Source organism: Cyprinus carpio, chromosome A15, assembly GCF_018340385.1.
Source record: "Cyprinus carpio isolate SPL01 chromosome A15, ASM1834038v1, whole genome shotgun sequence".
Classification (NCBI taxonomy): Eukaryota; Metazoa; Chordata; class Actinopteri; order Cypriniformes; family Cyprinidae; genus Cyprinus; species Cyprinus carpio.
In genome coordinates, this window is record NC_056586.1 from 7142016 (window position 1) to 7214104 (window position 72089).

Consider the following 72089-nt stretch of genomic DNA (forward strand, 5'->3'; position numbering starts at 1 on the left):
ATGTGGGTGTTTTTTAATTGCGTATCTTTATGGTTGCCAGATTTTGACACAAAACCAACTAATCTCATAGGTTATAGGCAACAATTTTGTGGGTGGGAGGTAGTTGTAGATATGTAGATGTCAATAATATAGGCTAGGTAAATAGATAAAATCAATTCCCATGATATTTTTTTATTATTATTATTTTGCTTTCTATTAAACACACTAATTACATAAAGAGCGGAATCGCACGGGATATACCTGGCAACCAATCATCTAAACCGTCAGCCCGCACTCATTTTCCAGTTCATTTTAAGAGCCTTTGAGGATGAGCAAGACCAACAAGAACCAGTCAGGTGAGATATACAATTTTATTCAATATCTTAAAGATGGTGTATTTCTAAAAGTTTCACCCCAAATGGGAAGATATTCGTTTTAACGTTACCACTAACGTTAACGTTAAATAATCGGTGGTGAGTTTGATAGTAGTTTGTAACACAAACATTCTAACGTTAACGTTAGACAGTTAACGTTAGCCAAATACTAATTATCACAAGGTTTGCTGTTAATGTTAGTTAATAATTTCAAGTTTAGAACAAAGTAATCGAAATGTTCTTGTTTCTGAACATTTGTGTGTAACTTACACCGTGTGCGTGTGTCCTGTCGCGATCGAGGCCTTACGCGCCTAAGCCTAAAGCTATGTTCGAAATCTACCTATTACACTAATGTTATGCACGACTTGAAGGGACAACCACAGTGTTTTCAGTCATATTATACATTTATTACATGAGTACAACCGATGTAAGTTACACTTAAAGTGAATACACAGGCAGTGAAAGTTGCGCCGAATTAATTCCCGTTTGATATTTAGTCCTTCTTCAGACCAGACGTTCACAGGATTTTGCTCACTCGTTTTAATTAACTTCTTCAAGTGCACTAGTTTATTAATATCTGGATACAGCCACTGCCAACGGACTGCGGATAATTTAGTTGTATATTTGATATTGTTTGATATTCACGATAATGGCTATTATAATCCCCGTTTTTTTTGTCACTTTGGGTGCTTCTCATTTCTTATTTGTGACAAATCAGGTTCTCCCTCGAAATCGGGTCGCTGTTAGGACCCCAAGAGATCTCAAATTAATTGTAATAGGTAAATAAATAAATAATAATAATTGAATAGATTAGCCATCTTTTTTACAAGTAATAAATTAAATGCACAGATTGAATAATTAATACTAGCATTCAATTATTTAATTTACTAAAATTATGTTAACTTTTTTTTTTTTTTTTTGCTATTTTTAAGATGCATTTAAGTTGTTAGCTTGTCATTTCTGGTCTTTGAAATTTGTTTTCTTTTCGAATTATTTATTTTGATTTTATATATTGGAATTATTTTGTAACCTTTTTATGTTTTAACTGATCCATGTTTCTCTTTGTCTTACAGGTAAAAATCCTTGGTGAAGTCACCAGATATGGATGGGTAAGTACTGCATCTAAAGTTAAAATTGCTTGGAAATAAGATTAGAAATGCCTTTCTCTTGCAAAGTGTGTCAGTACTCTGTAGAGTCTATTTCAGAAAGAGGTAAGTCATTTTCAGCTATTGAAGAACGCAGTAAAATACATAAAATGAGAGCGGTTTTAGCTTTGTAACGGATCGAGGAGATCAGGATCATTCAGAAAGGGGATGCATTGTGAAACGAATATTTCTGTGTAGGTCTATGCAGTGTTGAATATGTTTTTCATTTCTTTCAGCGTGTATGTTGTTCGACATTGCAGCGTGCTGATGAGTTAATAAAGAGGTAAGTCATTTTCAGCTATTGAAGAAGGCAGTAAAATTCATAAAATGAGAGCGGTTTTAGCTTTGTAACGGATCGAGGCGATCAGGATGTCTATGCAGTGTTGAATTTGTTTTTCATTTCTTTCAGCGTGTATGTTGTTCGACATTGCAGCGTGCTGATGAGTATCGCTCTTCGGTTAATAAAGAGGTAAGTCATTTTCAAGTCTGTTTATCACATTGATGTCTGTCAAGCTGTAGTGCAACTCAATTTTTGTGTTTTGTTCTCTATAGGCAGCAAAAACCTGGGATCTGCATTGGCCCTGTCAAGTCTGGAGAGTGTTTTTACCGTTTAATGAATTAAATTGCAATAAAAGTTTTTAAATGGACTTCTGAGTGTTGTCATAATTTACGTGACATCTAATAATCAGTAATATAACTGTGTGAAAATTGCATACAAGCCTTTATATTTCATTATTTTTTAAGCATGTAACAGATTGTAGTTAGTTATATGTTGTGTATATATGCGTATATGTGAATATAAAAACTACCATAATCAATTATACTGCATAGTAACTTTACAGTATTTTAAAATACAGTGCAAAAACATGAACTGTAAATTCATTTTACAGTATAAATATAGTGTAAGTTATTATACAGTATGTTGTGAACTACTGTAGTCAGATATACAGTAATTTTACCGTGGAATAAAATACTGAAGCTTGCTGGCTATTTGTTGCCAGTAAGTTACTGTTGATTTTACGTTAAATTTTTTACAGTGTACCCCCTGTAAATGGTAAGAAAATCACTTACGTCCCCCTGAGAAACTACTACAGTCCGAATAGGGCTATAGCTGAGAGGATACTGTCTTTTAGTATTTTTGATAGGAAAGAGAGATTTGAGATTATGTTTTCCTCTTTATGATGTGCCAAATTTTTTCTGTGGGTGAAAGATCTGGACTGCAGGCTGGCCATTTCGGATCCTTCTTTTACGCAGCCATGATGTTGTAATTGATGCAGTATGTGGTCTGGCATTGTCATGTTGGAAAATGCAAGGCCTTCCTTTATACCCAATCATGTTGCCAATTGACCTAATAAGTTGCAAATTGGTCCTCCAGCTGTTCCTTATATGTACATTTAACTTTTCCAGCCTCTTATTGCTACCTGTCCCAACTTTTTTGGAATGTGTAGCTCTCATGAAATCCAAAATGAGCCAATGTTTGGCATGACATTTCAAAATGTCTCACTTTCAACATTTGATGTTATCTATATTCTACTGTGAATAAAATATAAATTTATGAGATTTGTAAATTATTCCATTCCTTGTACAGTGTCCCAACTTTTTTTGGAATCGGGTTTGTATAACAAGTATTTGAATTACTATAATATTGCAGTTTTTATATAATGTTTGTTCATTTATAGATGTCCAAATAGAAGGTGCTGCAGGTCAAATATCACTCAAAATGAATAGGACCAAATGTTGATTTTTTTTTTTTTTTTTTACATAGCACCAAATAATGCAACAAAGACAAACATGTTATTAACAAGTCATTATTAACAAGTTTTCACTTCTAATATGGTCCCCTGACCATCTCAGAAAAAAAGATACTGTTACCACGTCTCCTAGTGCTCCAAGGTAAATAGACCTTCAGGTTAATTAGACCAAAAAAAAAACACCTTTAATTAAGTCCCTTGGTCAAACGGCCAAGACCAGTCCCAATGACGCTGATTACTGTGGTGTTAGATAAAGAATATTGCATCACCAGATAGAGCAGGTTAAGCAGGTGACACTGAGACAGCAATGGTGGTGGAAAATGTGAAGATGAAAAATTACGAACAGTGTTTTATTCTTATTTTACTTCAAATAACAAAAGTGTCTGAAGAAGTCAGACCCCAAATTAAAATTCTAAATGCACTGCTATGGACCAGAATCACTGAAGGGAAGAGGCGAAAAACAGGAGTTATGTAACACAGAGAAGCAACCTATGAAAACTTCAAATATGACAACAACCTTCCAAATTGTACCGACAGATCTATGGTGTTGTCTGAAAGACAGACTGGGCTATGCTTCCCTAAAACATCGTTAGCAAATTACATATGATTGCAAGTTCCATTGTAACCAGCAAAAAGATTCTCAGGCCTGATAGCAATAGGTTTTTCTTACTTTGTTATTTGTTTTGATGGATCCATGCATAAAGGTGTATTATTCATGCAGGGCTATATAAAGAACATCTGTTAAGATGTTCATAATAATAATAATAATAATAATAATAAATATTTTTTTCTCATAACAGAACTCATAACTGAAATGATACAAAAGATCCTGCTCACAATTTAGATCCCTTTGATTCTTATTGGTGTTGCTTCAATAGTATGATCAGTTACTTGCTTGTTTGTGATAGTTGTGCTTATTAAGAAAAATCACTGAAGTCCTGCACATTCTTTGGTTTTCCATCATCTTCTGTACACTGGCTATATGATGCTGAGATCCAGGTTTTCACACTTAGGACAACTGAGGGACTCGTACACAACTGTTATAAAAGCTGGTATTTCTATCTCTTCACTTAAAAAGTGCATCCTATTATGGGAAATGCAGTTGTACACAATGAACTCACATTTTAACAAATGTAGGTTGCCCAGGTAAGCACAATGTGCATACTGCCCAAATTATATATAATATATAATTATATATAATATATATAATTATATATAATGTATAATACATTGTATATATAAATGGTATAGCTAGTGGCTTGAAAATAAATTAATACATAAATGCATAGTTATTAGCAACCTGTAAATAAACATTACCATTCAAAGTTATTATTGACATCTAAGATGCTGTAAAGGCCTGGCCCCATGGCCAATCTATAAAACAAAGACAGAGAATACAATACAATATTTGGCCCCATGGCCCAGCTATGAGGTTTAGACAGTTTGCGAGAATGTTTAGTATCCATTTTATGAAAATGATTGCTCAAGACGCTAGTGGAGAGAACAAGGCTTGAGAGAGTTTTGATTGAAGGCATGGATGCAGCCACTGCCATGTTGTCAGATCAAGTTATTGTGCCTTTGGACTTGTCTTTCCACTTAATTTGACACTTTAAAAGGTTAATAACATGGAAAATTGCAGTTTAGGGTTAGCAATTTGAACTAATTTTGATTTATTTTATAGTTTCTTATTTGTTTTCATGGCAATATCTAGCAACACTGCATCGCTGGCACTTAAACTGACAGTAATCAAAAAAGCCCACGGACAGGTTATTGCTGACAGGCAGTGGCACAAAATTTGGGTTTGCAATATATGCAGATCACAGGGGTCCCGAACAGATGGGGGTTGCCATTTTACCAAATTCATTTTGTGAAAATATTTCATAAAATGTTATAAATATTCAAAAGCTTAGTTGTTAAAATGTATGTAATAAAAATGTTTTTATTTAAAGGTTATTTAGCATTTTAATGAATTAAAAATGAATAAAAAATATATTTATTAAAAACTGAGTACATATCAACCGCTCGCCCTTAAAGACATTACTGTCACATGACAAAAAAAAATGAATAGAGGAGAGAAATGCTCTGGGGCACAGAACAGAAAAGACGAAGAAGAAAAGAAAAACAATGCATTGAAATAAGGACAACAATGTCCAAGTAAACTAACAGGGATTGGTAAGCTTATCCTATTATATATATTTTTTCATTGTAAGTCATTAAGTCATTCAACTTTTTGTTGCCTAAGAGGGTAAATAAGTGACTAACGTTAATATCAGTTAATCTAGTATCTCTATTGCTCAAAAAAAAAAAAAAAAAAATCACAATATGTTTGTGATTGGCATTTGATTTACATTTGAGAAGAACTGAGAAGAACAAAAATGCAAACTAGTCAGCCTTCGACAGAAATCATCATTTCGAATTAAAAATAGGCCATTTGTGTGATTAATGTAGATCCAATGAGTTTTTTTTTTTATTATTTTTTTTAACTCTCGCTATTTCATTCTTCGGTACCAAACAATACTGACCTTTGACAAAAAAAGTGATTTTTAAAAATTACAGTAGTGATTTAATAATGTCTATATATAAATTCAAAAGCAAAACATGTGAAAAGAACTGTATTACGGAGCGGAAATGAGTCATTTACCGGTTACAGTGGGAATATCATGACATTTTCGTGTTAATAGTGTTTATTTTCCACCAGGTGGCAGAAATCCACCAACTAATCACAATCAATCCATCAATGAATCACCTCAATTAAAAATGAAAAAAAAAAAAAAAAAAAAAATGCAGATGTTCTTTAAAGTGAATTTTACATATAGTGTTCTCATTTTATATAAAAATATGAATATCTTTAAGGAAATAAATGATAATAAATTACCGTAAATCCCTCTAAAACTGACTAACTAAAAAGTAAGCAATATTACATGTGCTTGAAAATAAATAAATAAATAAATAAATAAATAAATGTGTTCTGTCTGAGGTGGGTTGGTGTTAGTCTTGCATACCCCTTAGCAAATGTGTGGTTGTTTCCCTACTGACAGGATTTCACATAAGGCAAACACATAAAACATCATGATATTATCTGTCAAAAACGTTATAATCACTATCAAAAACAGTAGCATTTAACACTAGTACACAGATCTGTAGAACAAGAATGAACACTAGCCATGAAGACGTCTATGTTATTTCATTCAGTATTTACATTTTCACAAGTCATGCTAAAACATTCATTAGAAGCACTAGACAAAGATATCATCTGATGAAATGATGAATCGAACCCCAGTCTTCCTCCGCGCGGTGGCCGGGAATTGGCTAGTTGCATATCTCCGCCATCTTGGATTTCAGGTCTAGCGAGTGTGTGCATAGATATTTACGGTTGTGCTAAACACTAGTGAAGAGAACCGGAGAAATCCAAATATTACCTTCTATATATGTTTACAGGATTTATAATATCACTTCAAATGCAAATAAGATCTACACTGCCATTATTACTATACTATAAATGTTAACTGAGCCAGTGCATTTGAAACTTACGTATGTTGACGGTGAATGAATGAAATACACTAATCCCTACTGTTCACAAAATGTTAAATTGAACTCATGGTGTGTACACACAATGCTACACAATGTCTTTTTCCCTTACCATTTATGTAAATGTGCAAATTGCTTATTTCTTGAAAATGTTTGTTTTACATTGATTATTTTTTTTTTTTAATTAAGTACCTTCTGAGACATGGGCTGCGATTTATCTTCATAAATATCCATTTCTCAATTGTGCACATACATCAGTTTGTTCCATCATCATTTTCACAACATATTTGAATATTTTACAGTTGAAACAGTTTGAATTGCATCAAACATATATAATATATCGATATATATATATATATATAATATATATATATATATATATATAGATATATATATATATATATATATATATATAAGGCTGTAAAAAGATACAACTAATACAACTAGTGCTCCTGTAGCTCAAGTGGTAGAGCATTGCGTTAACAAGGATTCCCCGGGAACACATGATAGGTAAAAATTGATAGCCTGAATGCACTGTAAGTCGCTTTGGATAAAAGCGTCTGCTAAATGCATAAATTTAATTTAAATTTAATTTAATACATGACTACTTTAAAGATTTGTTTATCTAATTATTAATGCAAAAGAAATAGTAAAAATATTGCGCTACTTATAGACAGATATTTATGCAACAGATCTTTCACAAAACAGATAAATATTAATAAAAACACACAGGTAATGCAAACACCAATCTTTCTATTAATGCCAATAACCTACCATAATTTCATTGTTAAATTGTAGTTACAGTTATCAAATAATAAAACATACATGCATAAATCTCTGAGCGTCTCGTTTGACAGTCGCAAACCTTATGATCCTATAAATAGAAGTCAGAACAAAATTAACTCTCCGAAAATGTAGTATAACAGATTTGATTGGTTTGTGTTTGAATGAAGAGATCTTGTGGACTGACTAACCACTGACGCTGAACCGCATAATCAACAGAATAAAGAATGAAGCAATCTCCACGTTTTGGCTTAATTATATGGGGAAGTCGTGGCCTAATGGTTAGAGAGTTTGACTTCTAACCCTAAGGTTGTGGGTTTGAATCTCAGGCTGGCAATACCACTCCTTGAGCAAGGCACCAAACCCCCAACAGCTCCTCGGCCACCGCAGCATAAATGGCTGCCCACTGCTCCGTGCGCACTTCAGATGGATTAAATGCAGAGCACGAATTCTGAGTTATGGGTCAACATATTTGCATATTTCCATATTTGATGTCATGTCAAGTCACTTTTTCAATGAAATTCCACACAGAGGAAATAGGTTTCTCTTGTCTTTGATATACCAACATCCATTTTTTAATCCGAAAAAAACATTAATTATTTATATCTAGCCAAGTTTCATATTAAGTTTCTCCTGACAGTAAATGAGAACGTCGCAAGACCAGAAGTAGCAATGCACACACTCGCGTCGCTGAAGCTCACCGGCGCCATCTTGTGCACCGAGCCCATTCTTTAGCTAAACCGTTTCCCATTCAGTGCTAAACCACTATGGATGCAATATACGTTTGGCCGCTAGCGCTCTCGTGGCACTCTTCTGTGTTTTGGCACCGCGGGGAATTTAAATTCGCTGAAGAAGAAGAAGGAAATACCAAGAACCTGTTTCCTGCATATCAGAGTGGTTTTCGGAAAGGGAGGAATACCATCGATTCAGTTTTATGTTTGGAAAATGAAATCAGGAAGGCTCAAGTTAAGAAGGAAGTAGTAGTAGGTGTGTTTTTCGATATTGAAAAGGAATATGATGTTGTGGAAGGAGGGTTTTTTATTGAAATTGGATAGAATGGGAATTAAAGGTAAAATGTATAACTGGATATTGAACTTTTTGTTTGGAAGAACAATACAAGTGAGAGTGGGTTCTGCATACTCTCGGGTTCTTCCAATAGAGAACGGAACTCCTCAAGGGAGTGTAAGTAGTCCTATTCTTTTTAACTTAATGGTAAATTACATTTTTTCTAATATTGACGTTGGTGTGAGCAGGTCATTGTATGCAGATGATGGAGCGTTATGGTTTAGGGGGCAAAACTTTTTATTTGTGGAAAAGAAAATGCAAAAAGCAGTAAAGGAGGTTGAGGATTGGGCAAGGAAATGGGGTTTCAGATTTTCTGTGGCAAAACCGCAGGTAATATGTTTTTCTAATAAGAAAATTAATCCTTCTCTGAATATAAAAATATATGGGCAACAAGCTAGAACAGGTTAATGTGGTCAGATTTCTAGGAATATGGATGGACTCAAAATTGAACTTCAGAATTCATATACAGAAGCTGATAGAAAAATTTAAGAATGGGATAAACATATTAAGATGCTTAGCTGGAGTTGAATGGGGGGCAAGGCGTCAATCAATGGAAAGAATATATAAAGCAGTGATAAGAGCCAACATTGATTATGGTTGTATGGTATATACTTCTGCAAATAAAACTTGATTAAAAAGATTGAGAAGATCCAAACGCAGGCAATGCGAATTTGTTGTGGAGCATTCGGGTCATCCCCTGTGGTATCATTACAGGTTGAAATGGGAGAAATGCCCCTAGAGTTACGCAGACTTCAGCTGATGATGACATACTGGACCAGCATTAAGGGTCACTCAGAAAGTAACCCAGTCAAGAATATTTTAAGAGAATGTTGGGAGTATGAGTGTAAAGAAGTTTTAAGTTTTGGTTGGATTGTTGTCAAGGAATCACAGAGAATTGGTCTAGATGAAATTGATATTGCACCATCAGTGGCGACTCTGGCGATACCTCCCTGGTTGTTTCCAATGCCATTTGTTGATTTAAACATACATAAAGAGATAAAAAAAGCATCGACATGAACATCCCAATAAATTCAGTTGTGCAACAATATATAAATCAAACATATTTTTCAGTACTGCAGATATACACAGATGGATCTAAAGACCCAGCAACTGGAAGAACAGAAGCTGCAATATATATACCTAAATTCAATATCAAAGTTTCTAGAAGAGTTTCTGATCATGTATCTGTATATACTTCTGAATTATTAGCTATATGTCTTGCACTGCAGCGGGTTGAAGAGGTCCAGTCTAACACAGTTAGCTTTGACAAGTTTACAGAGTGGAAAATCAGATGCACGACAGGACATATTATATGAAATTCTACAGAGTAGATAAGGCAGTCAAGGTTATTTGGTTTATTTTTCTTTGGGTGCCAGCAAAGGCGGACAATCCAGGGGTCAGAAAGTAAAAGTCCTGCCATATGTTTATTCCACCCATGAACTCAGCAGCTGATTTCAGCAGAGGAGGAACCAAGTCATTCCTTTCAAGTCACAAGCAAGACTCAAATTAAATCACAAGTCCTCAAAGAGTTAAAGTTAATGAGATAATAAAGTGATTAATTAAATGATGATTGCACATTAGTGATAAACATCTGCTGTTAACAATCAACATCATTGAAGAAAAGTGAAACACAAGAACTACAACTGACTTCAGCCACAGCCTTAGATGAAATCAACTGATTTTTCTTTTTATAAACACACAAGATGCCACCATAACTGTGGTCAAGGTTTGCTTTAATTAGACTCTTGACCCTTTTAATAATTCAAAGTACTTTGTTTCTTATGGATTGCAATATTGTTTCACACCAAACATTTGTGCATTGCTGAATCAAAAGCTTGAAGTAGCAGAGTAACTTGTGATTTCTGCTAATAGCTCATGATAAGTGAACATCATAAAACGGTCTCTCTTTGGTTTATTAATTGACATTCAGGTACTGTAGAACTACAAAAAAAAAGCGCCTATTAAACAAATCCCCCCCTTAATGTGTCAATATTGAACAAAAATAAATAAGGTTTAAATGAAGGCTTTTAGACATGAACACTTATCATACGATCCTCAACAGTGGTGACAATAATTTTACATACTGCAGTGCATGATGGGAGTTTTTACTATGGTGTTACCCAGCATGCATTGCATCATGAAGCATTTTGTTGATTGTCACCATTGTTGAAATTTGTATACTGGTTCTTGATGTCTGAGTGTGTCTAAATAGCACAGTAGTTATTTTTTCTTTCTTTTTTTCTTTTGTGCATTATATATTTTTTTTTAATTCATTCACTATATCTATTAGAATAACACACTTTGCTGTAGTTTCACAGAGTTCTTAGTGCAAAACCTAAACATATAAATGACAAAAAGTCATTTTGAGCAAACTCATGCCAGCTCATGAGGCTTATTTCAACATATATGAACAGTTAATATCCTCATCATTGTACAACACCACATGCATTTCTACAGAGAGAGATCTAACACAGCAAGTCAAGGGTCAAAAGTCCAACTAAAGCAAACACTGATGCATTTAATGAAATAATGAAAGCTTTTGCAGGCAGATAGTCTTTTACATTTTTTTCCTCTTTTCCTTTAGATTGACTGCTATGCAGTCAGTAGTATGTCAGATGAGCAACTACTGACATACGTCCCCAGATTTGGAGACCGGATAGCAATAAGACAGTACTGCAGAAGAGAAGTAGCTGCATTAGAAGGAAATACCATAGTATGTAAAGCCACAGAAAACCTCATGGCAAAATTGCAAGGAAAGCGTGACAGAAAGAGGAAGCATTGTGATAATCATTCAGAAAAACTCAGTGGAAACACAAATGCCCAAAAAACTGAGCGAAGTTACCAAATGGGACTGTTTGAAGAGGTCCGTGGATCCTTTGTCCAAATCAAAGAGAAACGAGGTGGTGGAACCAGACACTTAAAGGCTTTAAAGAGTGCTACCATGGCAGAACTTTTGGAGTGTAGCAAGGAGCTGTTCTTTCCAAATGGAAAAAATAAATTAGGGGATATAAATGAATCTGAGTTGAAATTAAGAGACTTCACTGAAGAAGTAGATCCACAAACAACATTAAGTGAACAATTTGAAATGAGAAAGGTGAAGATACTGAGACTGTATCTGTCTTGTAAGAAGACTGACACGATTGCAAAAACACTGAAGGTGTACCTGAAGGTCCTTCTACCTCTGCCATGGCATGTGAATGCGATGAAGAACCTGTTGTCTTAACTGAAGACAATGGTTCCATCATTGATTCATCATTTTTGTCAGAAGACGGTGTAGTGATTTTAGAACCAGGTATAATGAATGTAATGCACAGTTCAATTTCAACTGATGAAGAAATTAAGTTGGGATATACTGTTTTGCAAGACAGTACAATACTGGATGACACTCTACCAATGGACCCTGCTGAAATAGTGCAAGATAAGCCACAGGCTACCAAGTTAAGGCTTCGCAGGGGAAACATTTTCCAAGATCTAAATGCAGCTTTCACAGATGGCTTAATATCTGTCAATGACAGGGCTGTAGTACTCGAGACGTTTTTCTATCGTCTCAGACTTGTCTTGGACTTGTTGGACTCGAGACGTTTTTCTATCGTCTCAGACTTGTCTCGGACTCGTTGGTATTTGCACTCGGACTTGGTCATTGGACTCGCTAAATGTTCTCGTCAACCGAGTCCAGTGAAAAAAAAAAAAATCTCCTTCAAAACAAAACCACATTTGCATGTCATGACTGAAAACGTGTGGAAAGCTAGGTGCGCCGCTTTCTCCTTTTTCCAAAGCACTCTGTAGCCTGCACTTTATGCTTGCGCTCCAGTGGCATCTGCCGTTGCTAAGCAACAATGACCTGCTCATATCTTGCTATCATTATATTTCATTAAAATATATCATGTTTTTGATATTAAACTATTTATATATTTATTTATAACAATTTATAAATGAGTAAATAGATTAGTATAAAATGTTTTGAATTTCCTGATTATGTAAGTATTATTATTATATGTATACATTTTAAATTGTTTACTGAATTATTTTTCTTTGTAGGAGCTGATCTACTTGTTGCAAAGTTTATTCATGTCCAATTCATTCAGCCAAATAGTTTCTTCACAAGAACTCCACAGTCACACACCTGTGGATGTGTGTTGGAAGTTCCTAATAATTACACTTCATACCTTGAGCTTGCAGAAGAGTTTGCAAATGCCCTTGATGCAAATATACGGGTGATGGATATTGCATAAAGGTAAGGATACAGAAAATAATATAATATAAATGTCAGTTATATTTGTGAATTATCCTCATCTAATATTATCCTCAATGTTGTGTTTGTCCAAGGTGGTCAGAGAAATGTGCAGTAGCGGCAGCAGCAGCTGCATGTTATTCCATCTCAATTTCATTGTTTATGTATTCCTGTTTCCTGTTGTCAGTGTTTATATGGTACAAAAAATTGTTCTTACAAATTTTACAAAAGCAACAATCTTAGAAGTTTGTTAATTAGGAGGTTTATTAATTAATTATGTTCTACTGAATACAGTGTTTTAAAAAATAAACAAACAGAAAGGATACAAAAGACAATCTGTCATTTTTTAATTAAATATTTATATGTAGAATACAAGACTATACAGCAAAAACATTAAATAGAAAAACAGACAAAAGCCATCACCTGGCTTCGCCTCGACCCTCCACCCCTTCGGCTTTACCAGGCTCCTCCCTTCCTCTGGTTTCCCTGTTGTCCAAGCTGGCTCCATCGTCGCCCTGGTCAGCCGAATCCCCGGCTCCGCCTCAGGCACGCGAGCCAGCCGCTCCACCTTGGGCTTCCAGGCCTGTGATGTCACCCTGGTCCGTCGATCTCTCCGCTCCGCTGGTTCCTCCAGGTACCCTGGTTCCGCCTCTGTGGATCGGCCTCTGGGTGTCGCCCAGTCCTTCAGCCAAAGCTCCTCCCTGGTTCCTCCCACCGTCTGCTCCACCATGTTGTTGGCCTCCTCAAAATTCTCCAGGCTCCAGTCCTTCACCAGCACCACGCCCCTCACCTAAGCCTCCACCCTCTTTTCTCTTTTTGTCATCTACTTCTCTAAGATGTGTCAATGTCACAATTACGTTCAGTTTAGTTAAAGGTCTTGTCTTGTCTGTTATGAGCTCTCATTGGTTTCCATGGTTTCTGTTTAGTTAATCCTTGTCCAGCTGTTCCTTCTTAGTTTTCTCATTTACCATGTGTGTACTTATAGTCCTGTTTCTGTTCTAACGTTTGTTGGTTATTAGCCTATGTTATGAATTGTACCAAGTCTGAAGTCTCAGTAAAGTCTGTTTGGAATATAAATCTTTGTCTGCTGTTCTCTTTCCGTGATGACCTGTGACAATCATTCTAGTATGCTGATTTATTTTCATTGTTGGAAACTGCTTTTTTTTTAAAACTTTGTTGATTTTTTTTTTTTTTTCAGGATTCTTTGATGAATAAAAAGTAATAATAATAAAATAAATAGCAGCATTTACCTAAATCTTTTATTCTGCAAGGATGAGCAAAATTTATAAAAAGTGACAGTAAAGACTTATATTACAAAAGGTTTCTATTTTGAAGAAATGCTGTTCTTTTTATTCATCAAAGAATCCTGAAAAAAAAAATATCACAGCTTCCAAATATAAATCAGCCATGATGAGCAGAAGATATTTCTTATAATATTTATACTTATAATATTTCAATAATAATAATTGTTGTAATTATTATTACTACTATTATTATTATTTTATTATTACTAATGTTATTGTTGCATTTAGGCTACATGCATTTAGAAAAAGAAAAGAGGAACAATTAGTCAAAAGTAAGTCATAATACACAATGCCAGGCAGACAGTAATAAAAGTGCTAAGATTATCTCAAATAAACAAGTTTTAGACGCACATAATTCTTATTAAATCTTTGTATTCCACTACAGATAATTAAGTTAAGATAATATGATGAATAATACACAATAAAACAATAAGATTCTTTAACATGTACCTGGGAGTTTACTGTTCTTCTTCTAAAATGAATCCGTGAGTACAGTTTTTACAAACCCGTGGGAACGGATATTGCGAAAGTGTGCGCACGGATTATGAATTCGTCCCACCCAGCAAAAACTCGTTGAAAAGACGTCGAAAAGACGTCATTGGCAGACGTCTAAACAACGTTAAAATTTAGTTGAAAAGTGAAAGGTGAAAAGACGTCTTTTTCAGGTCGTGGAAAAGACGTCTATAAAAAGACGTCCAAATTACATCTAAATGTGGTTGTAAAGTGAAAGGAGAAAAGACGTCTATAAAAAGACGTCCAAATGACGTCTAAATGTGGTTGTAAAGTTAGGCCTAATTACAACCGTGAATTATTTTTCATATTCATAATTAGTCAAAAAAAGACCATTCACAAGAGTATACTGACACATTTATTGACACATTAAACACATCTCTCATGTGTAAAAAACAAAAAAAAACAAACAAAAAAAAAAAACACTTTCTTGATCACATCTTAAGCCTAATTTGATTAAACAGACCGTAAAAACAGTAATATTGTGAAATATAACTACAGAAATAATTGTTTTCTATGTGGATGCATTGTAAAATGCAATTTATCCATGTAAACTGAATTTTCAGCATCATTACTCCAGTCTTCAGTGTCACATGATCTTCAAAAATCATTCTAATATGATGATTTGCTGCTCAAGAAACATTTCTGATTATTATCAATGTTGAAAACAGTTGTGCTGCTTAATATTTTGTTGAAACCATTAAATTTATCAGTATTTTTTAATAGAGCTTGCAAAAGAGCAGTATTTATTTAAATTTTTTTAAAGAAGTCTTTACTGTAACTTATCCAATGAATCAATCTTTCTGTATAAACATAATTTTTCAAGACAATAAATCTTTAAAATATTGAAAATGGAAATAATGACCAATAATAACCACATTAGAACAACCAAAAATGTAAATTCTGTCATTAATTACTTACCCTCATTTTGCTCCAAACCCATAAGACCCTTTTGTGCAGAACACAAATTAAGGTTTTTTAACAGATGCCTTGTGTACAAAAAAAACAACAAATTACCTTGGCAAAAAAAAAAAAAAAAAAAAAAATTCTTCTGAAATGATGTATCCCCAACAGATTTTCACAAAAGTACCATGAGATTGCCAGCTCTCACGCCAACTCAACACTAATGCATCATGGTGCTCTCGTGAATGTTATTTTATAAATAAAAAAATTAATTTCTCAGATTTCATTAAAAAGTTCTGCATTTATGTTTCAAAGATGAACAAAAGTCTGACTTGGAACAACATGAAGGTGAGTGATGAAAATGTTTGGTTTAACTAACTCATCAGGTAAACTGGTTCCCACAGGGGCACCAGTAGATTTCTGCCTGATCTCTGATCTTCTGGTTCTTCTGCTCCTTCCACCATCCCAATTCTGGATTAATGAGCCACGGGAGATGTTTCCACTTTGAATGCCTTTTCTCCAGCATCTAAAGTGAGAAAGAAAACAATAACTAAAATGTAAATGTGTAAAAAAATAATACAAAAACAATGGTTGTCCAAAATGTACAAATTAAAGTGTACTCATTCTTCAAGAGGGATTATTAACTAATCAGTATGTCAGGGATTGTCAACTCTGGCCCTTAAAATGAGACTTAGGTCTCTGCAGAGCAAAAGTGGGCGTTTATGACTTTGTGGGTGATGGTGTGGTGTATGGTGATTTCAAACTGCTGGGTGTTTCTAAATCATGCAATCAAAATGATCCCCCTTACCTAGCCCCACCCCTAAACCTACCGTCACTATGACGTCAGCCAATCAGGTATCATGGTCTAAAAACACCCTGATCTGGTAACTCCCATTACTTTCCTGCAGAGACCTATACTTGCTTAAGGTCCACTGTCATGCAGAGGTTACGTCTCAATCAGCTTCACAGTTCGCTAAGTTGTGAATTAATATATTTTGTACATGAATTCTGACACTGGTAAACACAGTGGCTCACTATACACTGGTGACTATTTCTGTCCCCATTGTACAACATCACTACTGACATTAATGCACAACAGTAAAGCTGATATCTTTTTTTTAATGCTATTTACAGCACATTATGATAAATACTTTGTTACATGTATGTGCAAGATTTAAGTCAAATAAATTAGAAATGTTTATTAGATTAGACATTACCTGTCTAGTGATATATGTTTATGCTGAAATATAATATTGGTTTGTGTTTTAAAATCTATTACGTGTAACTTTATAGCGAATTATCTCTTTAAAGCCCCTTTCACACTGCGATTCCGGAAAATACACGGGTAATGTGTCCCGGCAATTGTTCCCTGGTCGCTAGATTTTGCACTTTCACACTGCCAGTGATTACCCGGAATATGTGTGTGCTTTCACACACAACCCGTAAAGGTCCCGTGAAGACACGTGATATCAGGGAGTGACATGTAATGTACAAGTCGAAAACGCTAGGCACGTTAAACACAACTCAAGCTCCTGAACTAAACCAGCTTCAGCGCGGAAAGTGAGGAACTAACTGATCTCTGCTTCGTTATAGTTTGCACATATTTGTTTTGGCGTGAACATTGATCTGCCTTCAAAACACGCTAAAAGAGTCACGCGATAACGTGCGTCATCACTACGACACGGCATTAGATCTGGCTTTTGTTCACACAGTGCTCGTTTCGGGACTGAACCTGGCAATGTTACTAGGTCCCCAACCCGGAATCAATCCCGGGATGTTTGCGTTCACAAAGAAGGCGACCCCGCAATGTTCCAGCAATTTTTCCTGGTCCAACGTGCAGTGTGAAAGGGTCTTAAGTTGTGAGCTTCAGAACTTCCTAAAAGGAAACTTATTGAGCATCGATGCTTCCTGGTTTTCACAGCTTTTGTAGGGAGCAAACATTTCAGTGCACTGTAAAAAAAAAAATTGTGATTGAGGCAGGCCTTAACCACTGACTTCTGAGCAAGGGACCTAAGTGATACACACCCAAAGTTTAAATAGGCCAATGCACCAATAAAAACGAGTCTTTCTTAATAAATTAAATTAAGTTAAATTCTAAATTAAGATGGGTATTTGGAAATAACGAAATTACGAAAAAGGCTCCGCAGGATTTGCTTTGTCACTAGCAGCTGAAATTTAATAAAAGAATAATGCCAACATTAGCCTATATACTCTGTCTACATTATGCATTTAAGACTCAATTAATATTTAGTTATAATTTGAAAAACCTTTACTCACCAAGATTAGGCTAGGCCTACATGTTTTTGTGGAGGAAAATGATTGAATCCACTGTAGATGGCTTCAGCGCATTCCTGCGCTCACTGATGGTGAGTCCAGCAATACAACCCACTGGCTCATTATTCTCATTATAAACATGGTCATAACTTTTCCACACCTCAGACTTTGCTTTAGTTGCTGGTGCAACCAAAACTTAATCGCCAGAGGCAATCCTCCGTTTCACCTACTCAGCATACATTTTTGCGTCTTTCTCACACTAATCGAAACCCATCACATGACCGCTCATTTACCTCACAAACCAGAGCGCAAGCCCGAGCCCGGCCCGAGCCCATGTAAAATGATATAAATTAAGACCGAACCCGACCGTTCGGGCAAAGATCTTCAGTCCACACCTGATCACACTCACCTGTTTGTGACTTTATAGTTAGTAAAACTGAAGACCTTGATTAATGTGTTCAGGTGCACTGCACTAGGTGGGTGCAAAACTCTTCATGTAAGAGGACCTTGAGAGACAATGTTGAGATCTCCTGCAATATGTTCTGAACATGACCATTCAAAGAGGCAGGATTACTTCTAGATTGATGACTTACAACACTGGTGTCCAGTCCTGGGCTGGAGGACCAACGTTCTGCAGAGTTTCTGGTGATCTTTGATCAGCTGCTCAGGTCTGCGTAATTGGGGTTGGAGCTAAACTCTGAAAAAAGAGAAGACAACCAATATTATAATGTTAAAAAGTTAAACAACGTTAAAAATTTGATTCATAAATATGCACAACATCTGAAAATGCACAAAGATGAGAAGAAAGCTATGTGTTTAATGAGAACTTTCAACACACTGAAAAATAAGAAGCAATATTAAGTTACAGATGCATTTTCTTTTATTCTTATTATTCTTATGATTCTCCTTGAAATAAGTTACAATTACCTTGTGGTTTATCGATGATTTTCAGTCTCTGAAATAGAAAAGATCTATCAATGATGAACTATTATTTACCCCGTTTGTATCTGTGAGGTGTTCATTACATATTTTCCCTGTGTGTTAAGATCAGTAATTATGACTGTCGAATGTCTGACTTGACTCAATGTATTTTGCCCCCAAGTCATATGTCTAAAAATGATCTTTGACAAGATACACGCTCCAACTCTAGGGTATGGACATCAGCATGGAACAATCTAGGAACATAAGAAAAACCTGTCAATCTGTCAAAGCCAACAATATTTATTATACAATGCCAGATTTATTATAAATAAACTGTAGCAGAGGTGAAATGCAGAAAAGAAAAGTAACTTATAGAATATACAAAAAAAAAAACAAAAAAAAAACAGAAAGAATAATAACAGCAGAATTTAAAGTTTTAGGTTTACTAACTGAATCAAGTAAAAGAGCAATCATATACATGCGCTATTACACGTCTCAGTGAGCTTAACGCAGTACACATAGCGAGGTGGTTTATAGATAATGCTCTTACAGTGTGGACATCAAAATAACTAACAAGCAAACAAACACACACACACACACACACACACACACATATTATGAAAATATTATATAAATACACACGCACATATATAAGAAAAATACAGATTCATGCTGATAGGCGAAATATATTGTGAAAGATGCATATAACTTAGTTACCTCTTGTAGTTAGCATTAAGGTTGAGATGCTAACGGACTTTTTCTGAAGACAATAAGCCATTTCTATAAAGTAAATGTTCAACGGAAGCGTGTCATTTACATGAAAGAAAGTTTCAGGAACACTTTTATGTACTATTTGTCTAATTTAGGGACGAAACTTACCTGAAATGAGTGAAAACAACCATGAGAGACAGCGTTCAGGTGCTTGACAGTTGAGCTGCCGCCCCGTTTCCATGGTGACCTCCTCCGCTCCAGTTCAGCGCGCGCCCATCCAGTGTTTTCAAAATATATTTCAATATATTTTACAGTGCTTCAGATATGATGTCTAATCTATTTCCTTCACTAGATATATTTATGTTAATGGCTGGGGTCCGAAATAAACGTGTTTTTCTGCTAAATTTAGACAAAAGCCCATCTACATCTATTTTTGGGCTAAATTTGGATTTAAAAAAAAAACTGTTAAACGTCGCTTTTTGGGCTTAATTTGGACCAAATCTCTCGGACCAAACAAAGACCATTTTTCAACGTCGTTTTTTGGTCTAAAAGAAAGCCATGACGGGCCGACTTTATTTAGACCAGAAAACAACGTCCAAATGACGTCTGGTGCTGGGTGGGCACGATACAAACCCAAAAACCGAGGGTACGGTTTGCAAAATCTGAGCGCACGGATTGGAAATTCGTGGGTACGGTTTGTTAATCCGGTGGGCACTATTTGTTAAACCGAGGGAACAGTTTAAAAATTTGTGAGTATGGTTTATAAACTGAGAGGACGGATTGCAAAACCGTCGCCACGGATTGATTTTTTTTCCTCTACAGGTGACATGCCGGGCTTCGTACATTCTCAAGCGTCTATCAAAGGTAAGATATTTTATGTGAGATCAGTTTACGTTTTGTTACCGTTAATGTTGAAATCACATTATTAAACTTTGTTCGTTTCCAAACGTTACCTGTTGGGTTTTGTTTACTGTAGTTCAGCGTAGGTTAATTTGTTTGCAGACCAAATTATTAATGAACATAGCTGTAATTTACGTTTCTATGTATTGTTTGTCATCATTAACACACCATCTGTTTATTACAAGCTAAATTATTAATGGGCGTAACTATTATTTTCATTTTTGTAATGAGATTACATGTATTCCCCAGTTCAGAAATGTTTTCTGACCATGGTTTTACTATAGTTACCACAATTTAGCCATGGTATTTTAGTAGAATCACAACAATACATTTACTATTGTTGTTATTGTATTGGGCATTATATTTACAACAGAACTAAAACTAAAATCAAACAACAAAAAAAACAAAGATTACTATATATATACAAATTAGACTATATATATATATGTGTGCATGTAGGCCTATATATGTATGTATGTATGTATATATATATATATATATATATATATATATATATGTGGTTTAACAATAGGAACATCATGGTTGTTTATATATATATATATATGTGTGTGTTTTTTCTTTAATATAATTATCTCTAATAGAATTTCTTTTATAGAGCACTTTTTCTACAATTTTTCTCTTAAATAGAACTATTTCTACACTGAATATTGCTATATTGTTCTTGTAGAGAGAATTGTTTCTTCACTGCTTGTGCACTTGCTATCATCTTTTCTTGGTACCAAAGCAGATTCTCAATCAGATACAGGTAAATATTTGACACAATAACAACACCATACACAAAAGTGTTTCTGCAGGTTTTAAAGTCTTAAAATGTTTAGGATTTCCGGCATGCAGCGGTAGGCTGCGGAAAAAAATAATCATACGTTTAAAAAAATAAATCTTGTTGATCTCACTTTCGAATCCATGAGTTTGCCTACCAATGGTATGAGAGGAGCAGCTTTAACTCTCAACCAAACTAACATTACTAGCCAATCAGAATGTTTTGCTCTTTTAAACAGGAGACGCGCATAATAGTATCCAATTGCAGAGTCGCAGCCCTGATGAATGGAAAAGCGTGACAAAAAGCTGTGATCCATCTAGCACATATTTACGTAGAAAAGTTAATTGTAAAAGCTTTGTAAACATCTCATCTCCATAAGAACGATATGATTGCCAGAACAAATTTACCGGGATTTTTGATAAGATCCTGTTCACACATGATCTCCTAATGGTAAATTACAGTTAATTTACCAGTAAAGACTGTATGTGTGAAAGGGGCTAAACTCTTCCTCTGTATATGCTGTGAATTTTAATTTACATTCATCTGGAAACAGTGTGCATTACTTCTAGGGGTGCACAACAAATATCGGCCAATAGTTAATGAGCATCTCGTCTGTAAAGCTGGTTATCTAATAAGTGGTAAATTCCATCACGTGCGTGATTTCACACAGAGCAGCTGTTACTACACAGAGCCGTTGTTAACTGACAAGCTGCGCAAATCCACGTTCATTATCTTGCTTGTGGACAGCCAAAGATGTTTCCTCTATCCACTTTTTTTTTTTTTTTTTAATCAGCAAGGCCCCATCAGGTATTAGTACTGTTCCACAAAGGTGTTTAATGCTTACAGTGGTGAAGGACTAACAAAACCCCAAAATGCCATTCCAAGACTATATGGAAATGGAGTTCTTTAAGCGTGAACTTGAGGACACAAATAAACCGGTGGAGGAGAGAGGACAGCAAAAATGCAAAAGGCCTGAAGCTGAACATGTTGGTTACTTGTGCAGATTTTGTAAAATAGACCTGAAGCAGGGTCCAAACAGTCCTCACGTACACACAGGCTTTCCTGTGAAATATGTTCATTGCCCTGCTAAAGTATTTTCTATTTACCAACCTCAGGGCATGCAGAAAGAGATGACCTGGAAAGAGTTTAAAGAGTCTGGAAAGACGGAGATGGGTGGCTCCTTGGTAATATTTTACTCATGTATATACTGTGAATTTTTGATGTGTTTATTTTTCAGTGTGAGATTGTAATGTCTATATATTTTCTGAATTCTGTTTTTCTTTCTAGTTTATTATTTTTGATTGATATTTACTTATCTTAAAAAGTGCTTAAAGCATTTTATAAAAATAAAACTGAAAATTACAAATTGCTTCATGAATGCTGTCTTCTACTCCATAGGAGTAATATTTTACAGTTTCTATGGTTTTGGAAACACGCAAAGGCGTAGCCATCTTTTCAGAAGTGACGGGGACAGAAATTATATATATATATAACATTACAATATAACATTTCTGTAATCTATATAGCCTACCAGTCAACAGTTTTTGAACAGTCAGATTTTTTTATGTTTTTAAAGAATTCTCTTCTGCTCTCCAAGCCTGCATTTATTTGACAGCAAAAGCAGCAATATTGTGAAAATATTTTTACTTTTTAAAATAACTGTTTTCTATTTGAATATATTTTAAACTGTAATGTATTCCTGTGATCAAAGGTGAATTTTCAGCATCATTTCTCCAGTCTTCAGTGTCACATCCTTCAGAAATCATTCTAATATGTTGATTTGCTGATTATCAATATTTAAAACAGATGAGTACATTTTTTTTTTCAGTATTCTTCGATGAATAGAAGGATCCAAAGATCAGCATTTATGTGAAATGAAATGCTTTTGCAACATTAGACACTATATCATTCAAAAGCTTAGAGTCAGTATAATTTTTATTTTTCGGAAAATAAATTATAGAAATTAATACTTTTATTTAGCAAGGATGCTTTAAATTGATCAAAAATGATGATAAAGACAATTTCACAAAAGATTTCTATTTCAGATAAATACTGTTTTTCTGAACTTTCTATTCATCAAAGAAACCTGAAAAAATTCTACTCAGCTGTTTTCAAAATCATCATAAGTTTTTTTTTTGAGCAGCAAATCAAATATCAGAATGATTTCTGAAGGATTGTGTGACTGGAGTAATGATGCTAAAAATTCAGCTTTGAAATCTCAATAAATTACATTTTGGAATATATTCAAATAGAAAACAGTTATTTTAAATAGGTTAGTAAAAATATTTAAAAAAAAATGTACTGTTTTGCTGTACTTTGGATCAAATAATTGCAGGCTTGGAGAACAGAAGAGACTTCTTTAAAAAACATTAACAAGTTTACTGTTCAAAAAATTTGACTGATATGTATACTACAGACCAGTTAGGACATAAAGTAGCAGTAATGAATTAAAAGAATAAAATTTGATAAAGTATTTTAGGATATTCGGGGCAAAACAAATTTGATTTATTGTGAAAGGATAATTCTACTCCGCGAGCAGCACGTAACCAATAATTTGTTACGTCTCATTTAGCAGACGCTTTTATCCAAAGCGACAAGTAGGAGAGCAACACACTGAATCCGGCATGATGTGACGAGGTCCATATGGGTTCTGTTGTCTTTTGACGTTACAGTAGGTTAAATCATAACATAAAAACTTTATTGCGTGATTCTTGTCATTGTGACATACTGTAACTTACTTACAGTGTGTGTTTGAAAAAAGGATGTAATCGTCCTTTGCTTTTTTCTGGGGTGCATTTTATCCCAGACGGCCTAATAGCAAAGTGAATGAACGAACGAAAATTCACAACAGCAACAAGAGATTTGAAGTTCATAGCAGACTCGCCCAAGAGATGATTCGCTCTGTGATTGGCTGAATGTTAATTCACTCAAATCTAAGTAACATATCAGAGAACACTGCTGGAAATCTTCACGCTGGATCCAAAAAAATAAATAAATAAATAAATAGCAGGGGTCAGAATCACATCCCCCCCCCCCCCCCCCCCCCCCCCCCCTCCCAACCCCCCCCACGCTACGCCCCCTGGAAACACGTAATAGATCATTTATCTTAATAGTGACAAATTATTCCAAAACTCAATAAATTTTAATTCAGTATTGGAATATTTTGACTTTGAGTTAAATTTAAATGATTCTTCTTTACATTTCAAAAGCCATTTCATAGAAACCATTCATGTTTAATATAACCATTATTATATAATCATTCATGTTTTCATATAACCATTTAATGTACACTACTATTATTTTACTTTATTTTAATACTAATCATTTATTCATAATACTTTGCTTTGTTTTCCAAAAAGGCAAGACAGAAATTACTTACTTTGCAGCTGTAATGCATTGTTTAATTTTAGAATTTTGTTTGATAAAAAGCACAAAGCTGTGTGAAATAATGGTTTAGACCTGTGTGAGTGGCATTTGAACCTCGGTCCAAATAAATGCATGAAAAAAATCTGATTGGCTGTTACATAATTTCCGCTCTTTGGCCAGCTGTTCAAATGCTTCAATTTCATTGGCTGTCAGTGAATTACAACTATCTGCGGCTGGCCAATAGGTGACAGGCGGAGATACTCCCCACTACACTAATAAAGATCTTAATCTTAATAAACACTAATCTTTCTATCTGAATCAATTATTTTGTTCTGTTTTTAAATGTTCTAGTTTAATATAAATGCAAGATTGTAATAGACATCTTCCTCAAGGTCAACAGTTAACATTTACATTAGATTTAAATTTAACAATAGTAATGGATGACTTTGAAATTTGGCATAGGTATTATATCATAGTACTAGTCCAGTGAGACAGGAGCTCATGATTTACTGCTTAAGTGTTCCCATTAGGTGTAACCCTTAGGGTAAACTTAAAAACTTAAATATCAATATATCAATATCAATGCTCTTCTTCGTACATACACGTCTTGTATTTCTGTAATGTATGGCTTTATCTTAAAAAAAAAAATGCTTTGTAAGAATAAAAAGAGAACAATACACAAACAGAAACAGAACTATATTATAACAGCCATTTAAATTATTAGAATATGGAACATTGAAGTTAATTAGTTTAGTTTATTAAATAAAGATGAGAGTATGTAAGGTTAAGGTAAAATAGGAACTAAATGTTTATCTCCAAATGATGTAACTCACCAAGATAAACATGGCATTGCTGTGTTTTTCACTTCTAATATTGTCCCTTGGCCATCATCTTGTCCAACACTTCTCCCACTGGGTCAAGATAAATGGACATTTTATGTTTAATTAGACACCACAACACTTTAATTGAGTCCCTTTGGACATAAGGTCAAAGGGCTAATCCCATTGAGGCTTATTACTGATGTTGTATGTAAAGAATATTACATCATTTTAATTTGGGGTCAAACACATGACACAGAGATGGAACAGTGGTGGAAAATTAACCAAGTTGACATAAAAAACTGTGTGTAAAAATTAAGTTTATTTTGAATAATGTAAATATATATGTAGAGGCTGGTGTGTCCAATCATTTTCACAATCTAACATTTTTGGACATTGTTTCAATTTGAGTCCCATGTTTCATGAGTATTAACTAATACGGGAACAAGAATAACAAATCAGTAAGGAATAGCAAAATTTAGAACTGATATAGCTAATAATTATTGAATGAGATTAGTCTATAGGAGCTATTAAATAACTGACCATTTATAATTACCAATTAATTACAAATCACAACATTTACTTGTCAGAAACAATTGTTTTATTTACTCTAAACATTGTCATAAACTTTATTGTATATGTCAGACATAAAATATATTAAATAATTAAAACCCACACAAAACCCAATTGCTACTCAAGTGTTACCAAATCAATCTTCAAGAACAAAATGAAAAATGTTTTCATGTTTTTGTTTTCAAATGTCTTGCATTACTTTCAGCATAGCTATTAATGATAGCCCATTATACTAAAGTGTTACCATCATAACGTACCGATATAATAAAAAGGCCATTTCTGAAACACCCAGACTATCCTTTCACGGCCAAGGAGGTCATCGCTGAGCTCTTTGCCTGTCCTGTCACAGCTATGGAGGTCATCCCTGAATACTCTCACTGTCATGTAACAACCACTGAGGTCGTCCCTGAACTCTTTGCCTGTAATGTTATGTCCATAGTGGCCATTTTGACCTCTCTGTCCTCTCTGTTGCAGTTCTGGTCTGCTGGGGTGGTCATTTGCTCAACCATGGGGATCTTCGGTCCCATTTACTTTGCTGTGGTGGTTATCTGTTCCGCCATGGTGGTCTTCAGTCTCATCAGCTCCACCCTAGCCATGGTGTTAGACTGTGATTTCAGAGATTAATCAATCAAGCGCTCAAATGAGATTCCTTTATTCCCTACACAGATAACGTTATACCCTAACTCTGTTAACATACATGTGCTGGCCATTGTAGGTCTGCAAAAACACATTTTTTAATTTTTTTTTTTAACCATCCTGCAGACTTCAGATGTAATAAGAACAGCAAGAAGTTTCTCATACAGAAATATGAATAAAATTTGGCTTAGAATAAACAGCCAGCTCCTGTGGATGCAAATATAGTTCTATCATGAGAACTTTTGGAAGATTTTAGCATGGTAATGGATATGACAATGTTTATGTATTTGATCTTGGCGGAATAGATCTGCTACGCTGTTGAATTGCTGCTGCTGTTGGTTATTACTGTATTTGAAGATTTTTGCTGCTGCAAGCAAGTATAGGAACTTGCTACTGCCAATACATAAGCTGATATGGTACTGTGAGTATATAACCCTTTAACACGTACGATCACACCGTTGTGATCACTCTATGCTAGTGCCTAGAGCGTATGAACACTACACTTTGTGTGATTAGAATGTTTGGTGCGCCACGTAATCAACTGCTAAATTGAAATCTGCTTTTGAGCTTTTCCTGGCACTTAACCAGAGAGGGACACACTGAGCGCTTGTCATATTATCACAACTATTCAGTGTTTTCAATTATATAATGCTTATTTTAGGTTTCAGACATCTAAATACAAATAAATGTAACCGGTCTGTTGCTGACCGGTGTTACCATCATCTGCATTGTGTATTAAAAACCCAGGACACTTTTACTTCTGTTCACCAAAAGGGGATTTATTGACAGTCACGTCCAGCATTAACTTCACACCGTTTGTGGATTAATATGAATAAAGTTAATTTTTCTCTCTCATGGCCATTCCATAAAGACATTCCTCTCCCCAGCATATGCAATGCGAATTAATTTTGTGTAACAATTGAGAAAACACTGTTAAAATAAATATATAAAAATTCATAAAAACAAAATTGTATAAAATACTTCTCAGAGAAAATGCAGTTGTCTGACTCGGCACGTCACTGACAACATTTTAAAAAAATTAAACATGCAAATCTTACCATTTCCTTTAAAATCTATCCTTCAAAAATGTGAGTATCACAGAAGGAGTCTGACTACACACATCAACATCTCTGTGCAGCAGTAGTTGTACAGTATTTTCACTGGACCTGTCCAAACCGGCTGACGGACCGTTCATCCACCGAATCCTGCAGTCTCCCATAATATCGAAGTGCGCATCATTTCCTTGTTCTCTCTAAAAATATTTTCTCATAACGTGAGATCTGCAGTTTAGTTTAAGGAGGAATTATTGTGCGGAATTATTATGGAGCACTCCTCCGTAAAACAGTGTTTCCCAATCCTGGTCTTGGAAAACCCCCAACACTGCACATTTTAGATGTCTCCCTATTCAAACACACCTGATTCAACTCATCAGCTAATTAGTGAAGACTCCAAGACCTCAAATGTGTGTGTGTCAGATAAGAGAGACACCAAAAGTGTGCAGTGTTGGGGGTTCTCTAGGACCAGGATTGGAAACCACTGCCCTAAAACATAGCATGCCACAGAAAAAGTCATCAAAAATATAGCGCACCCACTACAAATATGTCTATTCATATAATCTTTAACTTCTGCATAATGACTTTATGTAATCTCAGTGCTCATCTCCATTAATGAGTGTCATTTTAATCTAATTGTTTATATCAAAATGAAAAACAGAGTTTAAACCCCTTAACCGGTCACTCCATTTTCAGCATGGAGACACAAATGACATACCCAGTATTAAAAGGTTGCTGCTCATAAGTCTTTCTTACTTGCTACATAATCAACATATATTCACAAAGCTGACACTTCAAATGAAAATATTTATGAAAATAGAGATATATAAGCTCAAACATGAAAACAAAAATAAAAATATTAAAAACATGTAGATGTAGGATATGATTTTAGAAACATAATGAAGCTACAGACACAAGTCTGCTAATGAACATAATCTCACAAACTGAATTTTATGAAACATTTTCTAAGACCATGGCATGTGTGTTTTTAAAGAAGGCTAACAAAAGGCTAATAAAATTGATTTATGGCCCCTGTAAGCTGTCCTGTGAGCTCTCCTTTGTGCTATTATCTCTTGTCTGGACCGGCAGACTGCCCCATTCATGATTCTATTGTTGTCACTTGATGAGCCTTTCACACCTCCACCAGGTATGAGACATTATTCTCATTATTCTTTTTCTCATTATTCTTTTGTTTTATTCAGCCATTATTAGCCTTTATTCTCGCATTACAAGGTTTACCAAGCCACATCGCTTCAATCCCAGTATACATTACCCAAACTATTATCAAAAGTATTTCTATAAAAATACAAAAAAAAAATTTCTTATGACCTTACATGAATTATTATAACAAACTGCATTATGATGAAGAGCTGCAACCTGTTGCCAGCTGCATTAAAGCTAACATTAGCATCAAGCTACATAAGACAATTTATGAGATTATTAGTACACTTTTACCTCAAAACTCACTTTAAAAACCCCGATCAAGTGCTTGTAATAATTTCCTTTTGCGATCTAATGGTGGAATTTGGTCCTTTACTGTTTAAAAAATATCTATTTGTAGCCTTTTATATCGCTGCACAAATTAGCATTTCAGATGTACATTTTCAATATTGTTATAAAAATGCCCCAAATCTCAAGAAAATCACATACAAACCATTTACTAACGTAATCGTGTGTTTATTATTTGGATATTTTGTGAGTACAGAGGTTTCTCTGTGTTGCTGTGGTCAGATTTTTTTTTTTTTTTTTTTTTAATTTATTAAACATTGATTCAAAAGTACAAGTATGATAGAACATATGCCAAGTAAAAATTCTCCCACAGCTTATACATAATGATCAAACTGGGTTTATATCTCAAAGACAAATGCATGAATAACATAAGACGGTCACTGCACATATTAAATCATATCAAACAAAACAAACTTGAAGCCCTTTTTATTAGTTAGTAGATGCTGAGAAAGCTTTCGATTCTGTGAGGTGCCCTTTCTTATATAAGGTTCTTGAAAGATTTGGCATACACCCAAATTTTGTTAGGGCTATTTGTACGCTGTATAATAAACCATCAGTCCCGGTAAAAATAAATGGGTTATCTCTCAGACACTATTATATTAGAACGTGGAACAAGACAGGGGTGTCCAATTTCACCACTTCTCTTTGCGCTTTATATCAAACCTCTTGCACAGTGGATAAGGAATAATGAAAATATAGAAGGTATCCACATAAATGGGGAAGTTCACAAACTGGCACTATATGCTGATTATATTTTGATTTATTTCGACGCAAACCCACTAACTCATTTCTCGAACTAATGAACACTCTAGAAAAATTTGGCAGATATGCAGGATACAAACTAAACATACAGAAGACGCAAACTTTAACCTTTAATTATATACCACCAAAACACATTCGAGAGAAATTCCATCTTAATTGGGGTCAGAACTCGTTGAAATATTTAGGGATATATTCACCGAAAGAAATCCTAACACTGGCAGAAATAAATTTTGATCCACTCTTTACAAAATTTAAAAGACATGCACAGATGAGAACCCAATCTCTTCCATTGGCCTAGTCAAAGAATATTCTGTAAAGATGAACATCCTTCCCGCGTTATCTTTAATTTATTTCAAGCACTGTCCCTGTAGAAATTTTCTTCAAAACAATGGTTCCGAATTGGATAAGTAAATTCCAGATATATTTGGGCAAATGGAAAAAAACCCAGGATTAATTTAAAACATTACACTCCCAACAGAGGAAGGTGGTATGGCATTGCCTTGCTCGTCATTTTAGAACTATTTTTATTCATGCCCAAAGTACCTTTAATTAACATAAATGTAATCAAAATATCATGCTAGTGGAAAGATATTGAACTTTTCAATAATAAATGACCCCCCAATTCAGGCACTATTAACAACATAAATACTTGGGAAGATTTATAGATAAGGTGTCCAAATCCATGGATCAAAGCCCAGTTAAAAAATTGGAATATGATAAGAGAATCTCAAAGGCACATACAAGCATCTATTCCCTTACAGAAAGGACGCCTAAAAGATTTAGGGGGGTGAAAAAACGTAAAGAAAGAATATTGCCTTGAGAAATCAGATTTTTTATAGATACCTCCAAATACGTAATCATTTGAGCATAATATTAAAAATAAAACAGACCTAGATGACCCAATAATTGAGAATTCATGGTTGCCTACCAGAACGATTTAAATAAGGGTGTCATATCTAGATTTTATAAAGGCCTCAGAACAAAATATATAATTTCCACGGAGTATATTAAAGAAAAATGGTGAAAAATAAGTAATTTGTCAATATCAAGGAGGAGTGGCTTTGAGATTTGTAATTCCCCTGAAATGCACTAATTCTCATATATGGCTTTGGGGTTTCGGGTGGAAGTGTCTTGTCCCTATTTTTTATTACCCCCCCCAAACAGAAAGCACATTATTGAAGGGGGACACACCAAATGTTGGAGACAATGTGGATTCAGGAAGCCATCACTGGCATATATTCTGGGAGTGCCCCAGTGATAAAACCTTCCTGGGCAGAGCTTCATAAAGCATTAGAAAACATCTTAACACTACATTCCCTTGCACTTTTCCACAATGTTTTTAAGTTACGGTGGATTTAATGGCAAGCACGGCAGGATGAATATCTTATTTGGCATTTTAACATCTGCTGGTAAAAAAGCATTACCAAGGTGTTGGTTGCTTCCTGAACCCCCCACAATACCAGCGAGAGGGTGGGGTGGGACATAGTAAATGATATATATGTTATGGAAAGAATCACTTTTTCCTCCCTCCCGTCTTCAGAAAAATATGTTCATTCAATTCTGGTCCAAGTGGGTGGAATATTGTAGGGGCCGTTACGACCAGACTTTGTGGAGGTATAGAGCAAATTACTCCTTTCCTTGGGAATGAAGAATGTCATTGTAATCTTCCCTGTAACTCTTCCCTATTACAAATTGGAAACTATAGAGCTGATTTCTTCCATAGTCTCCTACCATGGACTAAGAACCATAATTAACAACCCTCAAGATATAGTTGGAACATTTAGTATACATTTGCCCTGACACCAATTGTAAAACTTTTGTTATTATTTTAATATTACATTTTTGTATGGTGTAAAGTTGTTTGTTTTTTTATATGTTGTTAGTTTTACATACAAAATAAAAAAAAAATATATATATAAAAAAAGAACATATGCCAAGTAAAAAGAGCCAGGGGTTCAAGAATGAACCAAACAAGTACAAATCAAAAAAGAAAGAGTAAAAAAGATAATAAGGAAAAAAAAAAATATCATAAGCCCCTAAAATAAAAAAAATAAGAAAACAGATTACAAACAAACCAAAATCTTTCTCTTTCCTTCAAACATAAGATAAAATAGTCCAGATCGAAATTATACAACAAACACCAAAAAGTGAAGCATACATTCAAAGTTTAGTTGCCTTTTTGTTACAGGAGGTAGATAAAGATTTTTATATAAATTTGAATATCTTCTAGAAAGTAAGAGAAGTGGGGCTGGAACTTTCATAACCTTACATTGTGGTATAAAATATTTTGCAAACAAAATAATTACATTGCAGAGAAAGTAACACATTTCCATATTGCTTCTCAAAAAGTGAAATTTCCAAACAAAACATCGTTAAAGAAAAGCTCAAAGTCATTGTGTATGAAGTTTACAATGAATTGGTAAATATCTTGCCACAGTTTTCTTTAAAATTTGGGTGGTTAAAAAACAACACCCCATTGCCACATTGTTTTTTTTATCTTGTCACAAACATGTTCCAAAACAAATGGGGTTACAACCCAGCGAAAAAATAAACTAGACAGAAGTCAAGGGTCACGAGCCCAACTAAAGAAACAATGATCTCCCTAACATGGATACGTCAAATGAAACAAAAATCCCATTTAAATCTTAATTAAATTCTCACTAAGATCTTCTGTAGATGTCTGACAGAAATAAAAGTCAGTCTGGTTATTAATAAGTGGAGCTGGTAGTGCTGTTTGTGGGGTTGTTTAATCAGCGAAACATGTATGTGCTTTTGGTTATTCTTTTCTGTAGGAATCTGAAAATTAGTATGTTTTACCCCAGGACCAGAGCGCCTGACTCTTAGCAAATGTTGAAAAGTTCTGGAAATGCTAAAACGTAAACAGTAAGATTGTTATTCCTGCCGGTGCAATGCATGTTCGACTTCGCCAGTCGGAGATCACTAAAAAAAAAATTACCATTAAAGAGGTGTGTGAACTTGCAATCACATGTTCCCCACTCTGTAATATGCTCTTGTCTCTCCCCTGCTTACCGTGGTGATGAGAATACATAGCCCCACTCAATGGCTGGATGTTCTAAGGTGCCCGCAGAAGAACTAGGTTTCATAGACAGTGGTTACCAAAGTTGGGTCGGACCTTCAGGCGCAGGGTCCGCGAGATGAGTTCTTCAAAAAAAAGTGGAAAAAATATATCGCGCTATGTGTCTTTTGTGCATTAATTTAACCCTTTCCGCACGTACGATCACACCGGTGGTGATCATCTAGGCTGGTCCCTGCGAGATTGTACAGAGAGTGTGTGTGTGAGACACACCGGTCAGTGCATGACGTGAACCCTGTCAATGTGCTCTTCGCGCGTTGGTGGCGCTGAGCCAGAGACAGGCGCGCTCAGAGCTGTCATCACAACTTTTCAGTGTTTTCAACAACATAATGTTTATTTAGGTTTCAGACATATAAGTACAAAAAAAAACAATACATTTAGAGTTTGTAAAATACACACTGATGTCAAGGACGAGGCAATAATCATCCTTTCCATTATAATAGACACGTTTTATGCATTCAGATACACATTGTGTAAGTAACTTTAAAGTTTTACTCTATTATTCTCCCAGTTCACCATCCCACTTACTTTATGTATTTCGGGAGAAGTGGATGATTCCACGTGTTGTAAATCCAACAGATCCGATTCTCTGAACTGCGTCTGCGGCACAAACTAAGATGGCGGCGCCCATCGCGCATACAGCTCAACTAACGCGGATCGTTATAAAGGTGTTTAAACAAAACAAAACAATTCCACTTGCATATATTTGAAAATCGGAATATCAGCTATTTCATGCCATATCTAACAAATTTGTGATATTTTGAATAAAAAAGGAATAAAAAAGGAAAATGACATAAAAGCAGATCATCATTCATTCAGCTCTGTTGTTTCTGCGGTGTGTTGTCACGTGGACAAGCAATGACGCGTCACCATGGAAACCATAAAGTGACACATCTAATCACGATCGCCTTGAAAAACTCACGCTGGGGGGTCAGCCAGAATATTTTAAACTTACGTGTAAAAGGGTTAATTCAATACTTGTTAAATGGTGTTTGCAGAAAAGTCTGATACAAACAAAAAAATATAAGGGGGATATATATATATCCGTGATGTTGCAACATATATTATTGTGAAAAAGAAGTGCAGTTCAAATCTTATGACGCGTCATAAGGGGGGGGTCGCGGGGCAGCAGCGCATTTATCATGGGGGTCGCGGCTTAAAAGTTTGGGAACCCCTGTCATAGACAATTGGACGAGCTTTTGGGGCAGACCTGTTGAAAAGAGATGGTCATCATCCCTCCTGGGGTGGTGCCGCTCTTCTTTCTAGAAATATGGCACATAGTCTTAGAGTTTGTACTTGACTAACTGGGGCCCAGGTCAGGCAAGCAGACAGACTGGCTAAACCCGACCGGTCTGCTAGCTGCCTCCAGTCACAGAAGTCAGTTAATTCTCAGCACATAGAGACTCTTTCACCTAGATATCACACTATAGGGATTGTGTCTGTTCCCCAGGCTAGAAAATACAAAAAAGTCCAAACCAATTTAAGAGTAACAATTGAAATTGAGGTTCAACAAATAAAAAAACAGATGCAATACGGATAAACAAATGATAAAGCTTGGCTTATTGAATATCAGGTCCCTTTCTACGAAAACACTTTTTGTAAATGATATGATCACTGATCATAAACTAGATGCACTCTGTTTGACAGAAACCTGGCTAAAACCTGATGATTACATTATTTTAAACGAGTCTACACCCCAAGATTACTGTTTATAAACATGAGCCCCGTCCAAAAGGGTAAAGGGGGAGGTGTTGCTTCAATTTATAACAATGTTTTCAGGATTTTCTCAGAGGGCAGGCTTCAAGTATAACTCGTTTGAAGTATTGGTGCTTATATAACATTATCCAGAGAAACAAATGTTAATGATAAATCCCCTGTGATGTTTGTACTGGCTACTGTATTACAGGCCACCAGGGCACCATACAGACTTTATTTAAAGAGTTTGCTGATTTTACATCCGAGTTAGTGCTGGCTGCAGATAAAGTTTTAATTGTTGGTGATTTTAATATCCATGTTGATAATGAAAAAAATGTATTCGGATCAGCATTTATAGACATTCTGAAACTCTATTGGGGTTAGACAACACGTCTCAGGACCTATCATTGTCGAAATCATACTCTAGATTTAATACTGTCACATGGAATTGATGTTGATGGTGTTGAAATTATGCAGCCAGCGATGATATCTCAGATCATTATTTAGTTTTGTGCAAACTACATATAGCTAAAACTGTAAATTCTACTTCTTGTTACAAGTATGGTAGAACCATCACTTCTACCACAAAAGACTGCTTTGTAAGTAATCTTCCTGATGTATCCCAATTCCTTAGCATATCGAAAACCTCAGAACAACTTGATGATGTAATAGAAACTATGGACTCTCTCTTTCTAGCATTTTAAATACAGTTGCTGCTTTACACTTAAGGAGGATAAGGAAAACAGTCTGACAACCGTGGTTGTAATGAGCACACTCCCACCCTAAAGAGAGCAGCCCGGAAAATGGAGCGCAGCTGGAGGAAAACAAAACTAGAGGTAATTCGTATTGCTTGGAGGGAAAGTAACCTATCTTACAGAAATGCATTAAAAACTGCTAAATCTGATTACTTTTAGTCTCTTTTAGAAGAAAACAAACATAACCCCAGGTATTTATTCAATACAGTGGCTAAATTAACGAAAAAATAAAGCATCAACAAGTGTTGACATTTCTCAACATCACAGCAGTAATGACTTTATGAACTACTTTACTTCTAAAGTCGATACTATTAGAGATAATAAATTGTAACCATGCAGCCATCAGCTACAGTATCACCATCAGACAGTGCACTATAGATCCCCTGAGGAACAGTTCCACTCATTCTCTACTATAGGAGAGGAAGAATTGTATAAACTTGTTAAATCATCTAAACCAACAACATGTATGTTAGACCCTATTCCATCTAAGCTCCTAAAAGAGGTGCTTCCAGAAGTCATAGATCCTCTTCTGACTATTATTAATTCCTCATTGTTATTAGGTATGTCCCAAAACCTTCTAACTGGCTGTTATTAAGCCTCTCATCAAAAAAAACACAACTAGACCCCAAAGAACTAGTTAATTATAGACCGATCTCGAATCTCCCTTTTCTTTCCAAGATACTAGAAAAGGTAGTATCCTCACAATTATATTTCTTCTTAGAGAAAAATGGCATCTGTGAGGATTTCCAATCAGGATTTAGACCGTATCATAGTACTGAGACTGCTCTCCTTAGAGTTACAAATGACCTGCTCTTATCATCTGATCGTGGTTGTATCTCTCTATTAGTGCTATTGGATCTTAGAGCTGCGTTCAACACTATTGACCACACTATTCTTTTGCATAGACTAGAACACTTTGTTGGCATTAATGGAAGTGCATTAGCATGGTTTAAGTCGTACTTATGACTGCCATCAATTCGTATCATATCGTTTACAAGTGCAGTATGGAGTACCGCAAGGCTCAGTACTAGGGCCATTACTCTTCACGCTTTTACATGTTACCCTTGGGAGATATCATCAGGAAACACGGTGTTAGCTTTCACTGTTATGCTGATGATACTCAGCTCTATATTTCTTCACGGCCCCGGCGAAACATACCAATTTGAAAAACTAACGGAATGCATAGTCATATATAAAAAAACTGGATGACGAGTAATTTCTTACTGCTAAATTCTGAAAAAACACAGAGGTGTTAATTATAGGGCCAAAAAGCTCTGCATGTAATGACCCTAGAACGCTGTCTAAGCCTTGATGGCTGCTCTGTCAATTCTTCGTCATCAGTTAGGAACCTAGGTGTGCTATTTTGATAGCAATCTTTCCTTAGAAAGCAACGTTTCTAGCATTTGTAAAACTGCATTTTTCCATCTCAAAAAATATATCTAAATTACGGCCTGTGCTCTCAATGTCAAATGCAGAAATGTCAATCCATGTGTTTATGACCTCAAGGTTAGACTATTGTAATGCTCTATTGGGTGGTTGTTCTGCACGCTTAGTAAACAAACTCCAGTTAGTCCAAAATGCAGCAGCTAGAGTTCTTATTAGAACCAGGAAGTATGATCATATTAGCCCGGTCCTGTCAAACACTGCACTGGCTCCCTGTCAAACATTGTATAGATTTTAAAATCTTGCTTATTACTTATAAAGCCCGAATGGTTTAGCACCTCAGTATTCGAACGAGCTCTTGTTACATTATAGTCCTCCACGTCCGCTCCATTCTCAAAACTCTGGCAATTTGATAATACCTAGAATATCAAAGTCAACTGCAGGCGGCAGATCCTTCTCATATTTAGCGCTCAAACTCTGGAATAACCTACCTAACATTGTTCGGGAGGCAGACACACTCTTGCAGTTTAAATCTAGATTAAAGACCCTTCTCTATAACCTGGCTTACACATAACATACTAATACACTTCTAATATCCAAATCCGTTAAAGGATTTTTAGGCTGCATTAATTAGGTAAACTGGAACCGGGAAACACTTCCCATAACACCCGATGTACTTGCTACATCGTTAGAAGAATGGCATCTACGCTCATATTAGTCTGTTTCTCTCTTATTCCGAGGTCACCGTAGCCACCAGATCCAGTCTGTATCCAAGTCAGAGGGTCACTGCAGTCACCCGGATCCAGTATGTATCCAGCCCAGATGGTGGATCAGCACCTAGAAAGGACCTCTACAGCCCTGAAAGACAGCGGAGACCAGGACTAGAGCCCCAGAGACGGATCCCCTGTAAAGACCTTGTCTCAGACGACCACCGGGACAAGACCACAGGAAACAGATGATTCTTCTGCACAATATAACTTTGCTGCAGCCTTGGAATTGAACTGCTGGTTTCGTCTGGCCAGAGGAGAACTGGCCCCCCAACTGAGGCCTGGTTTCTCCCAAGGTTTTTTTTCTCCATTCTGTCACTGATGGAGTTTTGGTTCCTTGCCGCTGTTGCCTCTGGCTTGCTTAGTTTGGGACACTTCATTTACACAGCGATATTCGTTGACTTGATTGCAAATTATTGCACAGATACTATTTGAACTGAGCTGCATGATGACATCACTGAATTCAATGATGAACTGCCTTTAACTGTCATTTTGCATTATTGACACACTGTTTTCCTAATTAATGTTGTTCAGACGGGGAATTGCTTTTGACGCAATCTTTTTTGTTTAAAGCGCTATATAAATGAAGATGACTTGACTTCAGTGATTCTGTTTGTTAACAACAGCTGTTCATCACTAATCAGAACTTAGTTAATCACTTAATTACTTAATTTTTAAAACTTACATGGTTTAAATCAAGGCAATCTATTTACTCAAACGGTTTGAGTAAAGTTTACTTATCGGGTTTTACAGTGCTATTTCTTACTATGGCCTATCATAGGGTGATCACACGTGCCATTTTCCCAGAACACGTCCTGGCCAGGATTTCTATATTGCCTAAAATATCCATGTTTTGGCTTTGTTTGATCTGCGCAGACCAATTGTTGTATAACAAAGTACTTTGATGCCATACACCGATCTGTATGCTCAGTGCTGCTTCAAGTCGAACACTAATATGTACACATATTTGCATCGATTTGACCGTTCTCTGTAGATCCCACCTTCTCACGCACCACGACCGGTCAATTAAACGATCATTACCTTCATTAAGTATGAAAACAGGAAATCAAAGCCAAAACCTGGATATTTTAGTCAATATAGGAATCCTGGCCAGGACGTATCCTGGGAAAATGGCACGTTTGGTCACCCTAGCCTATCACAGACTTTCACAGAGCATGGCCTATCACAGTCTTTCGTTTGCCATGGCCTTTTGCGGCCTTTCGCATAGCATGGCTTTTCGTGGCCTTTCGTATAACACAGACTATCACAGCCTTTCGCATAGCATGGCCTTTCATGGCCATTCACATAACACAGACTATCACGGCCTTTCGCATAGCATGGCCTTTCGCAGCCTTTTGCATAACACAGGCTATCACAGTCTTTCGCATAGCATGGCCTTTTGCAGCATTTTGAATAACATGGCCTTCGCATAGCACGGCCTATCGTGGCCTTCTGGTAAAACTGAATATTATCATTTATGTATCCTGGCCTATTGTGTTTTCATCATTTTATTCACAAACCACATATCTTATCCTCTTGCAAGAGTTTTCTTAAAACAGAGCTTTTAAGGGTTCAATAGCTAGCTAAAGTTCAATTAGCTAGTAAGGCATCACTGTTAAATAGGTGTTCTTAGCCTTCTGCAAGGGTATTGTTCCACAAGGTTTATTTATCGATCTTCATTCTTTGTCCCATGCTTTCTTAGTATTTTTTAAGTGTCATGTGATCCTGTTTATTTGCTTTTGTGGGGGTTCATTTGTTGGTTGGTTCCAATGGTTAGATGGAGTTTTGTCTGCAGAGTCTTTCAAGCATTTGGGGGAGTCAAAACCCAGGTTTATTTATATTAATTTCATTACCAGTATTTACGCTCTTTGTGGTTGTAACCTGGCCTACTTTGGTTTTCTACGTAACATGACCTTCGTGGTCTATCTGCGTTAATCGGCCTGATATGGCCTCTCATCAGCCCGTCGGGCCTTCACTTTACATGGCCTTTCCAGGCTTCACATTACACAGAAATATGATGCCTTTGCACAATATGGCCTAGTGCGACCATCAGGTAAGTCTGAATATTATTGTTTATTTAATTTAGCCTGTCCTGGCCCTTCACAACATTGGCCTATCATGTCTTTTCTCATTACATGAATTACGCATCCTTTGCATTAAATGGTATAATGCGGCCTGTCATAACATAGCTCATACAGTCATTTGTTTATAAATATGTATTAATTATGCCTTTTCATAAAATGTAATGCTAATCTTTTGTCTTCATTTTAGGATATCCAATAAAGAAAGGCCTCAACTGGTGGGTATCAAGTCACACTTCTTTTTGGGCATCCCCAGGATTTGGACAAAGGACAGGGGCTTATGCCAAAACAATTTTTCTATACAACTATTCACTAATTACTTTAACTCACTCACCACCATCCATTAACACTTTACAGAATAAATACCATGTAAACGTTTACCTTCTCTCTGAGTCTTTCTGGTAGAATCTGTGCTCTGCATTTAAGCCATCCAAGTGCACACACACCATGGTATTGAGGGTGGAAGAGAGCACAGGTCATTTACTCCCCCCCACCCCACCTACAATCTCTGCTGGGAACCGAGACTCGAACCCGTGACCTTCAGTTTACAAGTTTCGAGTTTTTAACCATTAGACCACAACTGCCCTGACATGTGTTATGTAATTCTGATATGGAATATGGACGCAATTAATTTTAAATCTATTTTGTAGGTTGAGGACACCTTCAGAGGATACGTCCTATTTAGGATGCATCTTTCGTAATGAGACACAGTTACAGCTTGACTGCTGGGGGCTCTGTGATTGGGTGCAGGGCAGTGAGTGTCAGGTGAGCATGATTAGTACTCTGGTGAGTTGGATAGTTGTGTGTGTGTGTGTGTGTGTGTGTGTGTGTGTGTGTGTGTGTGTGTGTGGAGGGAGAGCCTGACCTGGGAATGGCATTGCTCAAGGCCCTGGACATAAATATAGCCCCATGCCACAAATTCAACATTCATTTTCATGTATATGAAGACTATATATGAAGACTGTCTTCCAACTGATGCTTGACTGACACATTAGAAATTGTAAGATTATGAATTTTAATTTTTAAAATGTATTATTATTATTAAAGTAATATTTTCTTAAACTTGTTTTCCTTTTGTTGTTTATGTATTTTCAGGCTATGCTGCAAAGTGCAACACGTAATATTTCCTTCACACTGGATGCATATAACAGAATACAAGACCTGAAATATGTTTTTGTTGTTGTGCTGGGTTTACTTTACCCAATCATCATCATTGCTAATGGACTGATTATCTGTATAGTATGTCTTGAAAGAAAACTACATAAGCCAATGTACTTGTTTATCTGCAATTTAGCTTGTATAAATGTATACGGTGGCACAGCAGTTTCACCTTTTATCATAGCTACATTCTTGACAGAACACTATCACATAACATGGTTTTCTTGTCTTGTGCAAATCTACTTTATATATACCTATGGTGGTTGTGACATAACAAACCTAACAGTAATGGCTTATGATCGGTATATTTCTATATGCTATCCTTTAAAGTATGACAAAATAGTAACCCCTACAAAAGTGATTTTGGGTATTGTACTAACTTGGCTTATGCCCTTTTTCAGAGTGACCATCACTCTCTCACTTACAGCAAACTTTGACATTTGTGGAGTCATCATTGAAAAAGTATACTGTGATAATTACTCGATAGTGAAACTAGCATGCACTGATATTTTATATTACAACATATATAGCTCAACAATGATTGCCTTTGGGGTTGTACTCCCATTTTTTATAATTATCTACTCTTATGTAAAAATCACTTTAATCTGTTTGAAACTGCCAAAAAGAGGACGAGTCAAACTCTTTAGCACGTGTGTCCCACATCTAATTGCATTATTCAACTTTATTATTGGGATTTCCTTTGAACTTTTGCAAAGCCGATTTGATATGAGACATGTGCCCTACATTATTCGTGTAATACTATCTTTGTATTTCCTTATTTTTACCCCATTAATAAACCCAATCATTTATGGGTTGAGAAAGCATGCAATAAAGGAAGCTATAATGAGAAAACTTTGTCATACGTTTTACCAAAGGCAAACTGTGTAACTTAAGACACATTTTTGTATGCTTCATCATGGAGGCAGCTCAAAATTCTGAGTTGTACATTCTGAGTTATAAAACTAAGGTTGGCAGTTATGTTTTGTCAAGTACACTAGCTAGCTGTGACTACAATACATTACATTCTTTTTCTTGGTAAAATAATCTAGATTAGAAGGTAAGACTTTACAATGGGATCTTATTTATCATTTGATAATGCATTAGTTAACGCATACTTACTATGAAAAATATATTTTTTGTGGAAATGATTAACCTTTGTGTTAATGGTAGTTAATGGTAGCACAGAAAAAATGGTGTAACTTTTAACTTTAATGTGCTATTTATACTTGATGCAAATCAATTATGCACTGTTTCAGTCTCCCCCCACTCTAGGGCTTAGGAGGGGAGGTAGCAAAGGCTTAGAAAATATGATAAAAAATAGACAAACAAACTGTCAGTCCTGTGTTCCTGGTCTTTGTTGTGTTTTGTTCCCCATGTGCTCTATGACCTTGTTTCTCCTGTGTCTCCTGCCCATATTTGGTTTTCCTGTTCCCGTTTGAGCTCCATTAAATTCTCCTGTGTTCCCATCGTTATATCATTTAGTCCCAAGTACGTTAGCCCTCTGTTTATACTTGTCTAGCATCCGGTGTCTAACGTCATTACTTGTTTTCTGCGTTCCATTTGGTTGATTTATTAAAGTGTGTTTCATTGACGCTTCTCTTCTCCTCGCTCCTCATCTTAGAAGTGTGACAAACAAACAACAAAAAAATGAATACGAGGAGAACCCCTTTCAGCCTCAGAGTAAAAACATAACCATGTTAAAGAAGAGTAAGAAATGTTTATTAACTTTGTCAAAAAGTTGTAACAAAAATAGGGAAATACATGTTTAGGAGATAATATTGCCTAAAAAAAAAACAACAAAACAAAACAAAACTCAAACTAACTAAAGTTTAAGGAACTACCTTCCCTTCACAAAAAAACAAAGAGAATCAACAACACAACCTTTCCCGAGCTACCTCTTTTACCAAAAAAAAAAAAAAAAAAAGGAGACAAAAGATTATACACAAAGTAAAAAGGCATTCTCTCTACATTTCACAATTACCACTAAATGAGTAGAACTACAACAGAAAATGTCAGTCTCCAGTTACATAATACCTTTTAATTACCCACACAAGTATAAATGGGTAAGCAAATTAGAAGGCAGTTTCTGATTATCCTCACAAGGGTAAACTGGTAAGCACACTTAAAAGACAGTTGCTGCCACACAGCAAAAAACTATAGGTCTCCTGTACCCCTATACCACAGAAATAATCACTGGCTCTCACTTGAACGTGCACACACTGACAAATTGAGGTCTAAGGCTATCCTCAGCAAAGAATCATCTGAGTGCATTTACATTTACATTTAATCATTTAGCAGACGCTTTTATCCAAAGCGACTTACAAATGAGAACAGTAGAAACAATCAGATCAACAAGAGAACAACAACGGTATACAAGTGCTATGACAAGTCTCAGTTAGTCTAGTACAGAACACGTAGCCAGGTTTTTTTTTTTTTTTTTTTTAAATGAATATGATAGACAAGAAAAAGAAAAGGTAAGTTCTAGTATTAGTTGGTTAAGTGCAGGCGAAAAAGATGAGTCTTTAGATGTTTTTTGAAAATGAGTAAAGACTCAGCTGTTAGAATTGAGATCGGGAGGTCATTCCACCAGCTGGGCGCAGTCCAGGAAAAAGTCAGTGAGAGTGATTTTGAACCTCTTTGGGATGGCACCACAAGGCGTCGTTCACTTGCAGAGTGCAAACTGCTGGAGGGCGCATAAGATTGAACTAATGAGCTTAGGTATGTTGGCGCCGTGCCAGTGGTTGTCTTGTAGGCAAGCATCAGTACCTTGAATTTAATGCGAGCAGCTACTGGTAGCCAGTGTAACCTGATGAGGAGAGGAGTAACATGAGCTGTTTTTGGCTCATTGAAGACAACCCACGCTGCTGCATTCTGGATCAGTTGTAGAGGCTTGATAGTACATGCAGGAAGGCCCGCCAGGAGAGCATTACAATAGTCCAGTCTGGAGAGAACAAGAGCTTGGACAAGAAGTTGGGTGGCTTGCTCTGACAGGAATGGTCTAATCTTCCTAATGTTGTATAAGGCAAATCTGCAGGACCGGGTTGTTGTAGCAATATGGTCGGTGAAGCTTAACTGATCATCCATCACAACTCCTAGGTTTCTGGCTGTCCTGGAAGGAGTTATGGTTGACGAACCCAGCTGTACAGAGAAGTTGTGATAAAACGATGGGTTAGCTGGAACCACCAGCAGTTCAGTCTTAGTAAGGTTAAGCTGAAGGTGATGGTCATTCATCCAGCTAGAAATGTCCAAACAGACAGGCTGAAATGCAAGCAACTACCGTCGGGTCATCTGGTCGGAATGAGAAGTAGAGTTGAGTGTCATCAGCGTAGCAGTGATAGGAAAAGCCATGCTTCTGAATGACAGATCCTAATGACGTCATGTAGATGGAGAAGAGAAGTGGTCCAAGTACTGAGCCTTGAGGAATCCCAGTAGCAAGTTGTTGTGACTTAGAAACTTCACCCCTCCAAGACACCATGAAGGATCTATCAGAAAGGTAGGAGTTAAGCCACTGGAGTGCAGTTTCCAGAGATGCCCATCTTTCTGAGGGTGGACAGGAGAATCTGGTGATTAATGGTGTCAAAAGCAGCAGACAGGTCCAGCAAAATGAGTACTGAGGATTTTTGAAGCTGCTCTTGCCAGTCGCAAGGCTTCAGTAACCGAGAGCAGGGCAGTCTCAGTTGAGTGGCCACTTTTGAAGCCAGATTGGTTGCTGTCCAGGAGGTCGTTCTGTACAAGAAACATAGAGAGCTGGTTGAACACAGCTCGTTCAAGTGTCTTTGCAATGAATGGAAGAAGGGATACCGGTCTGTAGTTTTCTAGAAGTGCTGGATTGAGAGATGGTTTCTTCAGCAGTGGGCTTACCAGAGCCTGCTTAAATGCTGAGAGAAATGTTCCAGAGTGAAGAGAGGAGTTGATAATGTAAGTAAGTGAAGGTATAACTGAAGAAGAAATCACTTGAAGGAGGTGAGTGGGGATCGGATCAAGTGGGCAAGTAGTAGGATGACTGGACAGGATAAGTTTGGAAACGTCCGTCTCTGGAGAGTGGAGAGAAGGAGGAGAGAGAGTGTGCATTAGTCGTTGTGAAGTTATCCTCAGTCTGCGGTCTGGAGAATTGGTCGCTGATGGTTCTTGTCTTATTTGTGAAGAAATGCTGGGAGTGCACAACTTATATTATTTTGGTCACACTCAGGCATGCTTACAATGAGTTGCAGCTGCTGATAATTAGCCTGAGTGAAGGAGAAAACAGATAACACAACACAGGGCACAGAAGCATTTTCTTACAAAAAATAATTCACAAGCAATTAGTAGCATATTTGGCGTGCTGACCGGAGGGAGGGCTCCCAGCTCAGGATAGAGCCTAAACCCAGAGAACCCCCCCCCCCATCCCAAGAATGGGATGATATTAGATTAAGAGTGAGGTGTTGGGGTGAAGGCGGGATGCTAGAAAGAGAGGTAAGTTGGTTGTATATACCTGTATTGTGCTTGTTAAGGTTAGAGCCCGAACCCAGATAACTCCCCCAAAAGAAGCTAATGGTATGAGACAGCAACCGGACAAAAACTTGTGAGTATCCCCCAAAAAATATGCGTGCCGTGAAGAAAAGTGGAGTGTGCGCGAAGGGCCAAATTAGGAGCACGATGGGAGGCCAGGTGAGGGGCTCTCACTGCGACCGAAGGGAGCCGCGGCTCTGCTGCACCGGAAGGGGGAGCCCTGTCCGATGCTGAATAAGCCTAAAAGAAGGGTTGGAAAGAAGATAAGGAGGGGTCGTAACCTTTTGTGGAAGCAGCCTCACCCACGGATTAGCCTCTAGTGCTTAGGGAAGCACGTAGGAAGAGGTAGAAGGAAATGAGCGAGGAGGCCAGTAAGCTTGCGTTGCTGAGCTTGAGTGGCTAGCGGAGGCAGCCTCACGCTAATGTCTGCCACCAGAGGTAGAAGGAAGGGAGTGGGAAGGATAGGAGTTTAGGGAGCCATGCCAGAGGGCAACATTGCGTGCTGCGCTGTAGCTGAAAATGGCACAGTGATTGGTTGAGAAGAGGAGTGAGGCAATGCAGCGTGAGGAGCAGCCGACTCTGGGGCACGGCCCAAACTTGTTGACGGCCTGCTGTGTCTTGAAGCTCAAGGGGAGCCGGAACTTGATCTGGAAGACAATGTAATTTTAAATGAAGTAGGGAGCTATGAGGAAGAGGAGCATGGGCTGCAGTTGTCAGCAGAGGCAGCCTGACATTTAAATCGGCCTCTGGGCTAGTGTCTGCTATGGAAGCTTGAGGCTACTGAAAAGAAAAAAGTGGTCATTAGAAACGGGTGGAAAAGCCAGAGATGTGTGGGCCTGAGTTGCAATCGGAGACAGCCTCACGCTTTCTTCAGCTGCTGTAGGCCACGTGGAGGGAGTGGGGTTTTTGACATCCTGAAGAGCCTGTGCAGCCTGCACAGCTAGTAGAAGCAGCCTCACGCTAGCATGTGTTACAGGAGCTGGAGACCACTGAAAAGAAAGAGAGGTTAGCAGTAGCAGGAGAAATGACAACTTCGACAACATTAAAAAGTAATAAAAAGACAAAAAGGCATAGTTTTTCTCCTAACCACACAAAAAATTGTAAGTATTGAAACAACTTGCCAGCCAAGCTGCACATCAGCTGGTAGAGACTTGGAGAGAGGTGCCTAGCAGTAATCAAAACGCATGCAAATTAGGTTGTTAGTTATATTTGTTCAATAATAATAATTTTAATCATTTCTTTATGATATGTTTTAGTTGTTAGTTTGCACTAGGGGTTGCACAAACTAATCAACTAGTCTACTTCAATGCTCTGCCATGACGCTTTAAGCTTGACTTCGACGAGTCGCTGGTCCTATAGAGGATACAGGATAATAAATCTTTGAAGGACTTCCACATTTATGCTCCATTTCCAAACAGTTAAAATGACAAATAAATGTATACTCAGAAAGTTCCACATGACATGTGTGATTATATTACTGGATGCTCGAAATTGAATGGGAGAATGCACATTCTAAACAGCTTATTGTACAGGTAAGTTAATCGCTGTTCTAATATAATGCGCTGCTGCACTGTAATGCACACACATAGGCTACAGACAGTAGCTAATACGTCACGCGCAAATTGCGCGTGCACAGTATCATTCAGCACAGAAATGTACTGTCTACACTGTTCTGTGATTTCTCAAAATAGCGTAGAATCTGCAAAGTTCAAGCATACATTTCTTAATAACTAAATCCTACAGCATCACTACTACTAGAGAGAGGTTGCCATGTAGAATTAATTCACAAATGCAATCGCTCTCACTAATGCATTCATATAAATGTAATCTTTACTGTGCTACTTTATCTATATTTGATTTAGAACGAGCAAGAATCTGTGAGAAATAAAATGACCCAAAGGCAAAAGAGCTGATAAAAAATGACCTGTTATAGGAGCAATAGCCATGTGGACAGCACTGTGTCATATGCCATAGCTGTGCACACAAGGGGGGTTTGTCACAAGCTCCAGACTTATTTGTTCATTAATGACATCATCAGTGAGTAGTCGACTTCAACTCAACTTTCATCACGTCAAGTCAAGTCAAATCATCTTTATTTATATAGCGCTTTAAACAAAAAAGATTGCGTCAAAGCAACTGAACAACATTAATTAGGAAAACAATAATGCAAAATGACAGTTAAAGGCAGTTCATCATTGAATTCAGTGATGTCATCATGCAGCTCAGTTCAGTTTAAATGGTATCTGTGCAATAATTTGCAATCAAATCAACGATATCGCTGTAAATGAAGTGTCCCCAACTAAGCAAGCCAGAGGCGACAGCGGCAAGGAACCAAAACTCCATCAGTGACAGAATGGAGAAAAAAAACCTTGGGAGAAACCAGGCTCAGTTGGGGGGCCAGTTCTCCTCTGACCAGACGAAAACCAGCAGTTCAATTCCAGGCTGCAGCAAAGTCAGATTGTGCAGAAGAATCATCTGTTTCCTGTGGTCTGGTCCCGGTGGTCGTCTGAGACAAGGTCTTTACAGGGGATCTGTCTCTGCGGCTCTAGTTGTCTTGGTCTCCGCTGTCTTTCAGGGCTGTAGAGGTCCTTTCTAGGTGCTGATCCACCATCTGGGCTGGATACATACTGGATCCGGGTGACTGCAGTGACCCTCTGATTTGGATACAGACTGGATCTGGTGGCCACGATGACCTCGGAATAAGAGAGAAACAGACTAATATGAGCGTAGATGCCATTCTTCTAATGATGTAGCAAGTACATCGGGTGTTTATGGGAAGTGTTCCCGGTTCCGGTTTACCTAATTAATGCAGCCTAAAAATCCTTTAACGGATTTGGATAGTAGAAGTGTATTAGTATGTTATGTGTAAGCCAGATTAAAGAGATGGGTCTTTAATCTAGATTTAAACTGCAAGAGTGTGTCTGCCTCCCGAACAATGTTAGGTAGGTTATTCCAGAGTTTGGGCGCTAAATAGGAGAAGGATCTGCCGCCCGCAGTTGACTTTGATATTCTAGGTATTATCAAATTGCCAGAGTTTTGAGAACGGAGAGGACGTGGAGGACTATAATGTAACAAGAGCTCGTTCAAATACTGAGGTGCTAAACCATTCAGGGCTTATAAGTAATAAGCAAGATTTTAAAAAACAACGTAAAAGTCGACTTTAAAAAAAATCAAAAGTCATTCAACCCCTAGTTTGCACCTATAATTGTTAATTATTTAGGTACACTGTTGCACTTATTTTCTCAAATCTTTTTTTTTTCCTTATCTGTTTATCGGAGTACAAAGTGTGATTTAAAATACAGGTAAAATGCTAGTTTAAATTAATACAGAAAATGTGAGTAATTTCATTGTGTTCTACACGGTTTTGTGTCATGGTTACAAAAATGACATCAAGAGCCATTATATTATCAAGTTGTTTAAAAACTTTTAGCTACAAACAACCTACCTTTAGCATCTTTACTTAAAAACTTGATTTGCAACACGGCCTGCGGCGCTAGCAGAGACAGCCTCACGCTAGCAACTGTTACAAGAGCTGGAGGCCTGACTACATGCGGCACTGCAGCCGGAAGAGCGGCGGTGAGAAGCTGAGCCGAAGCGGAAGCAGGTTTTTCTGCGGTGAGAACTGGGGCACGGCCCAGGCTAATACAAAAAAAAACCCCCATAAAGGGCCATTGTCATCGTCATTGTACAGAAAAAGTTGAGTCTGTAATATTATGGCCAAAGGAGCAAAATCCGTCATTGTACAGAAAAAGTTGAGTCTGTGATATTATGGCCAAAGGAGCAAAACCGGATGCTGGAAAACTGTTGTGGAAGAGAGGTAAGTTGGTTGTATATATACCCGTATTGTGCTTGTTTAGGTGATAAGCTGACGAGCTGCAGCTGGGCCAGACTGATTGATTATCTGATCATGCTCCTCAAGAATCTTGTTAATAAAACATCATATAAATTAAAAAATAAAATAAAATAGAACACCCTGGGTGGTAACATCCCCACCACTAAGTTAACAGACCAGGTTTCGATAACATTTCTGTATCACCAACATGCATGTCACCTAAGCTGTCATCCCAACAGATCTGGACAGAGCATCAGCCACAATGTTGGGGCTGTTCTTCGTATGTCGCTTACTCAGTTAGCTGGATTTGATTGTTGACGATTTGGCATGATCTTGGATCATTTGGTTCTTCGAAGCTCATCCCGGAGTTGCTGTCATAGCAACAGGTCCGTAAACTTAAACTTGCTCGGGAGCAGCCTTATTTCATGTAAACAGGATTAGATTGCATCTTTTTAACCAGAACTGATCCTAAGCATCGTTCTGCTACTACCACTACTTTATTACAAGAGTATCCTACTGATTCAGGGACAATAATTTAAAATAATAATAAATTATAAATAATAAAGATTTTTAAGATGATATAATAATGTTGTGTAGTCCATAATAGCCTACTATAGACACAGCAGATTTTACTCACTGAAATATTTATTCGTCATAAAATTATTACTCTCCTCCTTGAACCGCAACCTTATCGTGGTGGAGGGGTTTGAGTACCCGAATGATCCTAAGAGCTATGTTGTCCGGAGCTATATGACCCCAGGCTCCCAAGGCAAACAGGTCCTAGGTGATGCGTCAGACTAAGAGCGGTTCAGAAGCCCTTTATGAATTCTTTAAAAACGAGGACCATGAAGTCGCCCGGCATGGCACAGCCGGGGCCCCACCCTGGAGCCAGGCCCGGGTTGGGAGCTTGAATGCGAGTGCCTGGTGGCCATGCCTCCCCTCATGGGCTTAGCCCGAAAGAGCAGCATGGGGCCGACCTCCCATGGACCCACCATCTGCGGAAGGAATTGTAAGGGGCTGGTGCATTGTGGATCGGGTAGCAGTCGAAGGCAGGAGCCCCGACAACCCGATCTCTGGACACGAAAACTGGCCTAAGGTATGTGGAATGTCACCTCGCTGGCGGGGAAGGAGCCTGAGCTTGTGCGGGAGGTGAGTGGTATGGACTGGACTGGAGTCAGGCTCACCTCCATGCACAGCTTGGGTTCTGGAACCAAGCCCCTTGAGAGAGGCTGGACTCTGGAGTTGCCCACGGTGAGAGGCGGCGGGTTGGTGTGGGGTTGCTCATAGCTCCCCAGCTCAGTCACCATGTGTTGGAGTTTACCACGGTGAACAAAAGGGTCGCCTCCCTGCACCTTCAGGTCGGGGATAGGTCTCTCACAGTCATTTGTGCTTACGGGCCGAATGGCAGTGTAGAGTACCCGTTTTTCTTGGAGTCTCTGAGAGGGGTGCTGGAAAGTGCTTGAGTGGTGTTCTGTTATTAGAATTCTGTGCAAGTCACAGTTTGTCCATAACGAACACCATGTTCAAGCATAAGGGTGTCCATCAGTGCACGTGGCACCAGGGCAGCCTAGGCCGGAGGTCGATGATTGACTTTGTGGTCGTTTTGTCTGACCTTCGGCCGTATGTCTTGGACACTCGGGTAAAGAGAGGGGCGGAGCTGTCAACTGATCAACACCTGGTGGTGAGTTGGATCCGATGGTGGTGGAGGAAGGTGGACAGACTCTTGGAAATGTTTGGCTGAGCCCCCTGTCAGAGAGATTTTGAACTTCCACCTGGCAGAGCGTCGACCAGATCCCAGGGAGCAGTTGGGGGTTCGGTGCCTTGCTCAAGGGCACCTCAGTCATGAAATTGAAGGTGGGGAGAGCGCTGTACATTCACTCCCCCCACCTACAATTCCTGCCTTCCTGGCTGGCTTGTGGGACTCCTGAGGCAGCTGACGGGTACCAACAGGCCAAGCGGGCTGCAGCCCGGGTGGTTGTGGAGGCAAAAACTCGGGTCTGGGAGGAGTTTGGTGAGGCCATGGAGAAAGACTATCGGTTGGCCTCGAAGAGATTCTGGCAAACCATACGGTGCCTCAGGAGGGGGAAGCAGTGCCCTGCCAACAATGTTTACAGTGGAGGTGGGCAGCTGTTGACCTCAACTGGAGATATCGGACAATGAAAGGAATATTTCGAGGATCTCCTCAACCCCACCGACATGTCATCCATTGAGGAAGCAGAGGCCGAGGGCTTGGAGGTGGACTCATCCATCACCAAAGCTAAAGTCACAGATGTAGTTAAGAAGCTTCTCAGTGACAAGGCACCAGGGGTGGATGAGATCCGCCCTGAGTACCTCAAGACACTGGATGTTGTGGGGCTGTTGTGGGGCATCGCGTGGCAGTCGGGGACAGTGCCTCTGGAATGGCAGACCGGGGTGGTGGTCCCTGTTTTCAAGAAGGGGGACCGGAGGGTGTGTTCCAACTACATGGGGATCACACTCCTCAGGCTTCCTGGGAAAGTCTATGCCAGGGTACTGGAGAGGAGAATTCGGACGATAGTCGAACCTTGGATTCATGAGGAACAATGCAGTTTTCATCCCGGTCGTGGAACACTGGACCAGCTTTATACCCTCGGCGGGGTGCTGGAGGTCTCATGGGAGTTTGCCCAACCAATCCACCTGTATTTTGTGGATTTGGAGAAGACATTTGGCCGTGTCCCTCGTGGCCTCCTGTGGGGGGTGCTCCGGGAGTATGGGGTCCGGGGCCCTCTGTTAAGGGCTGTCCAGTCCCTGTACGACTGGAGCAAGAGCTTGGTTCGCATTGCCGACAGTAAGTCAGACTTGTTCCTGGTACATGTTGCACTCTGGCAGGGCTGCCCTATATCACCGGTCCTGTTCATTATTTTTAAGGACAGGATTTCTAGGTGCAGCCAGGGGTTGGAGGGTGTCCGGTTTGGGGACCACATGATTTCGTCTCTGCTTTTTGCAGATGATGTCATGTTGGCTTCATCAGGCCAGGTCGATGTATCTGTCTGTCGTCGTAAAGAAGGAGCTGAGCTGCAAGGCGAAGCTCTCGATTTACCGGTCGATCTACACTCCTACTCTCACCTATGGTCATGAGCTGTGGGTCATGACCGAAAGGACAAGATCCCGAATATAGGCAGCCGAAATGAGCTTTCTCCGTAGGGTGGCTGGACACACCCTTAGAGATAAGGTGAGGAGCTCGGCCATTTGGGAAGAGCTCAGAGTAGAGCCACTGCTCCTCCACATTGAGAGGAGCCAGCTGAGGCGGCTCGGGCATCTGTTCTGGATGCCTCCTGGACATATTCCTAGGGAGGTGTTCTGGGCATGTCCCACCGGGAGGAGGCCCCGGGGAAGACCAAGGACACGTTGGAGGGACTATGTCTCTCGGCTAGCCTGGGAACGCCTCTGTATCCCCCGGCAGAACTGGAGGAAGTGTCTAGGGAGAGGGAAGTCTGGGTGTCTCTGCTTAGACTGCTGCCCCCGCAACCCAGCCCCTGATAAGCGGAAGAAGATGGATGGATGGAAAATTATTACTTCATAATTGTATTTGTGCCTTACCCACATGCTATACAGATAATATAGAGTCGTGCATTAATTTGAGTGATGACTGCTATTATGGGAGTTGCTTGATGGAGCACAGGAGATGCCGATAAGATGATCTTGACCTTTAAGAAACTTTCATTAATGCTGTCACGTAACAAATCCAGATATAAAATTAAATGAATAGCTAGTTACTACATTGAAATTAAAATGTAAAGACTATACAAAAATTAAAAATCACGAATCTAAATAATTGGGAATCATGTAAAAAAAAATTAATAAAATAAAAACACATGCACATTTCATTTATCTATTATCACATTTATGTAGTTTTGTTCACTTTTGTTTTCCAGAAATTTGTCAAGTTTTTCGTCAGGTGTCTTTTTAAATTATATGATGTCATTACGTTGGCGTCTTGACACCAACCAATCACTGTACTAATGATTGTGTTTTCGAGTATCGATACATAGCCCCTTTTAAACCAACCCATGAATGCGCAATTATCTCAGATAACTCAATCCAGCCATACTAATCATCAACAACAGGTGCTTTCGAAGAACCGAATTAGCCAGATCCTGATTAGGGGCAGCTGTGGCCTAATGGTTAGAGAATTGGACTTGTAACCAGAAGGTCGCAGGTTCAAGTCTCAGTGCTGGCAGGAGTTGTAGGTGGTGGGGAGTGAATGAACAGCGCTCTCTTCCACCCTCAATACCAATGGCTGAAGTGCCCTTGAGCAAGGCACTGAACCCCCAGATATAGCTGCATATAGCTGATATTGCCCCCACTGCTCTGGGTGTGTGTTCCCAGTGTGTTCACTTCTCACTGCTATGTGTGTGTACTTGGATGGGTTAAATGCAGAGCACCAATTCCGAGTATGGGTTACCATACTTGGCAAATGTCACGACTTTCACTTTCACTTTTATTAGCACAATGATATCATCTTGTAAGGGGAAGTCTGACTCCTAGCCCCATAAGTTGTGGGTTCGAGTCTCGGGCCAGCAATACCATGACTTAGGTGCCCTTGAGCAAGGCACTGAACCCCCAACTACTTCCCGGGCACCGCAGCATAAATGGCTGCCCACTGCTCCGGGCGTGTGTTCACGGTGTGTGTGTGTGTGTGTGTGTGTGTGTGTGTGTGTGTGTGTGTTCAATGCTGTGTGTGTGCACTTGGATGGGTTAAATGCAGAGCACGAATTCTGAGTATGGGTCACCATACTTGGCTGTATGTCATGTCACTTTTTTTCACTTTGTCACTTTTGTATGTGACATTTCATCTCGGATGTAATAAGTGACATACAAAGAATGGGTACATTTGATGTGCTGGATCTGGAGGTTGAAATCTTGAAGCTTAAGAGCCCAGCGCAGTAAATGCTATTTGGAGTAAGACATGTTTGACAGAAAAGTTAGAGGTCTGTATACACAATTATGGGTAGAGCACTACCCCCAATATACACCTCAAAATTCTGTAAAGCCCACAATAAAGCTAAAGCTTCTTTTTCAATTGTGATATAGTTTAGTTGACACTTTGAGAACATAAAACACAGGGTTTTAAATGCCTTCATCAACCTAACCAACATTATATATTATATTTACCATGTGGCTTTTCAAATAACCAACATTATATATTATAAGGCTACATAAAACGAGCAAAGAGCGCTCCTTAAGCGGTCATTCACTCCAGCTCCAGCATGAATGCAGTTACAGTATCGTGATTATGGTTAAATAAGGTAAAAGACATGTAATATAACCGTTACATTTATTTTCAAATTAAATATAACACATTTATCATTCAGTCAGTGCTTTTAAATATGATAGTTTAAGCGCAACTTGTGTAGAATTATGGAGTAAAAAGGCTTAACGCTCATTACGCACTGTGATCTTTTAATTCTATCTCAACAAAATAAATAGCCATTAGACTCAATAAGGTTAAATTAAGTCTTTCTTTAGTTTACGCACTGTGATCTTTTAATTCTGCTAAACTTCAATTACTAAAACTGAAACTAAATAAAAATGAAATAGAAATGTGTTCACAAAATAAAAACTAAACTAAAACTAACAAAATTGTTATTGAAACTAATAAACACAAAACTAAATTTTATTGCAAATTTGAAAACGATATTCAAATAGAATGAAATTTTTTTTTTAATAATCTTAGATCACAGTCAGAATTCCACCTAAATACTCTTGTTGTGCTTAGGAGGTCGGTGAGAGGAGCAACTACAAAGGAAAAGTTTCTGCAAAACCCTCTGTAGTAACCTGACATTCCCAGAAACCAATAAAGCTCACGCTAGTTGTTAGGTTTGGGAAATTAAAGAATAGCTTTCACTTTAGCTTCCACAGGTTTTACCTGGCCCTGACCTACCTTTTTCCCCAAGGTAAGTTACTGAAGCCTTCCCCATCTCACACTTAGGCAGGTTTAAGGTTAGCAAAACATGTTTTAACCTTTCAAAAACCATTTCTAAGGTCTTGATATCGTCTTCCAATGACTCTGTAAACTACAATATCGTCAAGATATGCATCACAATTAGGTACATCACCCAACAAGTTATGCATCAGCCTTTGGAAAGTGGCCAGTGCATTTCTCATCTCGAAAGTGAGGACAGAGTATTCTAGGAAGGCATTTGGTGTAAAAGATGCAGCACAGACAGTAAGTGGCACTTGCCAATAACCCTTTATAAAAAACATTTCTAACAAAACCCAATCAACCCAACCAACCAAATCAATAATCCAAAATAAGAAATTTAAATAACACTGAATTTTTACTTTGCCACTGAAATTCACTACAAAGAAACTCTATACAAAGCCGGTAAGTGCCATCTGCCTTTTGAACTAGTAAGCATTGTAGTAAATTAAGCATAGTGAGATGAACATAATCATAACAGGTTATTATTATTTATATTAATCTTCAGGAATTATTTGTAGCATTATAGCATTAATAGTACAATAAAATGATTTGTTTATCCGCAGGACGGACAGTGTTAATCGTCTATTGACTCTAAGTAAAATTATTTTTCTGGCCAAGAAAAATAATTTTACTACTAATACATTGCTCCCAGAGCATGTAACAAAACCGGAACATTAAAGTGACCTCGTCCTGTGAGCAGCAAACACAGACAACCAGGTGTGAATACATATGGATGTTTATTAAACTACACTACAGGGGAACAATCAAAATCCAAACATAAAAAAAACACACAAAAAATAAACACAGAAACCAAAGCAAGGAAAGCATGGATTGAGATTGAGAGAGAGAGAGTGCACTGTAGAGAGCCCACTGCTCTGGGTGTGTGTTCATGGTGTGTTCATGGTGGAGTCGCGAGGTTTCCAAGGTTATGGGTGTCTCCAGGGAAATGCTTGTGAAGAGAAGGCCCACTTTTTGGGGGCGGGGGGAGGTTTTATCTGGTTTCCCTGTAACACCCATTTTGGTTAGATTGACCAAGGCGTTTAGTTTCAGCGTGAAAGTGTTTCTTTGTCCCAGTGACACCTCATTTGCATGCTTTATGACTGTCCTGAAGAATTGGTGTAGTTTTACCCAAAATATGGTACAAAAAGTATGATGCATTTCACAATCACAGAGTACATCATGGTTTGAGGAATAAAGAGCAGATCATTTTGATACCAAGAATGAAACATCTAGAAGATATTAAACCAGAGATACATTCATAAACCTAAATATTAGCATTTAGAACTTAACTAATGCAAATAAACAGTGGTAACTAGACTAATGCAATAGGGAAACATACAGACAACACATGCATATACCAGATAAATTTTTAACTGATTGATTACAGTCTAAAATAAAGAAAACGTCTTTATGTATGTGTGTGTGATGTGTTTTGAAATTGTGGAGACAGACCACTGGTCTAGTCAGGCCATTGGTGCCTGGCACAGGGGTCATTTACTCCTCTTTGGAATGTGTTTGTGTTTGGTACCAAGATGGTGGCGCGTCCACACGCAGCAGCTTCTCTCTGTCCCGACAGAACGGTGTTTTCGTGTTTTTTGTCTTGGGAGTCGCAGTGTTTTTGTACGTCATCATCGCGTCTATCTGTCTTTAAGTGCGCATACAGTCGTGAGTTTCTGCTGGATGTTGGCAGAGCCACATTTTTAGAGTTAAACTCCACGCACGCGGAACAGCTGCGGGCCCTCGGTCTGCTCGGGAGGCCTACATCATCACCGACCCCCACTACTGCATCTCGCCCACAGCGGAGGCGCCACAAATGGCGTGAGAGGAAGCAGAAGAGGGGTAAGCGTGAAGGTATCCGGGCTAGGCTAACGGCTAACCCACACAAGCCATCTATCCCCACCATCGTACTGGCTAACGTACGCTCTTTGGACAATAAACTGGATACATCCGATTACTACGTTCAACTCAAAGGACTGTAAGAGACTGTTGTGTTTTTTTTTGTATTCACGGAAACATGGCTCAGCGACAGCGCTCCGGACTGCGCCATTCAGCTCGACCAGCTGACGTGCTATCGAGCAGACAAAGCTCGCATCGCGGGAGGCAAAACCCGCGGCGGCGGGCTTTGTTGTTTACATCAATGATGCGTGGGTGCCGCGATGGCTGTTGTGTGATCTGCAAACACTGCTCACTCCTGGTGGAGTTTTATGATTATTAAGTGCTGGCCGTTCTATCTACCAAGGGAATTTAACTGCCATACTGCTCGTTTCGGTTTACATTCCCCCGAACAACAACAACAGCAACAGGAACGATGCACTAAATGAACTGTACCAGCACATCAGTGAGCAGCAGACAGCACACCCCGATGCTTTTCTCATCATAGCTGGGGTTTTCAACCATGCTGACTTAAAGAGTGTGTTTCCAAAAATACACCAACACATTAACTTTCCAACACGAGGTAATAACATTTTAGACTTTGTTTACACCACACAAAGAGGAGCTTACAAAGCCCTCCCCCTCCCCCACCTCGGTGCCTCAGACCACATCACTGTCATGCTAATGCCTGCATACAGCTCGTTAAAGTCGCCAAACCAGTTCAGAAACAGATTCAAGTGTGGCCAGAAGGGTCGTCTGACGCTCTCCAAGACTGCTTTGATACAACTGACTGGAATATGTTTAAGCAGGCTGCCACTTACAATAACACCACTGACCTCCAGGAGTACTCGGAGACTGTCACTGCCTATATCACCAAGTGTATTGAGGATGTAACAGTCACAAAAACCATCACTGTCCAACCAGAAGCCGTGGATGACAGGGGAGGTCTACAGACTCCTGGAGACGCGGAACGCTGTCTTCAGAGCTGGAGATGAGGGGGGCCTGAGAACAGCCAGGGCCAACCTATCCCGTGGCATCAGAGAGGCTAAGAGACAAGGAGACGCCTCCAGGAGGATAGCCCATCAATTCAGTGACAGCAGAGACACTCCGAGCCTGTGGCAGGGGATACAGACCATTACGGACTACAAGCCCCCACAGCGGACCTGTGACAGCAACATCTCTCTGCTGAACGAGCTGAACACCTTCTTCGCTCGCTTTGAGGCACAAAACAGCTCCACTGCACAGAAGACTCCACCTCCTCCCAGTGACCAGGTGATGATGCTGAACCCCGGACAGCATGAGGAGATCCTTCAGCAGGATCAATGCACACAAAGCTCCGGGTCCTGACAACATTCCTGGGCGTGTACTGAGAGACTGTGCAGCAGAACTCACTGATGTCTTCACAGACATTTTCAACATCTCACTAAGTCAGGCTGTTGTTCCCACATGCTTCAAAGCTACCACCATCATTCCAGTCCCGAAGAAGCCATCTCCATCCTGCTTCAATGACTACCGTCCTGTTGCACTTACTCCCATCCTCATGAAGTGCTTCGAACGGCTAGTCATGCACCACATCAAGTCTGCCCTCCCCCCCCCTCCCTCCCTCCCCCTGGACCCATTCCCCCTCCCTCCCTGGACCCATTCCCAGTTTGCATATCGATCCAACCGATCGACCAATGATGCCATCTCAACTACCCTCCACTCAGCACTCACACATCAAGAGAAAAAAGACTCATACGTCAGAATGCTGTTCATAGACTTCAGTTCAGCATTCAACACAATCATCCCTCAACAGCTCATTCACAAACTGGTCGAGCTGGGGCTCAACACTTCGCTGTGCAACTGGCTGTTGGACTTTCTGACTGGAAGACCTCAGGCAGTACGTGTCGGCAGCAACACATCCAGCACCATCACATTGAACACTGGGGCCCCCCACGGATGTGTGCTGAGCCCCCTCCTCTTCACTCTGCTGACACACGACTGCACACCGTCACACAACTCCAACCTCTTCATTAAGTTTGCGGATGACACGACTGTGGTGGGTCTCATTAGCAACAGAGATGAGACAAACTACAAGAGCGAGGTGAGCCACCTGGCCGGGTGGTGCAGTGACAACAATCTGTCTCTGAACGTGGAGAAGACGAAAGAGATTGTTGTTGACGTCAGGAGAGCGCACACTCAGCATGTTCCTCTGACCATCAATGGTGCGACTGTGGAGAGAGTGAGCAGCACCAAGTTCCTGGGTGTGCACATCACAGAGGACCTCTCCTGGACCGACAACACCGCAGCACTGGCCAAGAAATCACAGCAGCGTCTCTACTTCCTCCGCAAACTGAGGAGAGCCAGAGCCCCACCCCCATCATGTACACCTTCTACAGAGGCACCATCGAGAGCATTCTGACTAGCTGCATCACTGTGTGGTGATGTGCTGCCGGAAGACTCTGCAACGCATAGTGAGAGCAGCTGAGAAGATCATTGGTGTCTCCCTCCCCTCCCTCCAGGACATTTATGGAACCCGTCTCACTCGCAAAGCCCTCTGCATTGCAGGTGATCCCACTCACCCGTCACACAGCTTCTTCAGTCTGCTGCCATCAGGGAGGAGACTGCGGAGTCTCCAGGCCAGGACCAGCAGACTGAAGGACAGCTTCCCGAACTCCATCAGGCTGTCCAGGAAGCACTGAACTCGCCACCCCCCGGAACTGAACTCGGTCTCCCTAAGATACGATTGCACCCCTTTGTGCAGCGTCCCACTACCTCTTCACCATCACATGCCCCCAGTCATTCTACCTCCTCATCAGTCAGTTTAAATAAAGACCACTTTGAAATAGACTGAATAAGCTATTTTTGTTATGCACTAAAAATCTTTTTATCTGCACCATTTTGTCTTTTTTTAAATCCACCTACCATATACCTTTAACTTATATTATATAAAAACATATTTATATTTTATTTTTCTACTATTATGTCTTTTTTTACATTCCCTTATTGTATAGTTTTATCTTATATTTTATATTTGATCTAGATTTTAGGCTCTGTTACTGTTAGTGTTATCTGTATGCACCGAGGGTCTGAGAGTAACGCAATTTCGATTCTCTGTATGTATGTACTGTACATGTGGAAGAATTGACAATAAAGCAGACTTGACTTGACTTGACTTGTTTGAAGTTTGATGGGGGAGACCAGAGAGAGCTGATCTGTCTAGCCTTTTCTTGATAGTGGTACAACCATTTATCTTTAGCACCCATATAAATGTCAACAGTGGGGCCAGGTTTATAATTTATATGCAAATGTCAAAAGGATAAAAGGGTCTCTTAAGACATAAAGTGTAACCACCCATCAATGATCCTAAGCAGACGCTACAGCATGGTGAGCTCCATGGACTCTGACTATACTGAGGTTCTTCCTGGCACATCAGAGAAGAGAGGCAGGTACCGATGCATTAATTGGATAATCTGATCGCTCTCCTCAGGTTCTAGATGGGAGAGAAAATAATGTAGATTCTCTTTCATGGAGTATGGACCTGTGAATCTAGCATGGAGGGGTGATGCAGGCTCAGGTAAAAGTACAAGAACTCCATTGTTCGGCAGAAAATTATGAGAAACGCCTTTGTCATAGTGTTCCTTCATTTTAGATTGAGTTGTAGCCAAATGTTCTCTAGCCAGTTCACGAGCTCTGTGTAACCGTTCTCGGAATGAACTTATAATAATAATCAATGACTGCTACAGGTATTGCATCATTAGCTAGCAATTGTTCACTCAACCTGATAACCTGCACCTGGATGCTGGTGCACTGAACACTCTGTTTGCACGTGTTAATGCTTACGAATAGATTAAATGAAAAGGGACATAATTAATCTTGACAAACTATATATTATTCTAAAGGTATAAGCCTTTTTAATATAAGTTTTAATATATGTGTGATAAAATCATCTTTTTTTGTAATAAAATGACTTCTATAATTTTTTTTAAACCTAAATTGTCTGCCTAAAAATGTTCACCTTGACATTTTTAACTTTTGAGAATTTAAATATTGTTTTTATGTAAGTAACAGTGATTTTACAGTTTTAGATGCAAAAATGTGTCATAAGAAATTTTTGTCTCTGCCCTCAGGAATTTATTTTAAGGTAAGAAAATCAACTAACCAAGCATTTTAAAAAAAATAACCGTTAAGCATCATCCTATCAAGGTTGCGCCTTGCCTCCTTGAACAAAGGATGTGACTGGCTGAATACTCCTTGGCGCGGAGCACACATGAAATTTAACGCGTTCCCGAACTTCCCGCATTTCAACAGTGATGATCCTGGTGAAGCACTGTCAGAGCTAAACTGTAAATTAGTGGATATATTGTGTATATATAAATCTATATGGGCACATTGGAAAATTGAATTTAAACTGTTTAAGCACTGTGTGATTTAAAGGGGTCATATGATGCTGCTAAAAAGAACATTATTTTGTGTATTTGGTGTAGGAATGCACCGATACCACTTTTTCCAGTACTCGCCCGATACCGATACTTTTATTTTTGGTACTTGCCGATACCGAGTACCAATAACGATATTTTTATTGCATTTGTAATTTTTTTAAATATTGGGTACAGAAATCAAAAGAGTATGTATAATGTTAGCTGGTTGATTTAATTTATTAAATAGATACAGTCAAACCAAAAATTTATTCAGACACCTTCAACATTTCACAACATTTCAACAGTTTATTCTCTATAGTTTAGAAAATGATAATAAAATATGACAAGAATTCATAGTTAAACTGTGTCAGAACAAATTAATTGTGATAATATTAGATAACTTTGATAGAAAGGTATGTAATGGATTACAATCAACCAAAAATTATTCAGACAGCTGTTAATATGACAGTTTTTACACAACTATCAATACTTAGTCTTGCCACCCTTAGCCTTAATGACTGCCTGTAGTTTCCTGGGTATGCTGTCATCCAGCTTCATGCAAACCTGAACTTCCAATTTTTTTCCCCCAGACTTTGTTTGAAGAATTTTGGGGTATATTTTGTCACAGTTGACTTTATTTTGCTATTCTCATTTACATAAATGAACTACAGTGTCCTGCATGTAAAAATATAAAAATGTGTATCTGGTCTCTGAATAATTTTTGGTTTAAATGTATATCATTCGGTTATTTTCACACTTAATTATGCCCATTAAAATATATTTTACAAGTTTTTGTTACTTTCCTTGTTCATTTTTTTGCTCTATGGTTCATCATCTGTAATTTACAAGCATTAGAGCTGCTCCATTGCAGCGACTTAGTACTGTAATGACGTGCTTTGCTGTAATAATGCAGGGAACCACTCGCACAAATAGAAGTCTGTTTTTTTTTTTTTATCTGAAACGTGCTGCGATTTGTACTCCAAAGCCACTCATATAATGCAGAAACACTCAAGCAAGCAAAACACGGACAACGCGTGCATGTATTTGTACAAGAGAGGGACAAAACAGCCTATTACACACAGGCTGCTACAACGCGGATGCATGTATTTGTACTGTTTGCAGAACGAGAGGGACATCAAATATCACACAACAGAAGTGCGCGAGCGTGCTCTCTCTCTCTAGACCGAACTACAAACTTTCCAGTAACGTATATCACTCCCAAGCTTGCATCTCATTACACAATCAGGTGCTGCTACGTTCACGTCAGTACATACAGGCGTTGGTATGATTCATTATATTCATTGTATAAATATCCTACGTAGACAACCTTAATCTCTAATAACTTCATTCTGCTGTCTTTTGTCAGTGTTTCTTTGGCTGAATATGACGTGCTGTGTGGTATTGGCGTTTGGTATACCAGTATCGGTATCGGTGCATCCCTAATTTGGTGTAATGAAATGTGTTTATGCGGCTTAAGGTAAAAAAAAAACACATTATTTTCCACATACTGTACATTATTGTTTCTCCTCAATGCCCTGCTTTCGTCAATTTTCACAAGGCTCATCGCTCTGAAAAGTGAGGTGTGCTCTGATTGGCCAGCTATCCAGTGCATTGTGATTGGCCGAATACCTCAAGCATGTGACGGAAATGTTATGCCCCTTACGACCGACAAGACATAAACATAAAACCCATTATAAACATGATATAAGCATGATTTCTAGTCGTGCCTTCTTTTGGAAGGCCAAATAAAGTAGTTTCGCTTTCTCAACGAAACAGCGTCACACACCGCGGCCTTGAGTGAGTGGAGGCCAGAGGCCTAGAGTGAGCCACGTCCTAGAGTGAGCAGAGGCCGGCTTGAGAACGGCACGACAGATTCTATGAAGGAGTGTACCTTGGGCATTGTGTGAGTCTAAATGAATCTACTCCACCAAACTACTGTTATAAGCATGACAGACTGGTCGTGGGGGAGGTGTATACAATATATAGTGATATTCTCAATGTTACCCAGAAAACAGGATACAGTTTTAAGCAAGGCACTGAACCCCCAGTTGCCCCCCGGGCACAGGATATAGCTGCCCACTGCTCCGGGTGTTTGTTCATGCTATGTTCACTTCTCACTGCTGTGTGTGTGCACTTGGATGGGTTAAATGCAGATGACCAGTTCCGAGTATGGGTTACCATACTTTTCAAATATCACAACTTTCACTTTCACTTTCATGCAATGTCCAATCTGCCTCAAACTTCACAGAGTCCTGGCCTGAAGATATCTACATGCTCATGTTTGGTTATAGTTATAGCGCCACCTACTGGCAACAAGAAGTGACATGTTTTACACTGTTATGCACTATTAGCAACACAGTAAAATATGCCATTGTGTGCTAAACATGCTAGAAATATTCTCAAACATGCTAGCAACATTTACTATGTGTTAAAGCATGCTATTAATATTATGAAACAGGAAGTTGTTGTAAACTCATGCATACAATGCCCAATCTGCCCAAGTACTCCTCGCTGCAGACTGTAGCGCGGTGACGTCACGTATGTACGTCACGTATGTACGTCACGTATGTACGTCACGTATGTGTTTACCGCGCATGTGCAAAGTGACGTAAGGTATGCCTATAAAACGCATGCACAGTAACATGGAGATGTCATGTGCATGTATTTACCGTAAATACGCACGCGCGCCGTACTGACTGGCATTAATGCACATATCCAGGTTCATTCACTTCCGGATGTTTGTAAGGTATGGTGGATTTGAGATTCGGTGGCAGTAAAGTCAAAAAACATTTAATTACTTTTGTTTTGTTAAAAATGTGAGTTTGTGTTAATGGCTTTTAATTGTAAGGATGCTTTGGCCATAATCATAGAGAGTGTCATTGCAAATTTGTGCGATTTCAAACATTTATGACATGTTTTATGATATATTATTCAAAGTGACAGGTATTCTGCTGCTCTGTAAAGGGTCTTTAAAAATCTTATTTCGCCTAAAATGAGCCTTTAAAGATGTCTTAAAATAGAGCAGAGAGACTTTATTAATGTAAGTTATGCCACTGATGGTTGCATGCATTTCAAAAAAACAAACAAAAAATTTTTTTTTAGCATATTTGTAATCTTTTTCATTAACTAACATTATCAAAGATTAGTAGATACTGTAACAAATGTATTGTTCATTGTTAGTTCATGATAATTAATACATTAACTAGTGTTTACCAATGACACCTTATTGTAAAGTGTTACTTCTTTAATTTATCTTCATGTGACTTCATATGACTTTTTAGGGACACTGTCAGTGAGAAGAAATTCAGAGAAGAAACCCACTTCATGTGGCTAGATAGTTCTTTAACTCCTTACCATGTAGTGAGTACTGTAAAAAGTATTTGAGTGTATGTCTCATTTCATCTCTCTGTCTGTCTCCACTCAACTATCTGTTTTTGTTTTTCTCTGACTGTAGACTGTATCAGAGGCTCACAGGCTCACCAGCGCCTCTTCTTCCTCAGGACACTGAAGAAGAACCAGCTGTCTTCAGCCATCCTGGTGAACTTTTACCGGTGTGCGATCGAGAGCATCCTGACCAGTTGCATCACAGTCTGGTATGGGAACTGCTCAGCTACTGACTGCAAGGCACTGCAGGGGGTGGTGAAAACCGCCCAACGCATCACAGGGACACCACTTCCTGCTATTGAGGACATCCAGAGGAAACGCTGTGTACGTCGAGCTCGCAGCATTCTTAAGGACTCCTCTCACCCTGACCATAGACTGTTTAACCTCCTGCCCTCCAGGAGGCGCTTCAGGAGCCCCCGGACAAGGACCAGCAAATTCGGGAACAGCTTTTTCCCTACAGGTGTCTCCTTACTGAACTCTGCCCTCTGACATCCACCAACACCCCCCCACACCACACACACAGACTCCTCACCCCTCCTCATCACTACATCTGATTTACAAACAAGCAAAAAACAGTAAACTTGTTATTACTTGCACTACTGTCTGTTCATCCAGAATACTGAGTAATCCATTTGCACACTGAAATATTTTCTATGCGCTTTTACTGTCTATTGCACTAGTGTTAATGATGTTCATGTTCATAGTTTCTGCCTATAGTGTACATACACTTTTACATAATCCATCTGTATAGTATGTTCATAGTACACCTATCTGTATATCATGCTGATAGTATTTAAAATCTGTAAATTATGTCCATAAAACTGCCTTATATGTAGATTTATTGTACATTTGTAACATATTGTAGACACTGTATATTCTGTACTTACTGCTTATTGCACTTCTGGTTAGATGCTAACTGCATTTCGTTGCCTTGTACCTTACATGTGCAATGACAATAAAGTTGAATCTAATCTAATCAAAAAAAAAAAAAAAAAAAAAATTAACAACAACTGTAAAATTTTCACATTGAAAAAACTTCAAACTTTCAGGCTATACTTTCTCGAGCCAAGCCAACCTAAATTTTGACTTGACAAACTTTATTAATTTAGTTAAATCACTTTACAGAAAAAGCAAATAACACTTTTTCTAACACCGTCCTACATTTAAAATCTTTTCCTTGTATGGCTCTTCTGCCTTTCTTCAAAAGGATTTAATATTGCTTTAATCTCGTTTGTTCTTTTATGTAAATTAGGTGTTGTGAACTGGAGGGCATTTACTGCACAATACAACCTGAGTTCCAGGTTGCAACTTATACTTATTGCAAATAGTGGTAAGTATCTTAAACAGTATGCAATAACTTATTTAGTGTAAATTATAATTTTAATTCAGATTATTAAATGGATGCCACCTTATTGGGACAATAAAGCCCTCCCTCATAACTTTTTGATTATTTCCTTAATTTTTATTGAAAATACATGCTTTTCTGATGTGATGTAAAATTTGAAAAAGGAGAAAAAAAAAAAAAACTTGAGTCAAAAGGAACACTCGAACCTGGGTCGATTGCATCAAATTGTAATCAACACACGTTTCACCATCTGCACCACTGGAGGGGAGTCCAAGATGGCTACCTGATCAGACATGTTTTTACGAGCTCCTGCACCAACTTTGTTTAGACAGTACAAAAAGAATTGTTTATTAATTGTATGCTGTGCGTTTTTTTTTTTTTATTCTGTTAAGTATTTGACGTTTTCCCTTATATTGCATTGCCATGGGGCATAAACGTGGTCATTCGAACAACTCGTCGTCTGATGCTAAGATGGTTAGCGTTAGTATTAACGCGTGCTCACCAGCCAACAGTGGCCATGATTACACTGTTTCTTGTGTGAGCGAGGAAGATATGTTCAGTTTAGCTGAAGAGGCGTTCCCTGCATTGCCTATTACCCAGAGTAAATCACCAGTCATAAAGAAAAGAGCAAGTGACGACACTCGAGCTGATATCTCGACGCAGCTGTCAGGCATAACACAGCTGATCAACAGCTGCTCAGACCGAATAGAGAAAAAGATCTCAGACATGTCAGCTGAACTGAAGGCCGTTGTTGAGAAGGTTATCAGTCTTGAGTGGCGTATGGATGATGTTGAACGGCCTGTGGCTCAGATGCAGCGGAGGATGGATGATATGGAAACATATTTGAGAAGACGTAATTTGAGGATAGCCGGGATTCCTGAATCTGCGCATGAAGATATTCGGCTTGAGGTGGTCAAAATATGCCAAAATGCTCTTCACAGTGCTAAAGACAAACTCTTGGATGTTATTGACGTGGTCCATCGTCTCAGGAAGATCCAACAAGAGGGCACGAAGCGTCCCAGGGTGACCATTATGCAGTTCTCCATTCGCTCTTACAGAGACGCTGTTTGGAAGGCCGCGAAGAATTCTTCATATCTGAAAGAGAATGCTCTGCGTTTCATGGAAGATTTCTCAGCAGGAGATCGTGAGAGGAGAAGGAAGCTGTGGCCAGAGGTCCAAAAGGCACGCACGGAGGGGAAGACGGCATTCTTCATCGGAGGCAAAGCTTTCATTCAAGGGCAGGGAGAAATTATCCTTCCTGATTAAAGTGCTTTCATCTTAATGTCGTAAAGACTTAACTATCGTTGCAATTTCTGATCTTGACTGATCTGTCAGGTTCACTTTCTGGACATTGATACGGGTTTGCTATATACATTTATACTATATACAGACTTTTTTTTTTACAGTTCTTTTTGCAATTTTTGATATTTAATATGGTGCTGCATTTTTCAGCCTTTTTTTTTTTTGACTTGTGACCTATTTTCTAAAAGGTAAAGGTAATAATTGAGTTCATAGAACTTAAAGCAGGTTAGCTGATTCAGTGTTTGTGTGTTCTTTAAATGTCTTTCTCTATTGTGTCCTTAAACACCAGGGGTTTAAGAGATGTTGTTAAACGCAAGGCCTTGTTTTTGTTTTCTAGACAGTTTGGTTCTGACTTTGTATTTTTTCAAGAGTCTCATTCTAAAGGTAATGAAGTAAATTTTTGGAAATAGCAGTGGGGTAGTGAGATTTGGTTCTCTCATGGTTCGGAGCACTCTGCAGGGGTTTCCTGTTTAAAAAATAACTTTACAGGGGATGTGTTGCACACATACTGTGACGAATATGGGCACTTTATTTTGTTAATTCTGAAATGTTATAATCTGAATCTTATTGTTGTTAATTATTATGGGTATAACTCTAGATCTGAGAATGATCAGTTATTATTCGTTTTGGAAGATAAGCTTACTTATTGGCAGTCAAAATTTCCAAATGCTTCTTTAGTGATTGGTGGTGATTTTAATACAGTCCTGAACGAATCCCTTGATAGGTGGCCACCTGGTCGCCCATCAAACTCAAACGCAGCTATGAAAGCTTTTATGAATAGGTTAGAGCTTATGGATATATGGAGGGTTAAAAATAAGAATGATAGAGTATATACATGGAGCAATAAAGATTCATCTAGGCTTTCGCAAATTGATTTTTGGTTAGTCTCTAGAAATTTTGATAAAGATAATATCTTTATTGATATTTCTGTAACGCCATTAACAGATCATAAGGTTGTTTCTATTAAAATTATGCTTTCTCCTGAAGCTAGATTTAACAAGGGCTCTTCTTTTTGGAAAATGAACAGTTCTTTACTTAATCATAATTAGGTTAGATCAGAGCTGGAAAGACTTATTGGTTTTTATTGGAGCAAAGCTAAACAAGAAAATTCATTCGGAATAAATTGGGAATTGTTAAAATATGAAATTGGGAAATACCTCAGAAAATATAGTGCTAATTTAGCTAAAACAAAACGTCTTAAAGAAGTTAATATTGTTAGTGAAATCTTATCTATTACCAAGATTTAAAGCAGAAGGGGTTTTTATAAGGTCAAGACAAAGGTGGCTTGAATATAGTTAAGTTGGATGACTTGTATAAATTGAGAGCAGAAGGGGTTTTTATAAGGTCAAGACAAAGGTGGCTTGAATATGGTGAACAGATGTCTTCCTACTTTTTTAAGCTTGAGAAAAATAGGGCTAAGCATAATTCTATTTGTCAATTAAATATTGGAGGGGTTGTCTCAGAAAATTCTAAAGATATTTCCCAATTTTACTATAAGTTTTACTCAAATTTGTATAAATCTAAATTTAATCTAACTGATCTGGATATTTTCAGTAAACATCTTGGTAATGTTAATTCTATTATTTGTGATGACAAAGATTTACGTGACTCGACAATTACTATCGATGAGGTTAAAGAAGCAATTTTACATTTAAAAAATAACAAGTCACCTGGCAGTGACGGGATAACAGCAGAATTTTATAAGTTATATTCTGAGCTGTTATCTCAGTTTCTCCTGCAAGTGTATATAGAGAGTTTAAATTGCTCTGAGCTTTCTGTCAGTATGAAGCAAGGTGTAATTTGTTTAATACCTAAACCTAAAAAAGGACACTCTTCTTTTAAATAACTGGAGAACTATCAGCCTTCTTAATAATGATTATAAATTGTTTGCTCTTATTTTTTCTAAGTGTTTTAAGTTGGTTTTGAATTCCATTATTGATGAAAATCAGTCAGGTTTCATGAATAATCATCATATTTTTAATAACATTAGACTTGTCTTTGACCTCATTGATTACTCTGATTTTATTGAGGACAATAGTTTAATTTTGTTTTTGGACTTCTTCAAAGTTTTTGACACTATTGAGCATCCTTTCATTTTTTTATGTTTAGAGCGCTTTGGTTTCGGGCCCTTTTTTGTAATGCAATGAAAACGTTGTATGCTGGGGGAAATAGCTCAGTGAAGTTAGGACTTGGTACTACACAGAGATTTCTTTTAGAAAGGGGTATTCGGCAAGGCTGTCCAGCTTCCGTATATCTCTTCAAGCCTTTTGTCATTTATTAAGGATAGTAATCTAGTTCATTTTGGTAGAAGTATTTTAATAATCAACTAGCGGATGATTCATTATTGCTGGTAGCCAGTCCATCAGGCAATTAAAAATCATACAGTAGTTTTCTAATGCTTCAGCCTTAATATTAAAAAAAAATATTAGTCTTTTCCTCCCTTTTATCTGTGGATGGAATTCCAGTTAAAGATACTGTTAATTACCTAGGCGTTGTTATTTCGAAAAGTGAACAAGATAGAGTTTCCTTGAATTTTAATCCTGCATTTGAAAAGATTAAAAGTAAATTTAATCTTTGGTTATTAAGGGATTTGTCTCTCAGAGGTAGAGTTCTTCTGTCAAAAGCAGAAGGAATTTCTAGATTAATCTATATTGCTTCAACCATATATCTAGACAATAAAACTGTAAAGTCTATCGATCAGATTTTATTTAATTTTTTATGGAAGAACCGTGTGCCCTACATCCGCAAATCTGTTGTCATAAATTCCCTTAAAAACGGTGCACTTGACTTTTTGGATTTCTTTACTTTAAATAACACTCTCAAAATTAATTGGTTAAAATTTTGTTTGAATAAGCCTTCTATGTGGAATTTTATTCCCAATTTTATTTTTGACCAACTGGGGGGGTCTTTCTTTTTTACTAATGTGTGATTATAAGATTGAGAAATTGCCAGTGAAGCTTTTCATGCTCAAGCTCTGCTGGCTTGGAAACTGATCTACAAGCACAATTTTTCTCCGCAGCATTATTTTATTTGGAACAATCGTTGTATTTTGTTTAAACATAAAAGTATTTTTTTGAAAAGCTGGTTTGATAAGGGTATTATTTTAGTGTATCATTTGTTTAACACTCAAGGATATCTTATGACATGATGAGTTTCTTGCACACTTTAATTTTCCTGTGCCTCCCAAGGAATTCTCTCTTGTTTTATCTGCATTTAATCCTGCTATAGTTTTTTTTATTTAGAAATGTGAATATTGACTGATATGCCCATTGTCAATATAACTGATACAGTATGTGGTAAAATAAAAATAACAAATCTATTCATTCTCTATTCTTAGTGGAGGTTGCTACCAAGCCTTGCTCTATTTCTTATTGGACTAAATTTGTAAGAATTCCTAAGTGGGAAAGTATTTGGTTACTACCACACAAGTTTTTTGTTACAAACAAGATAAAATAAATCGGTTTCAAAATAATTCATAAATTCTATCCTGTTAAACATTTTCTTAGTAAGTTTAAGAAGTATATTGATGTTAATGGCTCTTTTTGCTCTTTGCACTTGGAAACTGTACCCCACATCTTTTGGCACTGTAGTCATGTTAAAAAATTATGGTATGATGTCTCTTTGTTTATCAAAGATAAGGTACTCTTTCATTTTAATTTGCATTTCGAAAATGTAATTTTTGGATATTTTAATTATGGAAATGTAAATAAGTTTTTTGTTATTAATCTATTTATTTTGTTAGTTAAGTTTCACATTCATAAGTGTAAATTTTCTAACAAAAAACCCTGTTTTACAGTGTTTTATAAAGAGTTGGAAAATTACTTGTGTACTATCCAACATAGTACTAATAGAAAGGCAATTAAAACGGTCCGTTTGTGTTCTATATTTAAAATTATTTGAGTATTGTAAAGGTCATGCTTGTCTATGATTGGATTTTTGTTTTTTATTTATTATTATTATTTTATATTAATTTATTTATTTTTATCCTTTGTTACCCTGGCCTTATATTGTGTGTTGTATTGTTTTGTATATGTTGTTTAAAGCATAAAAAAAAAAAAAAAAAAAAAAAAAAAAAAACATCTGCACCACTGACAACTGATTTTCATCTGTTTTACTCTTGAATAGCTCAATAAGACATATATGAGGTGCCATTAAAGTGTAATATTACAATATACACAGTGAAGTAAAGTGCAACAGAATTTTAATATATTGTAAATAAAATACTACACAGATATTACAGAATAAATTCTGAAATTACGTATAATTTCACCTCAGATGAAACATGGTTAAAATAATGGATATGTGCTGTTTGCTGTATTATATTTTACTGTTGTTTTTCCCGTCTTTTTTTTTTTTTTTACACCTTAATCTTCTTTAATACTTTCACATTTTATTAGAGTATTCTTTTGCACGCAAGACGCGAAAACAACTAATGTCATCACGCAATGCAAATTACACACGCATGCGCTGTCACCACGTTAATACGCATGTGTGCTATAGACATACCTTACGTCACTTTGCGCATGCGTGGTAAACACATACGTGACGTCACCGCTACAGTCTGCAGCGAGGGGTGTCTCAATCTGCCCCAAACTTCAAACTTTTTATAAGAGTCCTGGCCTGAACACATCTAAAGTCCAATGTTCATTTATAATTATAGCACCACCTGCTGGCAACAGGAAATGGCTTGTTTTAAACTAACTTAAACATGCA

General features: G+C 38.0%; 2 protein-coding genes and 2 long non-coding RNA genes across 4 annotated transcripts; 3 read left to right on the forward strand and 1 right to left on the reverse strand.

The window, feature by feature from the left end:
- The first annotated feature begins 300 nt into the window (after positions 1 to 300).
- LOC109100402 lies at positions 301 to 2145 on the forward strand. The gene is made up of 5 exons (XR_006161855.1): positions 301 to 335; positions 1427 to 1462; positions 1735 to 1781; positions 1908 to 1967; positions 2051 to 2145. It is a non-coding gene; the product is annotated as an uncharacterized LOC109100402 (long non-coding RNA).
- Positions 2146 to 18361: 16216 nt separating this feature from the next.
- On the reverse strand, positions 18362 to 19814 carry LOC122147676. Its single transcript, XR_006161730.1, has 4 exons — positions 19648 to 19814; positions 19486 to 19548; positions 18775 to 18802; positions 18362 to 18544 (listed from the first exon to the last, which is right to left on the reverse strand). It is a non-coding gene; the product is annotated as an uncharacterized LOC122147676 (long non-coding RNA).
- A 20943-nt stretch (positions 19815 to 40757) lies between these two features.
- On the forward strand, positions 40758 to 41697 carry LOC122147636 (olfactory receptor 10A6-like). The gene has a single exon (XM_042770726.1). It carries the CDS (start codon positions 40921 to 40923, stop codon positions 41695 to 41697), a length of 777 nt encoding a protein of 258 aa, XP_042626660.1. The 5' UTR covers positions 40758 to 40920.
- A 24800-nt stretch (positions 41698 to 66497) lies between these two features.
- Positions 66498 to 67340, forward strand: si:ch211-196c10.15 (LINE-1 retrotransposable element ORF1 protein). The gene has a single exon (XM_042770727.1). The coding sequence runs from the start codon at positions 66498 to 66500 to the stop codon at positions 67338 to 67340; it is 843 nt and encodes a 280-aa protein (XP_042626661.1).
- The last annotated feature ends 4749 nt before the right edge of the window (positions 67341 to 72089 follow it).

Bases quoted from the DNA above. Each gene is read 5' to 3' on its own strand.
- LOC122147636 (XM_042770726.1), top strand. From the start codon at position 40,921: ATGTACTTGTTTATCTGCAATTTAGCTTGTATAAATGTATACGGTGGC.
- si:ch211-196c10.15 (XM_042770727.1), top strand. From the start codon at position 66,498: ATGGGGCATAAACGTGGTCATTCGAACAACTCGTCGTCTGATGCTAAG.